At 56.5% G+C, this 66,751-nt stretch overlaps 6 protein-coding genes across 6 annotated transcripts in view; 3 read left to right on the top strand and 3 right to left on the bottom strand.

Moving 5' to 3' along the window:
- Positions 1–3,268, bottom strand: part of LOC116799609 (trichohyalin-like) — a 7,420-nt gene extending 4,152 nt beyond the window's left edge. The window contains exons 1-2 of the mRNA XM_032712856.1: positions 3,131–3,268; positions 1–2,271 (exon numbers count right to left, since the gene is read on the bottom strand). The exon at positions 1–2,271 is cut by the window's left edge and continues 398 nt beyond it. Coding sequence (XP_032568747.1) covers positions 1–2,271; positions 3,131–3,268 — 2,409 coding nt within the window. The remainder of the gene's footprint in view (positions 2,272–3,130) is intronic.
- A 1,093-nt stretch (positions 3,269–4,361) lies between these two features.
- On the bottom strand, positions 4,362–9,381 carry LOC116799608 (cornulin-like). The gene is made up of 3 exons (XM_032712855.1): positions 9,253–9,381; positions 8,183–9,145; positions 4,362–4,460 (listed from the first exon to the last, which is right to left on the bottom strand). The coding sequence occupies exons 1-3, from the start codon at positions 9,379–9,381 to the stop codon at positions 4,362–4,364; spliced, it is 1,191 nt and encodes a 396-aa protein (XP_032568746.1).
- Positions 9,382–22,930: 13,549 nt separating this feature from the next.
- Positions 22,931–26,113, top strand: LOC116799607 (keratin-associated protein 10-4-like). Its single transcript, XM_032712854.1, has 6 exons — positions 22,931–23,178; positions 23,263–24,000; positions 24,130–24,354; positions 24,874–25,245; positions 25,339–25,596; positions 25,804–26,113. The coding sequence occupies exons 1-6, from the start codon at positions 22,931–22,933 to the stop codon at positions 26,111–26,113; spliced, it is 2,151 nt and encodes a 716-aa protein (XP_032568745.1).
- Positions 26,114–31,133: 5,020 nt separating this feature from the next.
- On the top strand, positions 31,134–32,777 carry LOC116799803 (cornifin alpha-like). Its single transcript, XM_032713184.1, has 2 exons — positions 31,134–31,221; positions 32,271–32,777. The coding sequence occupies exons 1-2, from the start codon at positions 31,168–31,170 to the stop codon at positions 32,775–32,777; spliced, it is 561 nt and encodes a 186-aa protein (XP_032569075.1). The 5' UTR covers positions 31,134–31,167.
- A 7,364-nt stretch (positions 32,778–40,141) lies between these two features.
- On the bottom strand, positions 40,142–41,320 carry LOC116799606 (cell surface glycoprotein 1-like). Its single transcript, XM_032712853.1, has 3 exons — positions 41,003–41,320; positions 40,322–40,897; positions 40,142–40,273 (listed from the first exon to the last, which is right to left on the bottom strand). The coding sequence occupies exons 1-3, from the start codon at positions 41,318–41,320 to the stop codon at positions 40,142–40,144; spliced, it is 1,026 nt and encodes a 341-aa protein (XP_032568744.1).
- Positions 41,321–52,782: 11,462 nt separating this feature from the next.
- LOC116799605 (keratin-associated protein 10-4-like) lies at positions 52,783–59,251 on the top strand. The gene is made up of 4 exons (XM_032712852.1): positions 52,783–52,896; positions 57,485–57,622; positions 57,704–58,310; positions 58,461–59,251. Exons 1-4 carry the CDS (start codon positions 52,783–52,785, stop codon positions 59,249–59,251), a joined length of 1,650 nt encoding a protein of 549 aa, XP_032568743.1.
- Positions 59,252–66,751: the final 7,500 nt, after the last annotated feature.

Genomic DNA, 66,751 nt, shown 5'->3' with positions numbered 1-66,751 from the left:
GCTGCGGCGCTCAGAGACCTCCAGCTCCAGCTCCCCTTGAAGGTCAATCCTCTGCTCCAGCACAGGCTCTTCTCTGTCTCTTCTCCTGCAAACCCTCCTCTCTTCCACTTCATGGTCACGTTCTCTCCTTCTCACGTCTTCCTGTGGCTCCAGTTCACGGACCTCTCTGTGGATTTTCACATCAGCTTCTGCTGCTGCTACTCTGGTGTCTCTTGTCCTTTTGTACCTCACTGACTCACGGTCTCTCCTTCCATCATCTTCCAGCTCCCGGGTCTCTCTTTCCTCCCTGTCCCGTGTCTGGCGGCTGCGGCGCTCAGAGACCTCCACCTCCAGCTCCCTCTGGCGACCGATCCTCCTCTCCAGCACGGGCTGTTTCCTCTCTTCCTCTCCACACTCACGGGGACGTTCCCTCCTTCTCAGCTCCTCCCGTGGCTCCAGTTCACGGATCTCTCTGTGGATTTTCACATCAGCTTCTGCTGCTGCTACTCTGGTGTCTCTTGTCCTTTTGTACCTCACTGACTCACGGTCTCTCCTTCCATCCTCTTCCAGCTCCCGGGTCTCTCTCTGGTCAATGACGATCCCTCTCTCCCTGTCCCGTGTCTGGCGGATGCGGCGCTCAGAGACCTCCACCTCCAGCTCCCCTTGAAGGTCAACCCTCCCCTCCAGCACGGGCTCTTCTCTGTCTCTTCTGCAAACCCTCCTCTCTTCCACTTTGCGGTCACGTTCTCTCCTTCTCAGCTCCTCCCGTGGCTCCAGTTCATGGATCTCTCTGTGGATTTTCACATCAGCTTCTGCTGCTGCTGCTCTGGTCTCTCTTGTCCTTTCGTACCTCACTGACTCACGGTCTCTCCTTCCATCCTCTTCCAGCTCCCCGGTCTCTCTCCGGTCAATGATGATCCCTCTCTCCCTGTCCCGTGTCTGGCGGCTGCGGCGCTCAGAGACCTCCACCTCCAGCTCCCCTTGAAGGTTAATCCTCTGCTCCAGCACAGGCTCTTCTCTGTCTCTTCTCCTGCAAACCCTCCTCTCTTCCACTTCATGGTCACGTTCTCTCCTTCTCACGTCTTCCCGTGGCTCCAGTTCACGGATCTCTCTGTGGATTTTCACATCAGCTTCTGCTGCTGCTGCTCTGGTCTCTCTTGTCCTTTCGTACCTCACTGACTCACGTTCTCTCCTTCCATCCTCTTCCAGCTCCTGGGTCTCTCTCTCCTCCCTGTCCCGTGTCTGGCGGCTGCGGCGCTCAGAGACCTCCACCTCCAGCTCCCCTTGAAGGTCAACCCTCCTCTCCCTCAGTCTTCTTCTTCTCCTCGGATCATCTCGTTCTTCCCACTCCTGCTCCTCACGGATCTCTCTTTCCCTCTCTGCATATTCCACCTCTCGTTCCCGGTTTGTTCTCTCTTCACGGACACGTTCCCCTGGCTCAGCCCTATCACAGCCCCTGAGGTCGAGTTCCAGCGGTTCCTGCAGGTGTGACTGATGTGGGTGCCTCGAGCTCGGGCACTCACCCCCTTCCCGGCGGCTGCTCCCTCCCAGCTCCCTTTGTTCCAGCTCCTGCTGGCGGTGGCGGCTCCTCTCTTCCCTCAGCAATCCGGGTCTGCGGGGCTGGTTGTCACTTCCTCCATCTGCTCCCCGTGGCCTCTGGTTTCTTTCATCACAGTCTGGTCCTTCTGGCTCCCGTGGCCGAGATTCCGAGCTCCGGCTGCGGATCCGCACCTCGGCCACCTCTTCCCGCCGGGAGCCCTCTCGCTCTTCCCTCTCTCCCAGCAGCACCCCCAGCTCACGTTCCTGGGCTCTGCCACGCCGGACTTGTCCCTCTTCCCGTCTGTCCGGCTCCGGCGGCTGCCGCCTCCTCCGTCCCTCGCGCGGCTCCCGGCTCCGTTCCTCGTACTCCTGAGGGATGGGCTCCCCCGGCTCCCTGCTTAGCTCGGCGTCGTTCCTGCTCTTTGTGTCCCTCCTCGCCTCCTCTGACATTTCCAGCTCGCTGACCCTGGTGTGTCTCTGCAGCTCAGGCTCACGGGGACGGTTCCTCTCCCGGGTTTGTTCCTCCTCCTCCTCCTGGAGCTGCCGGCGGCTCCCCCTGCTCCTGAGCTCGGGCTCTCGGGGCGCCGTGAGCTTCGTTCTCTGCACCAGGTACGGTGCCCTGGGCAGGTGCCAGTAGCAGCACTTGGCCACTCTGAACACCAGCAGGAGGAACTCGTTGAAGTCGATGTCCCCGTCCCCGTCCCACTCCAGGAACTGCAGGATCTTCTCGATGGTCTGAGGGTCGTGAGGCTTCTGCAGGGAGAACACAGGGAGATGTCCCAGGGATTTCAGCCTTCCTGCTGCAAAGCTGGAGCAACCACAGCCTTTTCTCCTTCCATCCCTCCCACCCTCACGGTCAGAGCTCAGCCACAGGTTTTGTTCCCCCTTGTCCTGGTTGTTCCTCAGCTGCAGACAAACAGCTCTGCCCTTTTTGGGATGTGCTGCTCTCCTTCTGCTGGGTACCTTTCCTACCTGGGAAAGGAAGCCACACCTCCCCACAGTTCCTTCTCCAGCTTTTGCCCATCTGCTCGTGGCAAATTGGGTTGGAAGGGCCTTCGAAGCAGTCACAGAGTCACAAAATCACAGAATTGAGGTTGGAAAATACTTCCAAGGTCATGGAGCCCCCCCTGTGCCCCATCCCCACCTTGTCCCCCAGCCCAGAGCACTCAGTGCCACAGCCAGTCCTACCCTGGGCACCTCCAGGGCTGGGGACTCCCCCACCTCCCTGGGCAGCCCCTGCCAAGGCCTGAACACCCTTTCCAGGGGGAAATTCCTCCTGATTTCCAACCTGACCCTCCCCTGGCACAGCTTGAGGCCATTCCCCCTCCTCCTGTCCCTTGTTCCCTGGGAGCAGAGCCCGACCCCCCCGGCTCCCCCCTCCTGTCAGGGAATTCCAGAGCCAGAAGGTCCCCCCTGAGCCTCCTTTTCTCCAGGATGAGCCCCCCCAGCTCCCTCAGGAGTCCTCCAGCCCCTTCCCCAGCGCAAAGGAACCCAACCACAGCTCCCCTCTGGCTGAAGCCTCCCCACCCCTCTTCCACGAGAACCATCCCCTCTCCAGGAGGAGATTTTTGCAGTCCCTGCACTCCCACCCTCCCTTTGCAGCCACACTCACAGCGAGGGCATCTGCAAACTCCCTCTGGATGAATTCCCTCATCCTGCCCCTGCTGAGGGTGGAGGAGCCTCCATCGTCCCGGGCGTGTCTGTGGAAGGTGCTGATGATGGTGGAGACGCTGTCCAAGAAGAGGGACATCTTCCTGCAGATTCCAGCAAGCCTGGAGGGAAAGGAGCAGACCCAAAGGTCGGGAGGTTTTCTTGGATCCAAGCACGGAAAGAGGAGGGAGAATCGCCAGGGTGGGGCTGGGGGGCCCGTGTGATGTGTCCTCTCCGTGCCACAGCCAGCTCTGGGAAGGAATTCCAGGGCTTTTGGGGGGTTTTAGTGGGATGGGGAGTGTCCCCCGACCTTCCTCCTGCCGTGTTTGAGTGAGGTCTGGATGGCAGGATGTGTTTGTGGATGGCAGGGAGGGAGCTGGGGGTGGTGACTCAAGGGATGCCCCAAGAACCAGCCCCGGGTGTTTGTCAGAGAATCAGGGAATGGTTTGGACTGAAAAGCCCACCTGGTCCAAGCCCCTTGCCATGGGCAGGGACACCTGGAAGGTCTCTCAGGTCTCCCTGGAGCCTTCTCTTCTCCAGGCTGAACACCCCCAGTGCTCCCAGCCTGTCTCCAGCCCTTGGAGCATCTCCATGGCCTCCTCTGGACCCGCTCCAGCAGCTCCACATCCCCGTGATGCTCCCAGGACACTTCCCTGCCTGGCACAGACACCTCTGGGAAGCCACTTAGAGGATGTTTAACCCAGGGCTGGCACGGCCCGAGACAAGATCTCTGTGGGTCAGAGACCTCAAAAAGCTGTGCCTGGAAACCTCCAAAGCCACCTCCTTCCCTCCTCCCTGCTCCCGGGATCCCCCAGGCCTCTTATCAGGGACATCAGAGCCGGGATCTCAGCTGGGGAAGCTGCTCCGTGTCTCCCTTCCCACCTCCGGGACGTGCCCAGGCACACGTGCACCCTCTGCATCCCAAATCCCGGGGTTTGGGACGTGGCAAACGAGGGGTTCCTCCAGTCTGTTCGCTCCAGCTGGGATCTGACTCCAGACCAAAGGGAGCCACTCAAACTGTCCCGTTCTCCCCCTCACAGCACAGTGACAGAAGGTGCCCCAAACAACCCGAACCGACAACTCACGGGGGAGAAACGCGAGCAAACCCCACAGAACTCGGCGTCGGGGGCGACTCCGGCACCCGACAGGAACCCCGGAGGAGCAGCAGGTCCTTCCCCAGCCACAGGAACCTTTCAGAGGGAGGGACTCACCCAAGCCAGCGGCGGGACCGAGCGGGATTCCCGAGGAGCCGTGCGGGGCCAGGGCAGGACCCGGCTGCTTTTATAGGGTCCCTGCAGGAGCCCCAGAGAGGAGCCACCCTTTGTGGACATTGTCCTGATTCATCCCTGGCCAAGCCCAGCTGCGCCTTCACGTCCTCAAACGGGTTATTTGACTTTATCATCCCCTTCCCTATCATTTTGAGCCCGAAATAGCAGCTGCCGGGTGGCAATTCCGGCACCGGCCGGTTCCGCCCGGAGCTGCTCCATGGGCTGCCAGGATCTGGGATTTTATGGAACCTGGAGCGGCTACAAAGCACCTTCTGCACCAGTGGAGGGGGTATTTTGATATAAGTGTGGGTTTGCATAAGTGGGAATTAATGTCTGTAACACAGAACAATTTACGTCTATAAAATATAACAATTTATGTCTATAATTTATAGAAAATCATGTCTTTAATTTATAAAAATTGATGTCTATAATTTATAAAAAATTATGCCTATAACATATAAAAATTGATGTCTATAAATTATAAAAAATTATACCTATAACATATAAAAATTGATGTCTATAATTTATAAAAAATTATACCTATAACATATAAAAATTGATGTCTATAACATAGAACAATTTATGTCTATAACATAGAACAATTTATATCTATAACACAGAGCAATTTAGGCCTATAACGTATAAAAATTTATGTCCATAACATAGAACGATTTAGGTCTATAACATAAAACAGTTTATGTCTATAACATACAACAGTTTATGTCTATAATATATAAAAATTTGTGTCTATAACATAGAACAATTTATGTCTATAACATGGAACAACTTACATCTATAACATATAAAAAATTATGTCTATAACATATAACAATTTATATCTATAATATATAAAAATTTATGTCCATAACATAGAACAGTTTATGTCTATAACATAGAACAATTTATGCCTATAACATATAATAATTTACATCTATAACATAGAACAGTTTATGTCTATGACATAGAACAATTTATGTCTATGACATAGAACAATTTACATCTATAACAATTTACACCTATAATTTATAAAAATTTATGTCCATAAAAATTTATGTCTATAACATAGAACAATTTATGTCCATAATACCTAAAAATGTGGATGAATTTTTCAACAGGAGGATGGAAGTTTGAGGGTGGGCACAGAAATGCTGCTGGTGACAGACCCCAGGATGAGCAGATTTGGGCCAATCCGGGTATTTCTGAGCCCTGAGTTTGGTACCAGGACACCAGAGGGGATTTTTGTTCTTGGACCCTGAAGACGTCTCGTTCCAACCCCTGACACCTTCTGGGAGACCCCAGCTCTACAAAAAGGTGAAATTCGGTGAGATCCCCAAATCCTCCCAGTTTTGGCTCCTGTGACATCCCAGTAGAATGTTTTATTCTTGGCTACTTCTTCTTTTTGTCACATTATGCAGGTTTTTTATTGGGAAGGAAAAACCCCGAGCACGAACAGAACATTTTTTTAAACGGTCCAAGTTTGCAAAACGGATTTTTGGAGGAGGAAAACATCAGCTGGGTAAGTGATGGCTTTTCACTGAGGGAAATCCTGATAAAACCCATTCCTGCTCGACTGCCTTCCACAGGCAGCTTCCCTGGCAAACTCTGCTCGATCTTTAATCAAAAACAAAAGCAGGAACCCCTCTGACTGCTGTGGGACCTTCCCCTGGGGCAGCTCGCGCCGTAATCACCTCCCCAACCTTTTTCTTTTTTATTATTATTATTTTTAATTCAATCTTTTAACAGCAAATTACTCAGACACCCAGCCCTCCACGGGGCAGAGGAGGAAGGCCCCAGAGGTGCCACCGGGGCCCCTGCCCTTGGCTCTGGGGGTGGTTTGGGTGCCCCGAGGAGCGCGAACTCCTGGGAGCACGAACTCGTCCCGCGGCCTTGGGCGAGTGGCTCACCTGCCCAGCTGCCAGCTCAGACCACCCTGGGTGTAGGAGCCCAATTAATTAGTGCTGGTGACACCTCGGGGACACTCAGCCGGAGGATTGTCCCTGACCAGCCTTCATTTTTTGGGCTCTTTTTTTTTTTTTTTCTGTCGTCCCCGGATTAAATTACGCCCGTGACGCCCCACCTGTGGGATAATAACACCCTTGGGAAGCTGTAATTTTATGGTGGGTCGGGGTGATTATGAAAATGAGGGGATTACAGTGCGGTTTGGGTGTCCTGTAACAGTCTGTAATCCCCCTGCAGGGGCTGCAGCCACGGAGGAGAAGCTCCCTGGTGTTTTGGCTCAGCTGCTTTCCTGGGATTTGCTGCCATTCCCAAAAAAAAAGCCCCTTTTTTAACTCCAATTATCGTCCTCCTGATGGCAAAAATAGTGTTATTTGGGATATAACTAACCTGTCCCAACCAGGCTTTCCTGAGCTGGGAGGTTGGGTTTTATTATGTATTGATATTTACTGATGCTGCAAAAGGTGATATCTGCGGGCAAATTCCTGGTTTTTTCGGATTTTAGACCCTGAGCCAGAGCTAATATGAACCAAGACCTATCGGATAAACCTCCAAATGAGGCCTGTTCTACAAGAAAAAACGGAGTTTTCTGGAAAATGAACTATTCTGAGGGATGTCTGAGCTGGAGGTGGGTTTTGGCAGGTGCTGGTTTAACCCTTGACTCTCCCACTGTGTGTTCACACGACACGAGGTCGCTCACAATTCACTATTGCCCGGGTATTTTACCAGCAGCAGAGCAAAGGGGGGCACTTGGGGGGGTCTGATCCATTTAATTTTTGATTCAGCACGTGGAAACCAGTGCTGTGGGTGCCGGGGGTGGTTTTGAAACGTGGGGTTTTCTGATTCAGGGCTGAGCCAACCGTGAAATTGGGGGGTGTCTGGGGGGGATGACGTTGGATTTCCCGGCCAGGGCTCCGGTCACCGACCACAGAGCAGGAGCTGTGGGGGATTTATCACCCTCTGATGCCTCTGAGAGGCCACAGGTGAAAGATTGCAGTGGGGAAGAACAGGTCCAGCCTCTCCCTCCGTGCGGGATCCGCAGCCCTGGGGCTGCCTTGGTGGTCCAGCACCCCCTAATAACCCCCACTGGCTCCACCACCCTCCCAGCCACCCACATTCCTACGTGCCTGCCTGGAAAAGTGCCCCTGAGCTGGGCCCGAGGGGGAGATCAGCTCCAGCCCCTGTGCCAGCCCCTCATCTCTGCCCTCCCCGTTGTTGCCGGGACGGGATGTGCCCAGATCACCCTTTTCCCTCTGTCCAGCCCATCCCCACTCCTGCTTTTTCAGGCTTCCACAGCTAATGGGGATTTTTGGTCTCCCTCCCGTGCTCCTCTCCTTGGAGCTTATTAATAAATGAGATTTAATGGGACGAATCCCTCCCAGCTCTTTATTCTTTTCAGGGGAAAACCCCTGGAGCGGGTGAGGAACCTGCTCAGGTCGCCCCTGCCGTGGTGTCAAACCCCCATTTCTGCCTCCCCTGAAGCCACATCTGCACAAACACACCCAGGACACGGAATTTTTGCCTTTGGTTTTATTGCTTTGCTCACACAGGGGGGAGAGGGGAGGCCTCGGGTCACACCCAGCTCGGCACCAACGGGGGGGGTGGAGAAGGAATTAGGCACAAAACGAGAATTAGAAGTGGAAAAACCGGAGTGGGACTGGACAAACTGTCCCACTCCTGGCAGGGGGAGCAGCCTGGGCTCGTCCCAGCCCTCACTGCTCTGGTGGCCACTGGGCCAGAGGCTTCAGGAGCTGCTGCTCCTCCTCGGGTTGTCCCTGGAGCTGTTGTGCCTGGCTGTGCTCCGTCCCCAGCGCTTTGGATCCGGGGATTCGATGCCAGTCTGGCTCGTGGGGTGTTCCCTGGGCCTTGGCATCCTGCTGGGGGCTTGCACCCCACTGTGGGGGCAGCAGCTCCGGGGTCTGCCCAGGGTTGGGGGCTTTCCAAGGGGCCTCACAGACCCTCTGGGGGTCTTGTCCTCGTGTCTCAGAGGGAGGATTCAGGTCCTGCTTTGCTGCCTCTGGGCTCTGATGGTGCTTTGAACCCTCTCCTGGTGCCTCAGTTTCTGGGGTCTGGTGGGTTTTTGGGTCCTGTTTGGTTGCCTCTTCAGCCTCTTCAGCCTCACAGGTGTCTCTGTCCTGCTCTGGGGTCGCAGTGTCCAGGATCTCCCCTCCCTCTGGATCCCCTCCTGGTGCTTCAGCCCCGTGACCCCAAGGGGTGTCCTGGTCCTGCTCTGGGGTCTCACCCTCTTGGATTTGAGGGGTGCCCTGATCCTGCTCTGGGGTCTCACCCTCTTGGATTTGGGGAGTGTCCTGATCCTGCTCTGGGGTCTCACCCTCTTGGATTTGGGGGGTGTCCTGCTCTGGGTCCTCTGATGGGGCCTGCTCTGGGGTCTCACCCTCTTGGATTTGGGGGGTGTCCTGCTCTGGGGTCTCACCCTCTTGGATTTGAGGGCTGTCCTGCTCTGGGGTCTCACCCTCCCGGCTTTGGGGGGTGTCCTGGTCCTGTGTCCCCATGTCCTGGTCCTGGTTGTCCCCACCATGCTCAGGGACCTGCTGGCTGGGGGGGACCCTCCCCTCTGCGTGTCCCCTCAGCCCTGGCCCATCTCCCAGCTCCTGGTGCTGCTGGAGGGGTTTGTAACAAGCCTTGGCCACGTGGAAAACCAGCCTGAGCAGCTCCCTGAAGCCGACCCTGCAGTTGTTCTCATCAGCCAGGAAGCACAGAACCTTCTGGATGCTCTGGGGGTCCTGGGGGTTCTGTGAGGAGACAAAGGGGCTTTGAAGGCATCTGTGCCTTCCCTGGGGATCCAGGGGTCCTGGATCCTGCTTTTCCCATCCCAGCAGCTGCGGGATCCCATCCTCACCTCCAGGGCATCCCCAAACTCCTGCTCCATGAGCTGCCTCAGCTCCTCCCTGCTCAGGGGGCTGCAGTTTTGGGTGCCCGTGTAAAAAGCAGCGACGATGCCACCGGTGTTGTCCTGGAGCTGGGACATCCCCCTGCCAGCCCGAGGCAGCCTGTGAGAAAAAGGAGGATTAAAGGGGCTTTTTTCCCCCTCGGTTTTCAAATATGTTGCTCTCAAACAACCCAGGGAGAGGGAGAAGGAAGAGCCAGGAAAGAGCACAAGGAAATTGCAGCAGGAGAAGGGAAATAACCTGACAAATTCAACTTTGCTGCAGAGGGGAGGGGACAGCTGGAGCCAAAAGGTTGGGGAGACACAATAAGAGAGGAGAGACAAAAATGCCATTTATTTTCCTCTGGAGCAGAGCAGGGCTCCAGCAAACCATGGAATGGTACCATCCCAGCTCTCTCCCATGTTTTATTTCTCTTAGCAGGGCTCAGCAGTGGCAGCTCCAGGAGCAGCCCTTGGCCAGCAGCTCCTGCTTTCCGGCCCGTGGCCAAGTGTGAAGGTGAGAAGGTCCCTCCAGGCTTACCTGGGTGAGGAACAGGAGCTTCAGGAGCACAGTCTGGGGTAGATCAGCCCTTGGCCATCTTATATAGGGTTCAGGATCCCAGCCTGGGACTGCCAGGGGGGCCACCCGAGACGTCTCCCCCCCAATTACAGAGTCAGCCCCTGGGCTTTGTTTGTCTCCTCCTCGTTAACTCCTTCTCTGATGATTTTCTCGGGGGTTAATCCCCGGCCCTGCCCCACCTGCAGACACATTTCAGAGGAATTTGGCAGAAAAGGTTATTTTTACCACCCAGGGATTTAGATGGGAGGTGATGCCCCAGCAACGCCCGGGACTGGCTCGTGTCTGCAAAACGTGTCCCGTGAGCAGGAGCTGCCCAGGGAGGGACAGGAGGGAGGGGAAGGTCCTCAGGGAGGGACAGGAGGGAGGAGAAGCTCCCCAGGGAGGGACAGGAGGGAGGAGAAGGCCCAGGGAGGGACAGGAGGGAGGGGAAGGCCCAGGAGGGTTCACGTGGTGGGGAGAGAGAAAAGAAAACAGAAGAAGAAGAATGAGGATGTTGGGGTGGATTATTTGCTCGTTGTCCAAGAGAGACAGGGAGGGGCTGGAGCAGCAGGAGAAGGGCTGGAGAACTCCTGAGGGAGCTGGGGGGGCTCATCCCAGAGAAAAGGAGGCTCAGGGGGGACCTTCTGGCTCTGGAATTCCCTGACAGGAGGGGGGAGCCGGGGGGGGTCGGGCTCTGCTCCCAGGGAACAAGGGACAGGAGGAGGGGAAACGGCCTCGAGCTGTGCCAGGGGAGGGTCAGGTTGGACATGAGGAGGAATTTCCCCATGGAAAAGGTTGTTCAGGCCTTGGCAGGGGCTGCCCAGGGAGGTGGGGGAGTCCCCAGCCCTGGAGGTGCCCAGGGCAGGACTGGCTGTGGCACTGAGTGCTCTGGGCTGGGGACAAGGTGGGGATGGGGCACAGGGGGGACTCGGTGACCTTGGAGGGCTTTTCCATCCTCAGGGATTCTGGGATTCTCCCGGATCCCGGTCTGGAGATCGGCATCCAAGCCACGAAATCTTTTCCCACAGTGCCACCAAGTGGCACCGGGAGCGGGACAGGGACACGCGGTGGCCTCAGAACGGGACAGGGACACGCGGTGGCCCCGGGGGGGGGGCTCGGGGAGCTGCCCCCCAACCCCTTCGCCAGAGGGGGAACCTGAGGTGCTTTTGGGGCAGGAAAGGGGCTGGAAATCCTCGTGCTTCCAACCCCAAGGATTCCGGGATTTCGGGACTCCGGGGTTGGGTCGGAGCGCTCCGGGTTTCCCCATGGGAAAATAAAGCGGGAAATGACTGTTTCTGCCGGGATAATTCCGATGGTTCCCGCTCGGCGGGGAAGGGCAGAGGGGCAGGGGAGGGCTGGGGGAGGAGGGGAGGTGCTGCGCTGAAGGTTTCAGGTGAGAAAATGGGGGCAAATGGGGGTTTGGAGACCTGGGAATCCTCGGGGCTCCAAAGGACGGGGCTGGTTTTGGGAGGGAAAAGCGGCTGTGCAGGCTGGGATCAGGAGTTTTATCCCTGTTATTCCCTTCCCGGCCTTCCTCTGCCTCTTCCCCCCCTGTTTCCTTCTCCCTTTCGCTGAGGGCATTTCCCCCCCAGTCTCAGGCTTTTCTTCCACACCCGGAGCAGGATTCCTAAACTTTCCCAGGGCTGGATGGAGCCCATTTTTCAGGCTTTTTTTTATCCTTCAATCTGTGTCATTATCAGGAATTAAGCTAATTGGGATAAAATCCTTTATTTTCTTTTGCTGCTCAGGCATTTCAAGTTCTCTCTGCTGCGACTTCCTTTGTCCCTAATTCTCTGTGACATTAAGAAGTGTAAAACATCAGCTTTCCCCTAATACAGGTTTCCACTTTTTTACATGTTAATGAGCATATTTAGCATATTTCTTCAGAGATAATTGGATTCCGAGGCTCCCTGTGGCAAAGCAGCAGCAATGCCTTTAATATCTAAAAGAACCTGTATTTGAATAATCCCACAATTCAAATTGGGAATTAATATCTCGCCTCGAAACAAGGCTTTGGAGGATCCTTTTCTTGTTTTGAGGCAGTTTTGATGCATGTGTTAATGATACTTGTGGGGAAGTTAATTAAACCTTTGCTTTGTGCCCCCCAACTCACAAAGGGGCACAAGGATCTTGGATTATCTCGTCCCCCTTCCTGATCTTCCAGGATTTTTCCGAGCTCCATTTGCTCGTGAAGGATTCTTGTGGATGTTTTAATCCGAAATCTGGAATTTATCAGGGAGCAAATTAATTCTTCCGAAGGTGCAAAGGGCCCCAGAAGTTTGTTGGAATAGCTTTAGGCCTGGGAAAGGGAAAGGAAATTCAGGGAAAGGAGCCCAGGAGGAATTTCTCCCTGGGAAGGGCTGTCAGGTGTCAGAAGGGGCTGCCCAGGGAGGTGGGGAGTCCCCATCCCTGGAGGTGTTCTGGGCTGGGGGACGAGGTGGGGTTGATCAGAGGTTGGATTGATGATCTTGGAGGGTTTTTCCAACCTCAGCGATTCTGGAATTCTGTGGAATTGTGACGTGAACAGGACAAAACTGATCCCAGGGCTCCTTCCTCCAGCCTGGAGGGCTCCGAGTGCTGCTGTTCCTCTGCCAGGAATTCCTGGAGCCTTTCGGCCTCTCCAGGATCCAGCAGGAAAAATCCTCCCACCTTCCCTCCCCTGGGCACCAGAGGACGCTCCTGTGAGTGTCTGAGCTGGGGGGGCACCCACGGACACCTCGGGGGGGGTTTGGGACCCTAGACCCAGATCTCAGATCCAGACCCAGACCCCAGACCCAGATCCAGACCCAGACCCCAGACTCAGACCCAGACCCCAGACCCCAGACCCAGACCCCACACCCAGACCCAGACCCCACACCCCACACCCAAACCCAGACCCCAGACCCAGATCCCTGACCCCAGACCCCAGACCCCAGACCCCAGACCCTAGACCCAGATCCAGATCCAAACCCCAGACCCCAGATCCAGACCCCAGACCAAGACCCAGACCCCAGACCCCAGACCCCAGACCCCACACCCAGACCCCAGACCCAGATCCAGACCAAGACCCCACACCCAGACCCAGACCCCACACCCAGACCCCAGACTCAGATCAAGACCCCAGACCCTAAACTCAGACCCAGATCCCAGATCCAGATCCAGACCCAGACCCCAGACCCAGACCCGGACCCCCAGACCCCAGACTCAGACCAAGACCCCATACCCAGACCCCAGACCCAGATCCCTGACCCCAGACCCTGATCCAGACCCAGACCCCAGACCCAGACCCCAGACTCAGACCAAGACCCCAGACCCAAACCCCAGACCCAGACCCCAGACCCAGACCCAGATCCAGACCCCAGACCCAGATCCAGACCCCAGATCCAGACCCAGACCCAGATCCAGACCCAGACCCCAGACCCAGACCAAGACCCAGACCCAGATCCCAGACCCAGACCCCAGACCCCACACCCAGACCCCAGACCCAGACCCCAGACCCAGACCCAGATCCCAGACCCAAACCCCACACCCAGACCCAGAACCCAGTCTCAGAACCAGACCCCAGACCCAGACCCAGACCCCAGACCCAGACCCCAGACCCCAGACCCAAACCCCAGACCCAGACCCAGCCCCAGCCCTCACTGGGAGCTGCTCCCTGAGCCAGTTCAACTTGGGAAAAGCAGAGCCCTGCCCAGGAACAGCTCCGGGGGGCTTTGGGGGGGTCACAGATCCCTCCTCTGAGTCCCCTCCCCTGATCCCTTGGGCTGAGGTCGGAGTGGGGGGACCCCAAATGTCACAGAGGCCACGGGCTGGGGACAGGACGGGGCACTTGGGCTCTGCCAACATGATCCCCTCCAACCCTGAGGGTTGGGCTCTGCCAACGTGCTCCCCTCCAGCCCCAAAGGTTTTTTGGACACCTGAGTCACCTCTCGGGGCCGTGTTGGGGGTGAGTCACGGGCTGGGCTCCTTTTTGGCTGCTCCCCGTGGTGGTGGGGCCAGTCCAGAGGCTCTGCCCGTTACCTCCCTCACTGTCCAGCACATCCAGGGCCTTTCCCAGCACATCCAGAGCCCTTCCCAGCACATCCAGAGCCTTTCCCAGCACATCCAGAGCCTTTCCCAGCACATCCAGTGCCTTTCCCAGCACATCCAGAGCCTTTCCCAGCACATCCAGAGCCCTTTCCAGCACATCCAGAGCCTTTCCCAGCACATCCAGAGCCCTTTTCAGCACATCCAGGGCTTTTCCCAGCACATCCAGTGCCTTTCCCTGCGCTTTTTTCAGAGGCAGCTCCGATTTTGGGCGATGCTTTGGGAGTCTCAGGTTTGGTGTCCTGTGCTGTTGGGGTGGGAAGGTCCCTTCAGGCCCCCCGGGGGTGACAGTGGAGCACCAGGGGAGGGAGCAGCCCGAGCTGGGGAGTGGCTGTGCTGCAACTCCGGCGGGGCAGGGGGTGGGAGGGGGCACAGAGGGCGAGTTGGGCAACGGGAGCTGGTGGAAACCCCGCCAAGGGCAGGTTGGCACCGCGGGGATCCGGCTGGGGAGGAACCTGGGGGTGTTGGGGTGGCAGAGGAGAAGCTGGGAGGGTGCTCTGGCTGCACCCTGGCAGGGATGTGTCGTCTGGCAGCACTCGGGGGGAGCAGGGGAGGGCTGGGAGCTGCTCCCACAAGGTTTGGGGGGTGGCAGGGGGGTGGGAGCCAGGCAGTGAGCAGCTCCTGCACCTCCTGCAGCCCCAGGAATGCTGCTCCTGAGTGCTCTGCCCACTCCTCTCCCCTTTGTCCAGGGAGATGAACAGGCAGGGAAATCCCAGCTTTGAGTTTTTCCTTGGATTTCCCGAGAAGTGAAGCTCCTGGTTTTAGCATCCCGACCTTTATTTGCCAGCAGGTTCGGGACAGGGGTTCCACAGAAGCACAAAATCTCTCCTGGTTCGATGAGGATTGGTGGAGACTGGGCTGAAGGTGCTGGAGGGGGGGGAAGGACTGAGCAGTTGTCCCTTGGCTGGGCTGCTGGACACGGGACACCCGGGTGGAATCCAGGCCCTTCCAGTTCTGCCTGTGGTCTGCCTCGGGCACCAGCAGCATTTTGGGCTGTTTACACCGGGCAGGAGAGCCCAGAGTGGGTTGTGCTGGGCTCTGACAGGATCCCAGACATTCCCAGGAGCTGTGCTGGGCTCTGAGGGGATCCCAGACATTCCCAGGAGCTGTGCTGGGTTCTGACAGGATCCCAGGCATTCCCAGGAGCTGTGCTGGGCTCTGAGGGGATCCCAGACATTCCCAGAGCTGTGCTGGGCTCTGACAGGATCCCAGACATTCCCAGGAGCTGTGCTGGGCTCTAAGAGGATCCCAGACATTCCCAGAGCTGTGCTGGGCTCTGAGGGGATCTCAGACATTCCCAGAGCTGTGCTGGGCTCTGACAGGATCCCAGACATTCCCAGAGCTGTGCTGGGTTCTGACAGGATCCCAGACATTCCCAGAGCTGTGATGGGCTTTGAGAGGATCCCAGGACATTCCCAGGAGCTGTGCTGGGCTCTGACAGGATCCCAGGACATTCCCAGAGCTGTGCTGGGCTCTGACAGGATCCCAGACATTCCCAGAGCTGTGCTGGGCTCTGACAGGATCCCAGGACATTCCCAGGAGCTGTGCTGGGCTTTGAGAGGATCCCAGGACATTCCCAGAGCTGTGCTGGGCTCTGACAGGATCCCAGACATTCCCAGAGCTGTGCTGGGCTCTGACAGGATCCCAGGACATTCCCAGAGCTGTGCTGGGCTCTGACAGGATCCCAGACATTCCCAGAGCTGTGCTGGGCTCTGACAGGATCCCAGGACATTCCCAGGAGCTGTGCTGGGCTTTGAGAGGATCCCAGGACATTCCCAGAGCTGTGCTGGGCTCTGACAGGATCCCAGACATTCCCAGAGCTGTGCTGGGCTCTGACAGGATCCCAGGACATTCCCAGAGCTGTGCTGGGCTCTGACAGGATCCCAGACATTCCCAGAGCTGTGCTGGGTTCTGACAGGATCCCAGACATTCCCAGAGCTGTGATGGGCTTTGAGAGGATCCCAGGACATTCCCAGGAGCTGTGCTGGGCTCTGACAGGATCCCAGGACATTCCCAGAGCTGTGCTGGGCTCTGACAGGATCCCAGACATTCCCAGAGCTGTGCTGGGCTCTGACAGGACCCCAGACATTCCCAGAGCTGTGCTGGGCTCTGACAGGATCCCAGACATTCCCAGAGCTGTGCTGGGCTCTGACAGGATCCCAGGACATTCCCAGAGCTGTGCTGGGCTCTGACAGGATCCCAGACATTCCCAGAGCTGTGCTGGGCTCTGACAGGATCCCAGGACATTCCCAGAGCTGTGCTGGGCTCTGAGAGGACCCCAGGACATTCCCAGAGCTGTGCTGGGCTCTGACAGGATCCCAGACATTCCCAGAGCTGTGCTGGGCTCTGACAGGATCCCAGACATTCCCAGAGCTGTGCTGGGCTCTGACAGGATCCCAGGACATTCCCAGGAGCTCCTGGCCCAGGTGTACATTTGTGCTGGAGTTTGGAGCTCGAAATGGGGCCAGAGACAACCTACAGAGCTCAGCTGGGACGTGCTGGGAGGGGCTGATCCCTGTGCCTTCAGTAAATACTGGGGGATTCTTGTTTTAACCAGACTTGTGGGTCCTGGAATGTTCTGGAAGAGCCTCTGGAGCTGCTGACTCAGCCCAGGAGAACGTGGACTCCAGACTTCCACGGCTCACAGGGGCAGATGTGCAGCACTTGCCCTGCTCCGGGGGACTGATCCCTGAAAAGCTCCCCAGGGAAGGAGCAGGAGCAGCCCCGGGGTGCTGCTCGTGGTCCTGCTCCTCGAGATGTCCCCCCACAAACCCTCAGCCCGAGGAATCGGCTCCTCCCCTTCCATTTCCAGCCGGAATTTGGCAGAGCCCAACCAGGACAGCGCTTTGTCCCCTCCCTCCTCTCCGCAGGAAAGGTGTGAATTGTTCCCCGATGTGTCAGGAGCGCCGGGATCGCACCTGATGCCTCTTTTCCAGCTGTACCAATTACACTCCACACCCTCCCGCCGGGGAGGTGTCACCAGGAAGGATTAGGGAGGGATGAGTGAGGGGAACACGGGAGCAAAGGAATGAGGAGCTGGGGGAAGGCAAAGGACGGGTGAGTTCTGAGATGGGGAAGCTGCACATTCCCGGGAAACAGGGACCAGGAAAAGCTGCACATCCCCAGGGAACAGGGACCAGGAAAAGCTGCACATTCCCAGGGAACAGGGACCAGGAAAAGCTGCACATTCCCCAGGAACAGGGACCAGGGAAACAGGAACCAGGAAAAGCTGCACATCTCCAGGGAACAGGGACCAGGGAAAGCTGCACATCCCCAGGGAACAGGGACCAGGGAAAGCATCCCTCTGGATCTGATGCCTCACAAGGGCACAGTTGGCACCACAGGGAACGTGATTGCTCTGCTGATCATCCCTGGTTCAGGGTCAGGTTGGATATGAGGAGGAATTTCCTCCTGGAAAGGGTGTTCAGGCCTTGTCAGGGGCTGCCCAGGGAGGTGGGGGAGTCCTCAAGGTGGGGATGGGGCACAGGTTGGACTCGATGATCTCAGAGATTAAATGACAAAAAAATTTCTCTGATTTCTCTTATTTATTTCCCTTATTTCTCTTATTTCCCTTATTTCTCTAATTTCTTTTATTTCTCTTATTTCTCTTATTTCTCTTCCTCTTACTTCCCTCGTTTCCCTCGTTTCTCTCCTCCCTCCTCCTCCTGCTCTCCTCTCCCTCAGTTCTTGCCCCTGAACCAGCCCTGGCACCGGGCCAGGCAGCGCTCCACGATCCCGGAGGTTCGGCTGTTCAGCCGGAACGAGGAGCAGGGGCCGGGATCCTTGGCCGTGTCCTCGCTGTCCCCAAGCCCTGCCGTGCACGTCCCCTGGCCCGGGGGCTCCGTGACAGCCGGGGACACTCCCGGCTCCGGGAGGGATGCGCAGGGATCCCCCCGGGAGGAGCGGGGATCGCCCGTTCCCACCCCCCGGGCACGGCGGGGCCCCTCCGGGCAGGGCTCCAGCACCTCGAGGGTGCAGGGCTCCTCCAGGGAGATGTTTTCCAGGCGGGTTCCGAGGGGCTGGGCCGGGCAGAGCTCGTCTGGAGAGAGGGGGATCCCGTCCGAGGGGCAGAGCTCCACGGCCACGATGTTCTTCTGCAGGGGGAAGGTCAGCACGCACATCCCGGGGGTCTCGATGGTGCAGGGCTCCCGGGCTGAGCTCGAGGATGATTCCACACAGGTCCCAGGAGGGCAGAGCTCTGTGGGCTGGAAGGGGAATCCCGGAATCCCGGAGTCATTAAGGTTGGAAAAGCCCTCCAAGGTCACCGAGTCCCCCCTGTGCCCCATCCCCACCTCGTCCCCCAGCCCAGAGCACTCAGTGCCACGGCCTTGGACACCTCCAGGGGTGGGGTGGGGACTCCCCCACCCTCCTGGGCAGCCCCTTCCCGTGCCTGAGCACCCTTCCCAGGAGGGAATTCTTCCCCGTGTCCAGCCCCAACCTCCTCCAGGGGAGTGCCAAGGAAGCACCACAGGGCACCCACACCTGAACCCACACCTGAACCCACACCTGAGGGCGAAGCTCTGTCCCCTGGCAGGGGCAGGGACCCACCTGGGAGGTGAGCTGGGGGCAGGAGGGGGTGCCCAGGGCAGGGTCCAGCTCGGGGCAGGGGCCGGGCTGGGCAGTGCAGGGGGGTGGGCAGGGCAGCGGGCACGGGGAGCTCATCCTTCCACACCTCAGGGGAGCTGAAAGGAAAAGGGCAATTCCGTGACTGTTCCCCCCCAAACCTCAGACATTCAGCAAAACTCGGGTGGTTCTGTTGTTTTCCCGTGAAAACTTCCAACAGCAGCTTTTCCTTTCAGTGTCCATCTGCAGCCAAATGGCTTCAACGACGTTTTCTTGGGAGAGCAGCGGATTCGAGCCCCATTTTCAGGCTTATGAGTGTCAAGATAATCCCTTCTCTCCTCCAGGTGGTTCCTCCTTGTCCTGGAGCTCCTTTGCTGGGGATCCCCAGGGGTGCAGCCGTCCCTGTCCTGCCCCTGCCGTGACTGAAAGCAGCGACAGGCCGGACAGGTGAGAGCAAGGTGCAGTTGTGCAGGTTCCCCACGAGGCTGGACTCGCTTACCTGGCACTCCAGAGATGCTGCAGCCACTTCCCTGCTCGGGCAGATCCCAAGGGGCAGAGCAGTTTGGGCCAGAGGGGGTTTTTCTCCCTCTCAACCCGGCGCTGGGGCAAGAGGAAGCGTTTTGAGGAGCATCCACGGGAACTCCAGCAGAGCCAGCAGGGAGGAAGGTTGGTGCTCCTCGAAACCCTTCTCCCCAAGGAGGTTGGGAGCCAAGAAATTCCCCTTTCCCGGGAATCTCTTTCAGCGGTGGGAAATTAGGAGCAGCACTAGGCTGGGACCTGCGGGACCCCAAAGGAACTTACCCAGCTGGGGATCAGACCTTGGAGCTGGGATGTGCCTGCTGTGTCCTCTGGCCTTGGGAGCTGAGGAGCCCCAGGCACCCAGACGGGTTCCCCGTCCCAAATCCGGCCTCGCTCCGCCTCTGCCCCGTGATGGATTATTTGACTAATTATTTTTAATGGAAGCCGCCTGTTTCCGTGGCTGGAGCACGACCTGGAGGGAGCTGGGCTGGCTTGGGAATCCACGTGGCCCCTCAGAGGAATTTGGGAAATGAGTGGACTCCCGGCCCGCTCTCAGGCGGTCACGGGGCGGTTTTGGGGTGATGGTCAAACACCCTCCAGCCCAACAAACACCTCATGGGGTCCATTAGAGACAGGATGGGATGTGGGATTTGGGGGATTCTTTTATTTTTAGCCACGTCTGACCTCCTTCTGTCCCTGCCCCTGTCCCCTTGGGACACGGTGCTGCTGGAAACTCTCGTGTCATCCCCTGTCTCGGGGGGGTTTGTGTTTGCTCCCGAAGTTCTGAGTCAAACAACGTCTCCACTGCCTTTGTCCTCGTGCAGGTGCATCACTGAGGAGCAGGTGGGTGATGGAAGGAGCAACAACCCCCTTCTCATCCCTCTGGTTCACCAAAACCGGCCGAATTCCACCAAACCCCATCCCTGTGTCGGCGGGGAACTGTCAGCCCGGGTGGTCACAGATCCCAGATTTGTCTGTTTCTGCTTTATAACCCAAAATCTCTGCACTGGACACGCACCCTCAGAGGGGGAAGAGCAGACACAGGGACACACCTTGGTCTCCAGGTGAAACATTCCCTCACTTCTGGGTGCCAGAAATACTGGTCTGATGTTGTGTCACCGGGTGACTTCAGGCTGCTTTGCAGCGAGGAGGGAGGGAGGTTTCAGAGCCTTTGATCCCTCCCAGGGCTCTCCACCGGTCGGCTCCCTCTGATAAAGAGGGATTCTCAGGCAGGAACAGGAGCTGTGGGAGGTAGGAAGGTACAGACTGTCCCAGTTCCACCCCGTTCACCATCTCCCACCGGGGACACTCACTTGGTGTCACCTCCTCCACCCCAGAGACGGGCCCAGCAAACCACCAAGGCACTGCCAGGGCCAGGGTGGGCAGAGCCCCAAACACAGAGGGCTCATCCCCCCTCACCCCCGAGGGGCCACGGCAGGAGGAGCCCTGGAAGGAGCCAAAGTGACGCTGAAGATCCTCACAAATGTGGAGCTTTCGGTGCCCAGAGGCCAAAACCCCAAGCAGTGGTTGGATCCCAAGGAGTTGTGGGCACGGGAGCAGGGCAGGGGTTGTGTCCCTCTGTGCTGGGCACCAGGGAGGGAACACCCAGTGCTGCCCCCAGGGCTGAGCTCCTCAGGGCAGGAGGGACAGGGAGGGGTTGGAGCATGTCCAGGGAAGGGAAGGGAGCTGGGGAAGGGTCTGGAGAACTCCTGAGGGAGCTGGGGGGGCTCATCCCAGAGAAAAGGAGGCTCAGGGGGGACCTGCTGGCTCTGGAATTCCCTGACAGGAGGGGGGAGCCGGGAAGGGGTCGGGCTCTGCTCCCAGGTAATGACACAGGACAAGAGGGAACGGCCTCGAGCTGTGCCAGGGGAGGGTCAGGTTGGAAATCAGGAGGAATTTCCTCCTGGAAAGGGTGTTCAGGCCTTGGCAGGGGCTGCCCAGGGAGGTGGGGGAGTCCCCATCCCTGGAGGTGCCCAGGGAAGGACTGGCTGTGGCACTGAGTGCTCTGGGCTGGGGCCACGGTGGGGATGGGGCACAGGGGGAGACTGGATGTTCTTGGAGGGCTTTTCCAACCTCAGGGATTCCGTGGATTCTGGTTGTGCTGCCACGCTGCCCTCGGTGGAGGAGAAGGGATGTTCTGGAGCTGCCCAGGAAATTTGGGTGCTCCCACGTGGCCTCTCATGTCCCAAAAACCCAACAATCATGGGGGGGGTGTGAGGTGTGAGTGCTCCCCCTCATCTGGCTCCTGTGGGACCAGGCCTGGATGCCGTGCCCAGTTTGGGTCCCACAGCACCAGAGAGATCCCAACAGAATCTGGAATCTCTGGAGTGAGCCCAGGGGAGCCCACCGAGGTTTTTCCAGAGACCTGGAGGAGAAGATGGGCTGGGAGAGGCTGAAGGATTTGCTCCCTCTGGAAAAGGTTTGGGGGTGATCCTTGCAGCTGCCTGACAGGTATTAATGGGGAGGCTCTTCCCAGGAATCCCCAGGGATGAGGGGAGAGGCACTGGCTGCAAGTTTGCAACGAGGGAAACTGTGACCAGATTTTTTAGGAACAAAACTCTCAGGTGGAGGAATCTCGTGTGTCTGGGAAGAATGAGGGAACTCCCACAGCAGAGGAGAACAAGATTCCAGAGTCCTGTGGGGCTGCCTCAGGAGGGGCAAGAAAATGCCCCCAAATAACTTTTATCCAAGCAAAGTTTAATCCCGAGGGGGGGGGGATTGTTTCCAGGCTGGATCATCGGCTCCTTGCTTCCCTCCCCTCCGTAGGAAATGCGTGGATGGGGAATTCCAGCAGTCATAGTGTCCCACCTGGGCAGCATTAAAAATTATAATGGAGGCAGAGTAATTGAAGGACTGGAGGTGGAACAGGTCCGGATTATTAAAAAATTGGATTTCCATACCCCTGAGGTGTCTCACTTCCGGAGCCACGGACGCCGGAATCGTATAAAAGGATCCATATTGTCGAGTCCCTCAAACCTGTGGGGTTTCATTTGGGTCTTTGCTGGTGCTGAACTGGGTAAGTCTCGCTGGGTTTGCTGGGCAGTCACGGAGTGCTCGGGGTTATTTCAGCTCCAAGTGTGGCAGGAGCAACTTAAAAAGACTCTGAGGTGCTTCTGGTCGGTGAGATTTGTGTTGGGGGGGTTTATCCAGCAGCTGAGCTGGGGGTAAACGTTAATTCCATCTTCCACCAGGCTTCACTTGCTGCGTGTTTTGCTCTTTCTCCATCAAGATGTGTCCGAGAGTGGACCAGCCTCTCTCTCTCTCCCTCCCTGATGACTTTGCTCCCCTGTTCTAACCAGGAAATTGTTGGGCTTGGGAGAGATCAAAAGGCAACATTAGGACTTCAAAGGGGAAAAGTGGGAGGGGAGATAAGAAGTGGAGACTTTCGGGCTGGGAGGGGAAGCTGTGCCTGGAAGGGAGTCTGGGGGAGAAGAGCCAGGACTTCTGTGGGAGAGCTGGGAAAGCAGCTGTACTGGGAGCTGTGGGGTCCTTTCCCTGTGGAAGTTTTCCAGGATGGGACCCCCAGTCCCTCCTCTGGCTCAGGGGCTGAGCCTGGACAGGGTGAGGTCAGAACCCGAGTCGCCTCCTTTTTGGGTGGAAACAGGGAAGCAAAGCCAGAGATGAATCCCAAACCAAGGGGGCCCGTGGGTGGCTGGGGGTTGTTGCTGTGTCTTCAGACCTTGCAGGATAACCCGGCTGAGCCCAAGGAACTTTTCTTTCCCGCCCTGAGAAGTGGTTTGAGAGCAGCCACAAACTCGCCCAACATGATTTAACAGGGGGAGTTCATTCCCTGCTGTGGGTCCCAGGCTGTTTTCCCCAGCTCAGGGTTCCTCTGGAGAAGGGGTGGTTTAGCTCTGGGTGTGAAACAGCCCCGGGAGGGCTGACTGCCCGTTCCTCACAGGATTTGTTCCTCTCCTGCTTCCAGCCTCCCCCCTCCCCTCCGAGATGCGTCGCCCCAGCGGTTGCCCCACGGCCCAGCTCTGCATCCCCCCCCCCGCCGTCCTGGTGAGGAGCTTCCCGGTGAAAACCCGCCCGGATCCCCGTGGCACCGCCTGCAGCTTCCAGCAGAGCCTCTGTTTGCCTCCCCGCGGGAATCCCTGCAGGAATCCCCCCTGCTGCTGCTACACCACCGTGCCCCAGGGCAGCACCACCTACGTGAAGCTGGGCGGGCTGGGGCTGGCACAGCCTGCGGGGTGTGGGGGTCCCTGCGGCCTCGCCGTGTCCTCGGGGGTCCCTCCCTGCTGCCAGGGGGTGACCAGCTGCAGCACCACCTGTAGGGATCCCTGCTGCTCCCAAGGGACCACGTGCCAGGAGTCCTGCTGCCAGGAGGTGACCAAGTGCACCACGACGTGTGTGGATCCCTGCTGCCAGGAGGTGACCAAGTGCACCACCACATGCCAAGATCCCTGCTGCCAGGAGGTGACCAAATGCACCACCACATGCCAAGATCCCTGTTGCAAGGAGGTGACCAAATGCACCACTACCTGTGTGGATCCCTGTTGCAAGGAGGTGACCAAATGCACCACCACGTGTGTGGATCCCTGCTGCAAGGAGGTGACCAAATGCACCACCACATGTGTGGATCCCTGCTGCCAGGAGGTGACCAAGTGTGTGACCACTACATGTGTGGATCCCTGTTGCAAGGAAGTGACCAAGTGCACCACCACATGTCAAGATCCATGTTGCAGGGAGGTGACCAAGTGTGTCACCACGTGTCAAGATCCATGTTGCAAGGAAGTGACCAAGTGTGTCACCACGTGTCAAGATCCCTGTTGCAAGGAAGTGACCAAGTGTGTCACCACATGTCAAGATCCCTGTTGCAAGGAGGTGACCAAGTGTGTCACCACATGTCAAGATCCCTGTTGCAAGGAGGTGACCAAGTGTGTCACCACATGTCAAGATCCCTGTTGCAAGGAGGTGACCAAGTGCACCACCACGTGTGTGGATCCCTGCTGCAAGGAGGTGACCAAGTGCACCACAACCTGTGTGGATCCCTGTTGCAAGGAAGTAACCAAGTGCACCACAACCTGTGTGGATCCCTGTTGTCAAGAAGTGACCAAGTGCACCACCACGTGTCAAGATCCCTGTTGCAAGGAAGTGACCAAGTGCATCACCAGATGCCAGGATCCCTGTTGTGTGACCAGATGCACCACCAGGTGTGTAGATCCCTGCTGCCAGGAGGTGACCAAGTGCACTACTAAGTGTGTGGATCCCTGTTGCAGGGAGGTGACCAAATGCATCACCACGTGTGTGGATCCATGTTGCAGGGAGGTGACCAAGTGCATCACCACGTGCCAAGATCCGTGTTGCAGGGAGGTGACCAAGTGCACCACAACCTGTGTGGATCCCTGTTGCCAGGAGGTGACCAAGTGCCCCCCCAGATGCCAAGATCCCTGTTGTGTGACCAGATGCACCACCCGGTGTGTGGATCCCTGCTGCCAGGGGGTGACCAAGTGCATCACCACCTGTGTGGATCCCTGCTGCCAGGAGGTGACCAAGTGTGTCACCACGTGCCAGGATCCCTGCTGTGTGACCAGCTGTGCCACCCGGTGTGTGGATCCCTGCTGCCAGGAGGTGACCAGATGCACCACCAGATGCCCAGATCCCTGCTGTGTGACCAGGTGCACCACCAGGTGTGTGGATCCCTGCTACTGCAAGAAAGTGTCCAAGTGCTCTTCCAAGTATGTGGATCCCCGCTGCAAGAAAACGAGCAAGTGCTCTCCCAAGTGTGGAGATCCCTGCTGCAAGAAAGGGGCCAAGTGCAGCAGCAGGGGTGTGGATCCTTGTTGCAAAAAAGTCACCAAGCACAGCACGAGGTGTGTGGATCCCTGCTGTGAGAGGGTGACCAAGAGCATCACCACGTGCCAGGATCCCTGCTGTGTGACCAGATGTGCCACCAGGTGTGTGGATCCCTGCTGTCGACCTGTGACCAAGTGCACCACTCAGTGTGTGGATCCCTGCTGCCAGGAGGTGACCAAATCCATCACCAGGTGTGTGGATCCCTGCTGCCAGGAGGTGACCAAGTGCATCACCAGATGCCAAGATCCGTGTTGCCAGGAGGTGACCAAGTACATCACCAGGTGTGTGGATCCCTGTTGCCAGGACGTGACCAAATGCATCACCACATGTCAAGATCCCTGCTGTCAGGATGTGACCAAGTGCATCACCACATGCCAAGATCCCTGTTGCCAGGAGGTGACCAAGTGCATCACCAGCTGTGTGGATCCCTGTTGCCAGGAGGTGACCAAGTGCACCACCAGGTGTGTGGATCCCTGCTGTGGATACGTGACCAGATGCACCCCCAGGTGTGTCCCTCCCTGCTGCTGCTGCAAAGTGACCCAGTGCACCAGCAGATGTGTGGATCCCTGCTGCCAGGAGGTGACCAAATGCACCACCACGTGCCAGGATCCCTGCTGCCAGGAGGTGACCAAGTGTGTCACCACGTGCCAGGATCCCTGCTGCCAGGAGGTGACCAAGTGTGTCACCACGTGCCAGGATCCCTGCTGCCAGGAGGTGACCAAGTGCATCACCACTTGTCAAGATCCGTGCTGCCAGGAGGTGACCAAGTGCACCACAACCTGTGTGGATCCCTGTTGCAAGGAGGTGACCAAGTGCACCACCACGTGCCAGGATCCCTGTTGTGTGACCAGATGCACCACCAGGTGTGTGGATCCCTGCTGCCAGGAGGTGACCAAGTGTGTCACCACGTGCCAGGATCCCTGTTGTGTGACCAGATGCACCACCAGGTGTGTGGATCCCTGCTGCCAGGAGGTGACCAAGTGTGTCACCACGTGCCAGGATCCCTGTTGTGTGACCAGATGCACCACCAGGTGTGTAGATCCCTGCTGCCAGGAGGTGACCAAATGCACCACAACCTGTGTGGATCCCTGCTGCCAGGAGGTGACCAAGTGTGTGACCACATGCCAGGATCCCTGCTGCGTGCCCAGCTGTGCCCCCAGGTGTGTGGATCCCTGCCCTGGGGGCATCCAGGCCGTCACCAAGTGCGTGGAGTCCTGTGCCACCCCCTGTGTCACCCAGGTGTCCTGTGCCACCCCCTGTGTCCCCCAGGCCTGCCCCGCCTGTGGCCAGCGCTGCCCCCTCCGCTCCCGCAAATTCCGGGGGCTCTGAGGGGGCTCCTGGGTGGGATCCTGAGGAGACCCCGCCCTGCAGAGCCACTGGGGGGTCTCCAAAGGCTGAGGACTGACAGAGGTTTGTAAATCCCTGGACCTCTCCCTCACGTCCTTGTTTTCCCGGTGCCCTCCCTGCTCCGGGAGCAGAAAATCCTCCGCTGCTTTTCCTGATGTTCTGCCCCGTTCCTGCCGTGTTTACCTCAACAAAGTGCCTTTCCCTGTACATGTAACCGAGCGATTTCTGTGCCCCCGGGAACATTTCCTGGGAGAAAGAGTCTGTAACTCCTCCTTGCGCTGATCTTGGTGGAGGAATGTCCTTGTTTGTTGCTCCTTTGTCACCTTCTCCTCTCCATGTGCGAATAAAACAAACGATCTCGGCACCACCCCAGTGTTCCCTTCACTGCTGTGTTGCCCCGGACTCCTGTTTTATCCTTTTGATTTCTTCCTAAAATCCCGATATCTGCAGAGTGGCAGCTCCCTCTGGAATGCTTGGAAAGGTCTAAGGCAGCGGCTGGAGACCTGAGACCCCCCTGGGATGAGAGAATCAAGGAACATCCCGAGTTGGAAGGGACCCACATGGATCATCCAAGTCCAGCTCCTGGCCCTGCACAGGACATCCCAAAATCCCACCACAGCCCTGAGAGCTTTTGGAAATGCTCCTGGAGCTCTGGCAGCCTTGGGGCTGTGCCCACTGCCCTGGGGAGCCTGGGCAGTGCCCAACAAACCATCCTCTGGGGGAAGAACCTTTTCCTAAAATCCAACCTGACCCTACCCTGGCACAGCTCCAGCCACTCCCTGGGTCCTGTCCCTGGTCCCCCCAGAGCAGAGCTCAGTGCCTGATATCCCAGATATCCCAGATATCCCAAATATCCCAGCTCACTGCTGGGACAGGGGGTGCTGCACATCCCGAGGAAACCCCCCCCCGTGGGTTAGGAAAGGCTCTGGAACCCCAAAGGTGGGTTCCCAAAGTGCTCCAGAGCTCCCAGCACTTCCTCCTCGGCCTCAGATCTCCTGGAAAACTGTTCACCCGGGAGTCAGGAACATCCTCAGGGGCTCCAAAGCTCCTCCCTGTTACAGAGGGAGGTTGTGCTCCGCAGGTTTTGTGCTCCGCAGGTTTTGTGCTCTGCAGGTTTTGTGCTCCGCAGGTTTCCAGGCAGGGAGATGGGCCAGGGCAGGGTTTGGGTGAGCAAATCCCTCCTGGAATGCTGGAGGGAGGAGCGACAGGAGCGCGGGGGAGGCGGCAGACAAGGGTGTGCCCGTCTGGCAGCACCCACCGGCTCCTTCTTTGAGGACACCCCGGGGCACAGGGCTGGTGACTCCTCCGGAATTGTCACCGTCTCACCTCGGGAAGAGGAGCCAGCCGAGAGTGGGAAGTGACAAATCCCACCCAAGGGACGTGGTTTGGGGACATTTGGCCTCACACAAACCATCCCACCCCCACAGTTCTTCTGTTTCCATCCTCCTCTCTCAGCAGGTTGGGGCAAACCTGCATTAAAAAACCCCACAAATTCTCCCCGTGCAGGTTTAATTTTACCCCAGAACTCCTTTAAAACTCACTAAAAGGTTCTGTGTAGGCAACAATTTCCTTTTCTCCTGCTGCCAAATCGAATGGAAGAACCCTCTGGGAATAAAGGAACTGCAGGTGGGAAAAATGGCACCCAGATAAGATTTTTCCCTTCTCATGGCTTGGTGTTTGCATGATATTTAATCCTTCAGATTTTAATTCACCTCGGCTCTGCAGAGAGCTGAAACTTCATTTCCAGGTGGGGCTGGAGGAAGGGAAACAGGGAAACAGGGATCCCTGGATCAGCACCTGGGTGTTCAAACGACACCCATGGAACTTTGCAACAGGGAGGAGAAAATTGCAGAGTGAGAAAAAGTGGTGGAATCACAGTTCTTGTTCTGTCAGGCCACGTGCTCTGAGCTCTGAAAGGTTTTCCTCAGAGATCAAAACACCTTTATCCAGTAAAATACAAGAAAATCCCACGGAAAACCGGATTTCCTTCCCAAAACACCAAGGAAATCAAAGCAAATCTCTCTGGGAGTCCGAAGGCGAAGCATAAAAGAGCCGAGGAATTTTTCCCTGACCACAGTTAGTTCCTCTTCCCGAGGTTTAATTATCCAGGTGCTCGTTTATCATTCCTGCCTGAGCACTCACCTGCCCCAGTAAACAGGAAAAGGGGTGGATGGGGCCGGGCTGGGGCTCCTCATCCTCATCCCCAGGAGGGATGAGCTCATTCCCTGAGCAACCAGTCCCTGGGGCAGGGGGCAGGTGAGCCACAGGTGAGCCACTCGTGCTCATGTGAGGCCAAGGGCACCCCACACTCAGCCCCCTGGCATCCCAGCTATTCCCAGAGCCAGGGGAAGGCTGGACACAATTCCACCAGCTGGAATTGTGCTGGATCACCTGCCCCAGCTGGAATTGTGCTGGATCACACCCTCCCACCCTGCCCTGGCGGGGAAGGGTGACAGGGGAAAGTGGGGTGTGAGGAAGCCCCAGATTATAGGATTTAATTGCAGGCAGGTGCAGGAGAGTGGGCTGGGAGGGCTGAGGAAATGGGGAGGACCCCAGATTCCTGTGAAAAGGCTTTTTCAGCGAAATGTGAGCCCTGGGCAACAACAGCAAGAGGGACACGGAGGGGCTGGAGAGTGTCCAGGGAAGGGCAGGGAGCTGGGGAAGGAGCTGGAGAATTCCTGAGGGAGCTGGGGGGGCTCATCCCGGAGAAAAGGAGGCTCAGGGGGGACCTTCTGGCTCTGGAATTCCCTGACAGGAGGGGGGAGCCGGGAAGGGGTCGGGCTCTGCTCCCAGGGAACAAGGGACAGGAGGAAGGGGAACGGCCTCAAGCTGTGCCAGGGGAGGGTCAGGTTGGCCAGGAGGAGGAATTTCCTCCTGGAAAGGGTGTTCAGGCCTTGGCAGGGGCTGCCCAGGGAGGTGGGGGAGTCCCCAGCCCTGGAGGTGCCCAGGGGAGGACTGGATGTGGCACTGAGTGCTCTGGGCTGGGGCCAAGGTGGGGATGGATCAAAGGTTGGACTGGATGATCTTGGAAGTCTTTGCTGATGCTACAGAGCAGGAAAACTCCTGCAGGAGGCTCTGGGGCAAACCAAGGGCTGTGTAAAACCCAGATGGACCCTATTTTAAAGCCAATTGTTCAGCAGTTCATGAAATAGGTTGGTTGTTTTTTTTTCCCCTGATAGAAAAGTGCCTCCACCTTGGGTAGCTCCTGGTGGTGAAACACAAAGAGCTCCTTGGATTCTCGGGAGCCAGAAGTGTTGGCAGTGTGATGTTTCGTGGGGTTTTTCAGGAAAAAAAAATGCTCCTGGGCAGCAGAATTCAGTGCTCAGGGGGCAGTTCTGCTGCAGCACCAGACCGACCTCTGGCCACCAGCTGAGGGCCACCGAAGGGTGTTGCTGTGGGGTCCTGACTCACTGACATCAAGGCACCAGATTGCTCACAAACGGAATAGAGACCCACAAATAAGGGTCAATTAAGGGGTAATAATCCAGCCCTCTGATGTTCCCACCTGCTACAAAGGCAGATGGATTTATGTGTCCCCTTAGAAGAGGATTTCTTGTAACAGCAGGGTGTCAAATAACTCGCTGTGGGAAGGGAGGGGTGGGACCGGTCCCCCGTGGTGGTTTTGGAGCCCAAGGAGAGCACGAAGAGGTCTTCAAGCAGGACTTTGAGATGCTCCTCAGCGAGAAAACTGCTGGAGGCTGCTGGGAGGGCACCTGGAAGTGCTGGAGGACGATTTCCTCACCCAGCAGCTCGAGGAGGAGAAGGTGGGGAAGGGATTAATCTGCCTAAATATTCCACCCCTAAACCCAAGCTGGTTCCCTGCTTGGTTTTCAGCCTGTTTGATGCAGCCACGGGTGTTCCCCCACCCCTGAATCAGGTGTTGGAGACAAGCAAACCACACTCTGCCAGTCCCAGTTTTATTCCTGCCATCCCTGAAAACCCCTCGGGGTGGTGAAGCCTCGAGGGGAGGAGGAGGAGGAACAGCACGAGGGGGCTGAGTCTGTGGAAAGGCTGAGCCACCCCTGAGGTGCCACTGGGGGAACGTCAGGAGCAAATCCCGCAGCTCACGTGGGCCCAGGGCAGGAATTCCAGGCTTTCCGTGTCAGCAGGGGAGAGGATCCGGTGCTGGCTCCCGGAATTCTCCATGGGGACTCCTGGTCTGGAGTGTAAACAGGATGCTGAAGGGGTCAGGTTGGGTTGGCTGGTTGGGTTTTTCTCCCATCTGGCATTTTTGGCAGGGCTAAGGGTGGCCTGGAGAGCACATTCCACCTCTGGGATGGGAACATCTTGGGGAAACAAAGGTCTTTTTCCACGCTGTGGAGCCCAGTTGTTACCAGCAAACCCCTTCAGTGTGGTAATGTGGCATCCTGGGCCTGAACCCCACCTAAGCTGGAGCATTTCACGCTCCTCTAGCAGCCAAAAATGTCTTTAAAATGAGGGATCCTTTGCCTTGAGGTGTTTGATGAGGTTCTCAGGGTAACTGCAGGTGTGTCCCTGTTGGAATGGCAAAGCATGGATGTTGTTAATCCATGGGGAGGAATGGTTAGGTGAATGAACTGATTTAAAGGTATCAAAGAAGCAGGAATTGGTGGAAGCACTGAGGGGAATCAGCTGCTCCTCTCCATGAGAATCGGGATGGGACATTTCTCATAGTAAATCAAATTAATTGTCCGTCTTCCCTAATAACAACCACTGGGAAAAACCCAAAGGCGTCGTCCAGAGGTTTATGGAAATCAGGGGGCTGGGAACAAACACCCCCTCGCACCAAATCAATTAATTCCTCACCTGCTGGTTTTTAACTACCCTCATTCCCGGCGGGAGCCACCTGACTCGGGGAGGGGAGAGAGGAGCCTGCTCAGCATCACATGCTCTTCCTGCAGGAGGGTTTCCCATCCAAAAATTAGGATGTGAGCAAATATGCCGAGCACGTGGAGGAGGAGCCCGGGGAGGTTGTTTGTGGTCGGGTGTCCATCCCCCTGGGCTGCCCCGTTTCCGGAGCTGACGCCGCTCGGGCCGTATAAAAGCTTCGCCTTCGGATGCTCCCACCACTTCATTTGGCTCCTGCCTCGCTCACCTGCACGGGTGGACTGGTGAGTCTCTCTGGGGTTTATCAGGGAGTGACGTGCTGTTGGTTGTTGTGGCCAAGAGGAGGTTTTTCCTGAGCTCTGCCCGTGGGGTTTCTCCTCTGGGATTTGTCTCGGGACCGGGGAGAGGATGTCCCACTCTTCTTTAGAGTTTGCTCTGCCTTAAGTAGCTTGCAAATGTTCTGTCGCCTCCTCAGAAGCCTTGGTTGTCTCTCATCCTCCCTCCTCTTCTATCTTGGTTGATTTTTTTCGTGCCTCATTAAGTCTGGAAATGAAATAAATGAGTGGACGCTGCCGAGTAACTCCCGGCACTTCAAAAGGGATGGGTGGGAAGAGGAATCATCTGGAAGGAGGAAGCTGCAGAATTCCTGCAGGCAGAGCTGCAGGAGACACCTGGGAGAAGACAAGAGGAGGAAATAATTTGGAAACAGGAGCTGCAGCCTCTGGGCCAACCCTTGTCCCAGGAAAGGATGAGCCCGGGAATTCTGGGACAACTCCGGGGACATCCCACGATCCAGGGGATCCTCAGGCTGGGTCTGCAGCCCGGGCTAACCTGGGCTAGTGGGGGGTGTCCCTGCCCATGGCAGGGGGTGGAATGAGATGATCCTTAAGATCATTCCAACCTAAGCCATTTCACAATTCCATGGTTTCATGGGATAATGGCTGAGTTTGTGGTCTTCGGGCATCAGCAGCTCCACGTCTGCTCGCAGGGGGACGTGGTCAGGTGGCTGTGAGGACCTGAGGAAGCCACAATGGACAAATTCCTGGTTCAACTAAGAAAACAAGGAAATGAACCATTTTCACGTCGCTCCAAAGTTTCACTCTGGGGGATTCTCTAAAGCTGACAGCCCTGGACTCCCTAAGGGTGACTCTTGAGCGCTCCCAGGAAAGGCAGGAATGACCTGGCAGCGTTAACTGCCCAAATCTGAACCCAGAAATCACCCCCCCGGGCGATATTTCCCTCCCCCTGACCACAGACAGTCCCCCACGCCGGGAATCGGCGCCCGGAGGGGGGGAAAACTCTCAGTATCCTGATTTTTTGTGTCTCTTTGCAGCTGTGCCTGTCGGTGCCCCCCCCGGGAAGGATGTCCTACTACGAGCAGTGCAAGCAGCCCTGCCTGCCCCCTCCCATCTGCCTGCAGAAGGGGGTGAAGCGGGTGGTGGAGCCGTGCCAGGCCGTGTGCCCCGAGCCGTGCCCGGCGCAGTGCGTGGAGGTTTGCCAGGCCCCCTGTGCCACCCAGTGCAGCTCCTCCTGCGGCACCCAGTGCGTGGAGCCCTGTGCCACCCAGTGCAGCACCTCCTGCGGCACCCAGTGCGTGGATGTCTGTGCCCAGCCCTGTGCCCCCCAGTGCGTGGACGTCTGTGCCCCTCAGTGCGTGGACGTCTGCGCCCAGTCCTGTGCCCCGCAGTGCGTGGACGTCTGCGCCCAGCCCTGTGCCCCCCAGTGCCCCACCAAGTGCCCCGAGCCCTGCCAGGGCCCCTGCGTGGAGGTTTGCAGCACCAAGTGCGTGGAGTCCTGCGACACCGTGTGCCTGGAGCCCGTCTGCTCCCGGCCCTGCTGAGCCCTGAGCCCCCCGGAACGGACAACCCGGCTACAGACCCCCGGCCACGCTCCGAGACCTCTCCTGCCCTGCCCACCCCAGGGCCTTTGCCTTGGGAAATGTCCTCTCCGAGTGTTTCTGCCCTTTCCCTCCTGTGACACTTCTGCCCCTGCTGCCCCAGCACCTCTGCTGGTTTTGGGGGCTGCAGTTGGACGATGTTGGACCTTTGGGCGTCTTGGGAAGATGTTCGGCCATGGTTGGGCTGGAAAATTATTGAGCCCTGGTTGTGCTGCCCAAGATGTCCAGCCATGGTTGGGCTGGAAAATTATTGAGCCATGGTTGGACTGGAAAATTATTGAGCCCTGGTTGTGCTGCCCAAGATGTCCAGCCATGGTTGGGCTGGAAAAGAAGTTCAGCCGTGGTTTTTCTGTCCAAGATATTTAGCCATGATTGTGCTGGAAAATTATTGAGCCATGGTTGTGCTGGAAAATTATTGAGCCATGGTTGTGCTGGAAAAGCTGTTGAGCCATGATTTTTCTGTCCAAGATGTCCAGCCATGGTTGTGCTGGAAAATTACTGAGCCGTGGTTTTTCTATCCAAGATATTTAGCCATGGTTGTGCTGGAAAAATTACTGAGCCATGGGTTTTCTGTCCAAGATGTTCAGCTGGGGTTGTGTTGGCCAAGATGTCCAGCCTTGGTTTTTCTGTCCAAGATGTCCAGCCATGGGTTTTCTGTCCAAGATATTTAGCCATGGTTGTGTTGGTCAAGATGTTTAGCCATGGTTTTTCTCTCCAAGATGTCCAGCTGTGGTTGTGCTGTCCCAGATGTCCAGCTGTGGTTTTTCTGTCCCAGGTGTCCAGCTGTGGTTTTTCTCTCCAAGATGTCCAGCTGTGGTTTTTCTCTCCAAGATGTCCAGCTGTGGTTGTGCTGTCAGCAGCTGCTGGTGGAAGATGTCTCCTCTTTTGCTCTTCCCTTCTCCTTTATGTCCTTCCTCTTGTAGTGTCTGTGTTCAGCAATAAAAACTGCCTATTGATGGCATCCTGTGTCTTCTGTCCTTCTTTTCATCTCCACGTCCTCAGGCCCAGGAGCATCTTCCCTCAGTTTTCATTTTCAAAAAGCTGCTGTCCCTGGGCAGGGTTTTGTCCCTGGGCAGGGTTTTGTCCCTGGGCAGGGTTTTGTGCCTGGGCAGGGTTTTGTGCCTGCTGCAAACAGCATTTTAGTGTGGAGCAATTATCTTCTAATTCTAGAAGGAAAACATCACCTAGCCAGTGCTTTTCTGATAGATGCATGAAAATAATGATAGAAAATTTAATTTTCGTCTTTATTAATGACCGAAATTTGGTATTTATATCTCAGGATTTTGGAGGCAAAGCTTAGAAACTGTTAAAAGGTGAATTTAACCAGCACAAAGCCTCGAATTCAAGCAAGAAGGAATTGAATGTTCTGGGCTGGAATTTTAATTATTCCTTTAAAAAATCCTGGCTTGGACAAAGGTGGTGGGTCGGATGGACTCTTCCCACCATCCCCACTGGCCAAATATAGAAAAAAGGAGATTTGGCTTCAGGAGAGGAACCTTTTTGTGGTTCAGAAACAGGCCTGAGCCCCGAGTTTGCAGTTTTGCTGCCAGGACCTGCAGGTCCTTTGGGGGGCTTTGGAAGGTCTCACTCCTGTCTCTGCCCATTATCTGCCCACGAGCAGGAATCACCTCCCTGAGGGAGAGAGGGGTTGGAGTTTGGGGTTCATTAACACCTGGCAGGAGCAATAACATTTTACTGGGCTTTAAATACACCTTTATTTGTCGTAACTTTGGAGCTAAAGGAGGCCCATTGTCTGGAGGGGCGTGAAACCCTTTGAAAGCCCGAATTTGGGGGATAAAGCTCCCATTGTCCTCCCGGGTGACTCGTTCAACCTCTGGCCAGGTCTGGGCCGTGCAGAGTCGCTCCCCAGCCACCGTGTCATTAGGGCAGGGGTGGGGAATCTCTAATCTGTAGAAGAAAAGAGTTATATTTAGGTGTGTGCAGAGGCTGTTACCAAACGAGCTGCTAATGAGCCCTTGCGTGGAATTTAACAGCAGATTCCTCTCCGGGCCCCGTCTGTCGACACCAGAGAGGTGACACCAATAATGAGAGGGGAAAAAAAACCAGGGCTGGGGAAGGCAAACAACCCACCCCTGCTCCTGACACAGCCCGGGCAGGAGGGAGGGAGGGAGGAGGGGGAGCAGAGGTTCAAATGAAGGATGTGCTCCCCTAATTCCTGCTGTGGAACACAAACCCCGGGGGTCCCCCGGGAATTCTGCCAATTCTGCCTCACCAGTGACCTGCTGATGCCACAGCAGTGCCCAGTTTCAGGCACGGAAAAGGTCCTGGCCAGGGAGTCACGTGCAGCTCCATCCCACAGGTGAGTCACCTGGGCCTGAATTCTGAGCATCTCCAGCCACATCCAGCAGCTGATGAAACATTTCCTCAGCTCCTGCCTCGGGAAAAAAAAAAAAATCTCCAGGGGATGAACATTTTTGTGGATCCATCCCTGGAATAAACCCGGGAAGTTGTGCTGCAGCTCCAGCAGGTCAGAGCCAGGGCTTGGGGAAAAGGGGTTGGATTCACCACAAATGAAGCTGCTTCGGTGAAAAGCTGCTGTGAAGTGCAAGGAAAAAACGACCAAATAAAGTTTTTCTCTTCTCCCTCTCCGCTGCAGCAGGCACAGGAATCCCAGGCAGGCTCTGGAAACCCCGGAGGAGGTGGCAGGAGGCTCCTGTTGGCTTGAGCTCATCCAGGTTGTTCCAAAAGCCCTGACACACACTTCCCTCCTGGGCAGCCCTGGGCAGCTCTGGGCATTGCTCAGATTCCCGGGATATCTGCAGCAAACTGGTGCCACTTCATCCCTGTCAGCCTGGAGAGGGTCAGGGAGCTGATGGGGATGTGTCCAACACCGGGGGCTGGATGGGTGGGGAGGGTTGGTGGTGGGAACAGCCAAGGGTTGGTGGTGGGAACAAGCAAGGATTGTTGGTGGGAACAATCAAGGATTGTTGGTGGGAATAGCCAAGGATTTTTGGTGGGAAAAATCAAGGATTTTTGGTGGGAAAAATCAAGGATTTTTGGTGGGAACAATCAAGGATTTTTGGTGGGAACAATCAAGGACTGTTGGTGGGAATAGCCAAGGATTGGTGGTGGGAACAATCAAGGATTTTTGGTGGGAACAATCAAGGATTGTTGGTGGGAATAGCCAAGGATTGGTGGTGGGAACAATCAAGGATTTTTGGTGGGAACAATCAAGGATTGTTGGTGGGAATAGCCAAGGATTGGTGGTGGGAACAATCAAGGATTTTTGGTGGGAACAATCAAGGATTGTTGGTGGGAATAGCCAAGGATTGTTGGTGGGAACAATCAAGGATTTTTGGTGGGAATAGCCAAGGATTTTTGGTGGGAACAATCAAGGATTTTTGGTGGGAACAGCCAAGGATTTTTGGTGGGAACAGTCAAGGATTTTTGGTGGGAACAACCAAGGATTGTTGGTGGGAATGACCAAGGATTGTTGGTGGGAATGACCAAGGACTGTTGGTAAAAACAATCAAGGATTGATGGTGGGAACAGCCAAGGATTGTTGGTGGGAACAATCAAGGGTTCCTTTTCCAGCAAAGCCAAGGCTTCAGATGGAACATTTTCTCTGTCCCTTCCTTGGAAAAATCTCCAGGGAATCCACATTTTTCTGCAACGTGGATCCATCCTCAGAAAAAAAAAAGAAATCCTGCCCAAACCCAGGGTTTGGGAAAAAAGAATTCAATTAATTAAAAATGAAGTTAGTGCAGTGAAAAACCACAGTAAAGTGCAAGGAAAAAACCAGGGGAAAGATTTCTAATTTCTTGGCTTTATGAAGCGTTTTATTCCCCCTTTTTGGGGGGAGGAAACCGGAGAAGGGCAACAGCAAAATCCAGAAGCACAGGAGGCCAAAGATGGACCTGCTGCCCTTGCCAGGGGCTGGCACAGGGGTTCCCCCACCCCACTCAGGTTTCTGGGCATCTGTGCTGTGGTCACAGATAACTTATCCCCTGAGTTTTGTGTGACCACGTTCTGCTCCCTCTGGAGAGGACGTGAGCTGTGTCCCAGCCCCACAGAGCCGTGGGATCCGTGCCCAGGACAGGGACGAGGGGAATTATTAATAAATTAGCCCGTGATTATCAGCCTGGGTGTGCCTGGCATTAAAAACAACAAATCCCCCGCAGCTGGAAGAGGAGGAATCCTTCCCAGGCCTTGACTGTGGTCCAGGAGCACGGAGGTGGGAGCGGGGCAGGTTCTGGTTGTGAAAGATTCTGGTCATCGAGTTAATCTGTTGTCATCAGCTCCTGGGAGGGTATAAAACCCTCCTGCCGGGGCAGCTCCTCACCTCCAGTGGCTTCTCCTTCCCTCCCAGAGCAGGAGACACCAGGTGAGACACCAGGTGAGTCCTCCCTGGCCGCTCAGGGGGTGGTTCTGGGGCTTTGGGATGGGGGTGGTTTGTCCTTGTTTTGTCCCTCCAGTCCCAGCTCCAGGTTTTCCCCCGGCAGGTGAGAGGCACGGGACGGGGTTTGGAGGCTTTCTGAGGTTCCAAACGGTGGTTTGCTGCCTCTTTGGGCCCAGAACCCCCTTGCCAACCCTCTGAATTTCCCCCAGGCTGATAAGAAGCCTGTGGGTAACCAGCAGGGGTTGGGGATCAGCTGCCAGCAGTTGGCACCCGTGGGAAGCTGCTTTTGCATCTGATCAGTCTCCTGGATTCCCAGGGCTCTGAGTTCCACTTTTCTGTATAAAATCCTCTCAGTTCACCCAAATTTAGTGGCCAGAGATGCAGCTCCTGCTCTGAGGCTCCCACTGACCTGAGCAGGGACGTGCTTGTTGCCAAAGGGGGCTGTTCCCCAACGATCTCCTGCTTCCAGAACTCACAGCACTGAGCTCTCCCCAGTTTTCTGCTCCTCTTTAAACAGTTTCAACCCCTGCTCTGAAGGGGTTCTCCTTGAGCCAAGCGAGTTTGCCTTCAAACCTGCATTTCTTCTGTGCTTGTCTGAGTTGAAATGTCCAGCAAACATTTTTTTGAGCAGAGGGAATGAAGGAAAACCCCACTTGCTGTTTGTCTCCTCCTCAGCTCCCGCAGCCACTTCCCTGCTTGGAGCCAGGCTCTGTTAGGCTGGAGCCAGGCTCTGTTAGGCTGGACCTTCCCTCTGGCACTCACTTTATGTGCAGTTCCTCTCTGAGGGCTCAGCAGAGCCCACAGAGGGTGTGATGGGGGCCCAAAAAAAAGTCACTGAGGGGCAGATGCAGCAAAGTGGCCTCACCGGGGCTGGAGAGCAGCATCCTCAGGGATTTATTGCCCAGAGTGGTTTTGATGGGAGGATTAACCTCAAAATCCCATCCTCTTGGCTGGTGAGTCGATGCCAGAGCTGAGGAACCTCCTGAAACCGTGATATCCCAAAAGGAGACGTGTGTGTGTGGAGGGGATTGAAAACGAACCACCCCGGCTCTGGGGTTTTTCTTGCAGGCTCGGCAGGGATGTCGTCCCACCAGCAGAAGCAGCAGCAGTGCCTCCCTCCCCAGTGCCAGGAGAAGTGTGTGGCCCCTGCCAAGGGTGTGGAGCAAAGCCAGGCCCCCAAAGGGCAGCCCAAGTGCCCCGTGAAGAGCCTCCCCCAGCAGCAGCAGCAGCAGCAGCAGGGCTGCCCCAAGCAGAAGTAGCCCCGACGGCCCCGAAGCTGCCGCGGGAGATGCAAATTCCCCCTTTCCAAATGCAAATTCCCCGTTTCCAAACGCTCCTTTCCCAACTTCCCTGTCTGCTGGCGCCGCTGGAAGGGCTCCAAACCCCCCGCAGCCGCCTCCTCAGCTTTGCAAGGAGCAATTGCTTTCCAACGAGGTGCAATTCATCACCTGGGATTAGCTCACCCTCCGCTGGAAAATAATAAATAAATAAATCCTGGGGCCGCTTTATCCTGCTCTTAACTTGGGGCACACTGCAATAAAACGATGAATAACCTCATCACTTGCTTCCTGATGTTTTTATTGTCACTTTGCTCGTGTTGTTTGTTATCTTTCTCTTTTATCTGCCAAAAAATTGCCTTTAGAGACACACACACAGGTGGTTGAGATGGGATATTAAGGATAAACTCCTCCCTGGGAGGGGGGGGAGGCCCTGGCACAGGTTGCCCAGGGAAGTTTTGTCTGCCCCAGGATCCCTGGAAGTGTCCAAGGTCAGGTCGGAGCAACCTGGGATAGAGGAAGGTGTCCCTGCCCATGGCAGGGGGTGGGACTGGAGGGACTTTAAGGAGCCTCCCATTCCAAACCATTCCATGGTTCTGTGACTCAGGGTCACCCATTCCCGAGTTTCCAGGTCCTGATTGGAGAGCCCCAAGCTCTGACCCCGACAAACACCTGCCTGCTGTCACCTGAGGCTCCCTCCCACCTTTTTTGAGCAGAGACCCAGAAAAACCTCCACAACTCGGTATTCAAAGCAACTTTTATTGCTGATTTTCACAGTGAAATGAATCCTGGATGCAACACCAGCCTAAAATAATTAGAGCTAAGTGGCAAATCCATCCACAGCAGCCCCGTGTGGGGTGTAATTGAGGCAGCCCCGAGCGTGTTCCCTCCTCTGCCCCGTGGAGCCCGGGGAAGCCACGCCCGAGGTGAATCCCTGCTTTCCAAACGTGTCTGGAGTGGATTCTGGAGGTTTGCCAGGAAGCCTCTCAGCTGGAGCTGCTCTTTCACACGTCCCAGAAGATTCCAGGTGAGCTCTGGCTCCTGCCCGGGCAGAGCTGGTGCCTCTGTCCTAAAATCCCTTCCTATTCCCTGCGGCCCGGCGGTGGATCCTTTTTAATTGCACAAAACCAATCAGCACTGCCATGTCATGGGCTGGGAGGGGCATCAGAACCCTTCAGCAGCAGGTTCTGCCCAAACCTCCCACTATTAACAGGCAGGAAGCCCCAAATGCAGGTGGGAGGTGGAATCCAGGGGGCTGGGGGGGGAAGGCAGGGAAACCAGAGCTGGGCCTTGGGCTGGGGGAGAGTTTAATGCTGAGCTTAAGGAACCCTGCCTTGTGCTGCCAGGGAGCTTTTTGGTGTCTCCCTGGGCCTTCCTAAGCCAGAGAGACTGGGAGAGGGCAGGAATTCAGGCTGCTGGGAAGCTGAACACACAACCAGGACCCTGCTTGAAGCCTTTTTATCCGTGGAGCATCCCGGGGGCTGTTAGTGCAGGACAAAGCATTAATTGGAGGGGGGACTTGGAAGCTCAACAGCGATTTTCTTCCCCACAGAAACTCTGCAGCGATTCAAAAGGTGCTGGGAAATGACCTCTGGATGGGAGATGTGGGAGAGGAGGTTTGGGGTTGGGATCTTCTTCTCCCCTCGGGGCTCAGCTCGGGCAGCCCCGCTTTACTTCTGGGCGGGAGGCCACGGGTTGGGCTGTTTGAGCTGCTGCTGCTCCACAGGAGGGACCTTTTCGGGAAGGGAGAACTGCTCGGGGTCGGGACGGGGAGCTGGCACTGGCACCGGGGTGTCCTGGCACTCCTGCTTCTCCTGAGGGCACGGGGCGGGTACGGGGAGCTCCTTGACCTCCTGCTTCTGCTGGGGGCACGGGGTGGGGTCGGGCAGTGGGACAGGGATGGGCACGGGGGTCTCCTTGATCTCCTGCTTCTCCTGGGGACACGGGGTGGGCACAGGGATCTCCTTGACCTCCTGCTTCTGCTGGGGACACGGGGTGGGGTCGGGCAGTGGGACAGGGGTCTCCTTGACCTCCTGTTTCTCCTGAGGGCATGGTGTGGGGTCAGGCAGTGGGACAGGGATGGGCACAGGGGTCTCCTTGACCTCCTGTTTCTCCTGAGGGCATGGTGTGGGGTCAGGCAGTGGGACAGGGATGGGCACAGGGGTCTCCTTGATCTCCTGTTTCTCCTGAGGGCATGGTGTGGGGTCAGGCAGTGGGACAGGGATGGACACGGGGGTCTCCTTGATCTCCTGCTTCTCCTGGGGACACGGGGCGGGCACAGGGATCTCCTTGATCTCCTGTTTCTCTTGGGGACACGGGGTGGGCACAGGGATCTCCTTGATCTCCTGCTTCTCCTGGGGACACGGGGTGGGGTCAGGCAGCGGGACAGGGATGGGCACCGGGGTCTCCTTGATCTGCTGCTTCTCCTGGGCACAGGTTGCAGCCTCGGAGCAGGTCCCAGGGACTGGCACGGGGCTCTCCTGGCACTGCTGCTTCTCCAGCCCACACGGGGCTGGGGCAGGGCAGGACACGGGCAGCTCTTGGTAGGCTGGTTTCTCCTCTGGGCACTTGCTCTGCTGCTGCTGCTGCTCCTGGGCTGGGCACTGGGGCACCACCGCGGGGGCTTCTCCTTTGCCCGGCTCCTGGCTTGGCAAGGGCACGGCTTTTTCTGGGCACGTCGCCACCGCCGGGGCTGGGTCCGGGCGGGGTGTGGGGTCCTGGAGCTCGGGGTGCTGCTGCGGGCACGGCTCGGGGCTGGGCACGGGGTCCTGGCTCGGCGGGGGGATGCTCTTGCTCAGCCCGGGGGGCAGGGTGAGCTCCTGCTTGATTTGCATCTGATTCAGGGACATCTTTGCAGGGTGGTCTGAAAGAAAATCAGAGCGTTACCGAGGTGCTGAGGGAGGCGCAGCAGGAGGAGGGGGAACAGTTACGAAATACGAGCTCAGTTATAAAATACGAGCTCAGTTATAAAATACGAGCTCAGTTATAAAATACGAGCTCAGTTATAAAATACGAGCTCAGTTATAAAATACGAGTTCCAAGAAACCCGAGCAAAGTTCTCCCGGTTTGCCCTTGGTTTTCCCAAGGCAGGTTGTCCCAGAATGACGATCTGCTCTTCCTTCCTCATCCTGCCTTTCAGCTCCTGCTCCCACCCTGCCTTGTCTCGTCCCTCCTCTCTCTGCTCTGCGATGTGGGACAGCCCTGTCAGGTCTGGCTGAGGTGGAGCCACTCCTTTGAACCTGCGACTGATTTGTACTTCACAGTCCTTTCCCCCCTCTTCCCAAAGTGTCAGCTCCCTTTTATTTCTGTCCTGGGGAATCGATGAGAGGAGCTGACAAACCACAGATCTGCTCTGGAGAGAACGGCCTCGGGAAGTCAAAATAACAACAGAAAAACAATGAAAGTGAAAGACAAACATTTTAAAGCAGAAAGCTGGAAAATATAAATATGGGGCCAACGGGATGTGTTACATTGGCGAAAGTGAAATAATTCAGTGGGTTTTGCCCCTTTTGCAATGGTTTCCAGGTTTTACCTGGAATTAAAAGCCTTTCCTTTAAGTATTAGGACTCAATTCCTCCTCTTGCTCCGGTTCCATCCCGACTTTGTGGGGGATGTGAAGGGCTGAGGTGCCCCCTGGCCCAATCCTCCAAAGTGGAGAACGAGCAGGGATAACGTGTCCCCGTGTCCCTGGATTGGCCTGGCCACTAATGACACCTGTGACCTGCATGAATCAGAGCCACCAGGAGGGATTTCTGCTCCCAGGGCCACTCCTCGTGTTCCTGGCAATTTGGGAAACTGTTTTGTGGCTGCTGAAGGCAGGTCCAGGCTCAGCTGGGCTGGGGAAGTGTCTTTGCTAAAGCCTGGGCTGCTGCTTCTCTGAAAGCAGCTTAAAGGCACAAATTAAAGGTGAGGATTGGAAAAGTGGTGCCTGGAAGGGGCATTTTGGAGCCCCCCCAGCACAGGACCTGCCCCAGCCCGGAGCTGTGGGCAGGAGGGGGAGAGTGGCAGCTCCTCCTCCCTTCCCCCTGGGGTTGCTGCTCCTCTCAGCACATCCCCAAAGCCAATTCCCTCCTCTCCTCTCCCTCCTCCAGGTCAGTGACACCCCTCTCTTGCCATTTTTTTTTTATAAGGATCTGATAAGCTCTTTAAACGAATTAATGCATTGCCCTTGCCACGGTTGGCACGAGTGAGGCAGCACAGGAGGAATTCCTTCATCCCTCTGCTCCTGCAGCCCCAAATCCCTGCTTTCCCAAAGAATTCTCCCATGCAATTGGAGTTTTAACAATATCCTTGTTATCAACAGCAGAATCCCAAGAAATCAGCTTAGAGGGAGCTCGAGGAGGCCACTGCTCTCCTTCCCTGAAGAACTTTAACCAGCATAATTTCCTCTGCTCTCCCTTTCAGAAAGGGTCTGATTTAGCCCTCAACTCCCCCCCCAGAGCTACACCCAGCCTGGATTTACCCTGCAGAGCTGTCCCAAGGCTGCCTGTCCTCCCCACAACCCCTCTCCTCTCCGAGAACCTTTTGCACATCCAAGGGCAGGAGGTGAAACCCTCCTTTTGAAAAAGGGGCACCCAGGTGAGGGAGAAGCCCAGGGAGGGCTCAGAGCCCTCTGACTTACCCAGGTGGCCGACAGGGAGTCGCAGGGAGCCGAGTGATGCCGGGGCAGAGGGACTGGAGAACTTTTATATGGTTTCAGAGCCCTGCCTTCTGGGAATGAGTCCTCCTGGCTGATGAGCTCATGGTTTCACAACTGCCCCGCTGCAGTTTCCTCCCCAGCCCTGTCCTACACGTAGGCAGCTCACACACAGGGCTCCTTTTATTGCCCTGACTGACCCAACTGGACAGGACATGGGGTGGGAATGAAGGTCAGACCCTCAGGTTGATCCATTTACTGCACTGGGGGTGTTGTGGTGCCGCCTCATCCCATCCAAGAGTCCTTTCACACCATCCAATTCCCAGTAATTCTTGGGCTGTGTTTGTAGTTTAAGAGTTTGTAGTTTAATTTGTCCTTCTCTCCTTTGCTCTTCACCAGTGAATTCCCTGAAATGACTTTAGGGTGTACAAACTCGTGAGGGGTGAGTGAACTTTTCTTTTCCTCGGGGAGATCTTCATGCATTTCATCCTGCTTTCATTTCAGAACAGATAATTTGGAATCATCAGGAGGAATTTCCCCCTGGAAAGGGTGTTCAGGCCTTGGCAGGGGCTGCCCAGGGAGGTTTGGAGTCCCCAGCCCTGGAGGTGCCCAGGGAAGGACTGGATGTGGCACTGAGTGCTCTGGGCTGGGGACAAGGTGGGGATGGATCAAAGGCTGGACTTGATGATCTTGGAGGTCTTTTCCAACCGAAATAATCCTGGGATTTATGAATTAATGTTGTTTTCCACGGTCCAGAAGACACAGCTCCCACCCATCTGAGTGAGACAGAACAGGAGACTGAGTTTATCTCCCTGAGTTTATCACGTGGCAAGTGAAGGGATTTTAAAGGTGTCCAAGGTTTATCCCATCAAATGGAATTGGAAACTGGTCCCATTCAGGTGCCACAATGGCATTTGAAAGGATATTTGAGCCTCAGTGTGGAATAAAGGGTGTTTTTCACGGAAGAAGTTTCTTCCATCACTATTATTCCACGTGCAAAACATTTATTGAGCGAGATTAACTCACCCTCCAGATCTCAGGGAGGGATCAGGACACAGGTCAAGCAGCCCTTAATTGTGCTGGGAGGATTATTTTCAGCAGCAGAGGCGCCTTGGCCCACCCAGAGCCCAATTTCATCACCTTTGGGTGTCTTTGGGACCGTCTCTGTCCCGTCTCCCCCGTCCCACCAGGGCTCTTTATCAGCTGCAGGTCTGGCTGAGCTGGTCCCAGCCACCCCCCGGGATTCCTGGGCAGCAAAGGGAAGCAGCAGCTGCTCCCACTGGGCTGGAACTTCCTCCCTCAGCAACCCTTTGGCAGCTGGAGGGTGGGGACACCTCAATTTTGGGCCGTGTGTTGTGTCCCAGGGTGGGACTCCACGTGTGTGACCCCCTGGCAGGCGAGGCCCTGCCTTGCTGCCTCCCTCATGGGTTTAATTTTAGTCTCCAGCCTCTGCTGGAGAGGGGGAATACCCCAAGCCAAGCCCAAAGCCTGACTCAGGCCTCTCCAGCTGCTCCCCTGCTGCAGATCCCAGCGGTGGCTCTGCTGAAGGCAGGGGCTGGGACACTCTCCAGCAGTGGAGAACCTGCCTGGCTGCTTTCTAGGCAGCACTGTGGTTATCAGAAGAGCCCTGGTGCCCAGATAGGCTCCTGGAATATTGCCCTTTGGAGCAGGGAGATCGAGGGAATCAGACCAGGCTCGTTCAAGGAGTTGGGTTTCTCGTTTGCCCCGTCCCTGGAAGGGTCCAAGGCCACCTGGGATGGAGCTCTGAGCAACCTGGGAGAGAGGAAAAAGTGGCCCTGCCCGTGGCAGGAGGTGGAACTGGCTGAGCTTTGAGGTCCCTTCCAACCCAAAGCATTCCAGGAGTGTGGCTGTCAGCCTGGCAAGGGTTGGGAAGCACACTGGGGATTCCAGGAGGGTTTGGAAGCACCCATGGGATTCCAGCAGGGTTTGGAAGCACAGGGGGGGTTCCAGGAGGGTTTGGAAGCACAGGGGTGATTCCAGGAGGGTTTGGAAGCACCCAGGAGATTCCAGCAGGGTTTGGAAGCACCCAGGAGATTCCAGCAGGGTTTGGAAGCACAGGGGGGATTCCAGCAGGGTTTGGAAACACAGGGGTGATTCCAGGAGGGTTTGGAAGCACAGGAGTGATTCCAGCAGGGTTTGGAAGCACAGGGGTGATTCCAGCAGGGTTTGGAAGCACCCAGGGGATTCCAGCAGCTCCAGAGCTGCACCCGAATTTTCGGGCAACATTCCCAAGTGATTGTGCCCCGTCAGCTCCGAGCTGGGCTGTGTCCCTCCATCAGGGCACCCTGGAGAGCCTCTGGAGGAGGCACATCAAGGCAGAGCTGGGAGTGTTGAGACACCACTTTTATTTGAGCAAGACCTGAGGTTTTCGGGGCGTTTTCGCCGCCGAATTCGCGGCCCCGACTTGCGACACGGGGTGAGGAAAGAGAGAACGTCCCTTTCCATGGCTGGGAGGGGGAGCTGAACCCTGTCTGGGGCTCGGGAGCCGCCCTGACCTCAACCACTGGTTTGGGTGCAGGTCTGGAGAGGCTCGGGGAGGTCACCTGAGCTCCGGGGCAGCAACCTCAGCACAAAAGCTCTGCCTGTTACCCCGGGAGGCTCCGCAGCCAGCCCGTGGGAAGGGAGGGAGTGCTTCTCCCAGACTGGAGGTGTAATTGCTCTTCCCTTCCTCGGGAATTGCACAAAGGCTATTTTTAGAGGCAAAGGCCACCTGCAGGGAGATCTGCCGGGCCCAGACCTTCGGGAAGGGACGGGAGGGACGTGCAGGGATGTGCAGGGATGTGCAGGGATGTGCAGGGATGTGCAGGAGTGTGCAGGGATGTGCAGGGGTGTGCAGGGGTGTGCAGGGACGTGCAGGGATGTGCAGGGATGTGCAGGGGTGTGCAGGGACGTGCAGGGATGTGCAGGGATGTGCAGGGGTGTGCAGGGATGTGCAGGGATGTGCAGGGGTGTGCAGGGATGTGCAGGGACGTGCAGGGATGTGCAGGGACGTGCAGGGATGTGCAGGGGTGTGCAGGGGTGTGCAGGGATGTGCAGGGGTGTGCAGGGACGTGCAGGGATGTGCAGGGATGTGCAGGGGTGTGCAGGGATGTGCAGGGGTGTGCAGGGGTGTGCAGGGGTGTGCAGGGATGTGCAGGGATGTGCAGGGGTGTGCAGGGATGTGCAGGGGTGTGCAGGGATGTGCAGGGATGTGCAGGGGTGTGCAGGGATGTGCAGGGATGTGCAGGGGTGTGCAGGGATGTGCAGGGACGTGCAGGGATGTGCAGGGGTGTGCAGGGGTGTGCAGGGATGTGCAGGGATGTGCAGGGGTGTGCAGGGATGTGCAGGGGTGTGCAGGGATGTGCAGGGATGTGCAGGGGTGTGCAGGGGTGTGCAGGGGTGTGCAGGGATGTGCAGGGGTGTGCAGGGATGTGCAGGGATGTGCAGGGGTGTGCAGGGATGAGCAGGGGTGTGCAGGGATGTGCAGGGATGTGCAGGGATGTGCAGGGGTGTGCAGGGACGTGCAGGGACGTGCAGGGGTGTGCAGGGACGTGCAGGGACGTGCAGGGACGTGCAGGGATGTGCAGGGATGTGCAGGGGTGTGCAGGGGTGTGCAGGGATGTGCAGGGGTGTGCAGGGATGTGCAGGGATGTGCAGGGGTGTGCAGGGGTGTGCAGGGATGTGCAGGGGTGTGCAGGGGTGTGCAGGGGTGTGCAGGGATGTGCAGGGGTGTGCAGGGACGTGCAGGGATGTGCAGGGGTGTGCAGGGATGTGCAGGGGTGTGCAGGGATGTGCAGGGATGTGCAGGGGTGTGCAGGGGTGTGCAGGGATGTGCAGGGGTGTGCAGGGATGTGCAGGGGTGTGCAGGGATGTGCAGGGGTGTGCAGGGGTGTGCAGGGGTGTGCAGGGATGTGCAGGGATGTGCAGGGGTGTGTAGGGATGTGCAGGGATGTGCAGGGATGAGGCAGCTCCAGAGGGGCAGTGGAGCTCTCCCCTGCTGGGTCTCCCAGGTCAACTCCCTTGGACACCACACTGGGCCAATAATTCCAGGGAGAACGACACCACAAGCAGGAAAATCGCTGCTCTGAGCCTGCCCTTCCTGGATGGAAAATGCTGCTCCAGCTCCTGCAGGTCCTGGGCAGGGGCTCTGCTGCCACCAAGGACAAGGCAAGGGCTGAGCAGGTAACTGAGTCCCCAGGAGCCAAAGATTCCCTGGGAGGTGGCAGCAGATTCCCTGGGAGGTGGCAGCAGATTCCCTGGGAGGTGGCAGCAGATTCCCTGGGAGGTGGCAGCAGTTGTTCCAGCAGCTCTGAAGGGAGCTCTGTAGCTGCTGCTTTGATCTGGTTTATCACTGAGGTGACTGTCTTGGGGGGGTTCTCAGGGAACCTCCTGGGTTTGGAATATTGATTTAAAATTGATTTAAAATTGATTTAAAATTGATTTAAAATTGATTTATATGAGAATTTAGTGGGAATAAATTCACTCTGTGCTGCCGAAGAAGTGGGTTCGGGTCCTAATTTTGAATTTCTGGGTGAATTTCCTTCTGTTGTTTCTGGCAGGACTGAAAAAACCTTGGAGCTCTTGAGCTCGGAAAACATTTATATTCTATTTTGTTCTATTTTATTCTATTCTGTTTTATTCTCCAAGGCTCCTGGAGCTCGGTGGCTTCGCTTCCCAAAAAAAAAAAACCCATCAGGTTTTTTCCCAGTGGAGAGCCCTGCTGTGATCCAGGACTGCGTGGATGCCCCTGGAATTTCTGCCACCCCGGAGTGTGAGTGACCCTCCGTGCCCAGAGCAGGTGCTGGGAGGGAGCTCTGGCACTCCTGGGTGACTCAGAGGCTGCTGGACTGGCCCTGCCAGGCCGGGCTGGCCCGGGTGGCTCAGCGAGGCCGCTCGTTACCACCCATCCTGCTCCTCAGCAGTGTGTCTGTCATCACCTGGGCTGCACAGCACGACTGACTCAGCTCACCAGACAAAGGCCAGAATTACCTGTTCCTGGGCTCCCCAGTATCGGTCTGGCTGCCCAGGCCCTGCAGCTCTGCCCTGCCAGGGCTGCACACGGGCAGAGCTGGGGCTGCCCCACCCTGGGGGGGTCCCGGGCCAGGCTGGAGCACCCTGGGCTGCTGGGAGGTGGCTCTGCCCATGGCAGGGGGGGAATGGGATGGGCTCTGCCAACCCAGATTATTCTATTCTAGTCTATTCTGTTCTATTCTGTTCTATTCTGTTCAATTCTGTTCTACTCTATTCTACTCTATTCTATTCTACTCTATTCTATTCTATTCTATTCTATTCTATTCTATTCTATTCTATTCTATTCTATTCTATTCTATTCTATTCTATTCTATTCTATTCTATTCTATTCATTTCCATTTCTATTCTATTCTATTCTGTTCTATTCTATTCTATTCTATTCTATTCTATTCTATTCTATATTCTATTCTATTCCATTCTGTTCTACATTCTATTCTATTCTATTCTATTCTATTCTATTCTATTCCATTCTATTCTATTCTATATTCTATTCTATTCTATTCTATTCTATATTCTATTCTATTCCATTCTATTCTATTCCATTTCCATTCTATTCTATCCGTTTCCATTCTGTTCTATTTTATTCTATTCTATCCATTTCCATTTCTATTTTATTCTATTCTATTAATTTCCATTTCCATTCTGCTCTATTCTATTCTATTCTACTCTATTCTATTCTATTCATTTCCATTTCTATCCTATTCTATTTCCATTTCCATTATATTCTATTCTATTCATTTCCACTTCCATTTCTATTCTATTCTATTTCCATTTCCATCCTATTCTATTCTATTCTATTCTATTCTATTCTATTCTATTCTATTCTATTCTATTCTATTCTATTCTATTCTATTCATTTCCATTTCTATCCTATTCTATTTCCATTTCCATTCTATTTTATTCTATTCCATGACCCCTTTTTTTCTTTTATTTTCCCTGCCATGCAGCTCCTGAGCTTCCCAGAGCCCAGACAGTCCCCATTAAACTTCTCCCCCTGGCTGAGTTCCTCACTCCCAGGAGACACCCGGGGCTGAGTCAGGGAGTCAGCTCTGAGTTAATTCTGCCATAAAACCTGGGCCAGAAACTCCCTGACCTCCATCCCAAAGCCTCTGCCACGTTTTGGTCCCAATTTTCTGACTGGGCAGCCTGGTCCTGAGCCTCCCTGGGCTGCTGGTGGAGAATCCTCTCCTAATTCCCTGCCTGAATTCATTCCCAGCTCCCCGATTGCCTCACTGAAAGCCCACTGGGCACAGCAGGAGCCCTTCCCAGTTGCCCATCACATCAAAGGGCCTCATTCCCAGTTGCCTCATCCCCTCCCTGCAGCTCAGGAATGAACCTGTTGGATTTTAGCCTCTCATCTCCTTTTTGGAAAGCAGAGCAGCCCGGGGGTCCCTCTGGCCTCGTGTCTTCTTGGTGCCACGGGGGGGTTCTCAGGGAGCCTCCTGGGTTTGGAATATTGATTTTAAATTGATTTAAAATTGATTTATATGAGAATTTAGTCGGAATAAATTGGCTCTGTGCTGCTGAAGAAGTGGGTTCGGGTCCCAATTTTGAATTTCTGGGTGAATTTTCTTTTGTTGTTTCTGGCAGGACTGAAAAACCCTTGGAATTCTTGAGCTCGGAAAACAGCTGAAGAACAACAGGATTTCACCTTTCAGGTGTGGCCAGCAGCTGCTAAAACAGAAAATGCCCAAGAATGGGGAGTTTTCTCCTCTAAAGGTCAGGAAAAACCCCTGTTTCTGCAGCTGGGCAGTCGTGGAGCTGTGAGAAACGTCCCCCAGGTGCAGCACAGACCCTTCTCTCCGGGATTTTGGGCTCCTGGGGTGTGTTTGGAGCTCTCTGACCCCCAGATCTGCCCCACCCTCTTTGCACTGGTTCAGTGCTTCCCTCCTGGGTTGGGTGAGTTCGATTCTGGCGAATCTTTGGAATATTCTTAATTAATAATTGCCAAAACAGGGCTCCCTCTGGGATCAGGACTCGGTGGTGGCAATTTCAGGCTCCTCCACTGGCAAACAGAATTAATGGGGAATAAATTTCGGGAGCTGCGAGATTAAACTCCTTCTTTCTTTTCCACCCATGTAAAGCCTGGATTAATGGGATAATCCCGGGTTTACCTGTTCCATCCTGGTGGTGTTGATGGCATCACACCCCTGCACAGGGTGATGACAGGAAGAGAATCAGGCCCAGAGGACTTGGAGATTATCCCAACATGCCCTGAATTAGAATCCTAAAACTGCTTTGCTCCCTGAGTTACTGGGGAAAGAGGAGTTTTTAAAAGCTGAGTGTGGTGAGAGAACGAATTCCTCGGGGGGATAAAGGAGGGGGCAAAGCCCAGAGCAGCAGGGGAGGGTTTTGGGGCCTGGCACAGACCGAAGACTGACCCAGCCTTGGTGTCCTCGGAGGGGTTTGGGCTGGAAACCAAACCTGACCCAGTTCAGGGCTGGCAAAGGGACCAACTGGCGGGTTCTGAGTCATGGAAGGGACCTGGAGCAGGTGAACATCCAGCACAGAGGAAGCTTGGCAGGGGCAATTATTGCTTTTCGAGCTCGGGAAAGACTTATCTTGGACCTGCTCCTTTCCATGGGCTGCAGTGAGTTAGTTCTTAAAATAATAACGATCCTCAGCTCTCAGATTTGCTTCGTTCTGACACCTGCACGGGGATGAATCCCGGGCAAACCTCGGCTCCCGGGATGGAGTTAACGATGGAGTGAATGGTTGTGGGTGCTGGGCAGGGAGAAAGTGGTGTCGAAACGGCTCAGTCCGTGCATTTGAAAAGTCGTCAGGGCTCTAATGACCCATTCGCCAGATTTTCTGCAGACGTTGACCTCCACCAAGCCTGGAAGCGACCAGAACAAAGAGCTCCGCGGGGCTGCTAATTGCAGAAAACAAGAGTTCGTTAAGTAATAAAACCCTTTCGGAATGAAGCAAGAAGGAGCCCGAGCGAGGAGCGTTTCATTCTCCTGCGTGGCAGAGTCGCCGTTTTGCCTTCGGTGCTGTGAAATCATCGAAATCGTGAATTCGCTGCTCGCCGGGCTAATAACACGTGAGGTTTTATTGTCTGCAGCTCGTTGGCAGCTCTCTAATTACACGTCTGATGGGCTGAAGGTGGGAGCTCCGCTCGCTCTCTCACGTTTCGTTTGTTCCTCCCCTCCCTGCCCTGAGGGATGGACTGAAATGAGTCCCTGGAACACCAAGTGCAGCCCGGCTGCTCTTGAGATGTGTTTTCCATGCCCAGAATCAGAGACCTGTGCAGTGATTGGGGCTGGAAGGGACCTTAGAGACCATCAAGCCCAAGGGTAGGGACACCTTCCAGTAGCCCAGGTTGCTCCAAGCCCTGTCCAAGCTGCCCCCCACCCCTGGTCCATCCCCTGCAGCACTGACAGACCCTGGGGGTCCCCTCTCAGAGCCTCTGCTCGAGGCTGAACAGCCCCAGCTCCTCATCCTCTGTGCCAGAGATGCTCCAGTGCCTTCATCATCCTCGTCCCCCCGCCCTGGACCCGTTCCGGGAGCTCCGTGTCCCTCCTGAGTCCCTCCCGTGTCCCTCCCGAGTCCCTCCCGTGTCCCTCCCTCCCGAGTCCCTCCCGTGCCCAGGAGCCCGAGCCGGGCACTCGCTCCTCATCCGAGGGGCAGGATCGGCTCCTGCCCTGCCGGCAAAGCTCGGCCTGATCCCCCCCAGGACCCCCAGGACACACTGTCAGGGACACCCTGGCATCCCCCAGGGTCCTCTCCAGCGGGTCAACCCCACCCTGGGGTGCCCGGGGTGACGCTGCCAAGGGGGCAGGGAGATGAGGAGCCTTCAGACATCCCGGTCATCCTGCCATCCCCATCCCCATCCTGCCATCCCCATCCTCATCCTGCCATCCCCATCCTGCCATCCCCATCCCCATCCTGCCATCCCCATCCTGCCATTCCCATCCTGCCATCCCCATCCTCATCCTGCCATCCCCATCCCCATCCTGCCATCCCCATCCTGCCATCCCCATCCTCATCCTGCCATTCCCATCCTGCCATCCCCATCCCCATCCTGCCATCCCCATCCTCATCCTGCCATCCCCATCCTCATCCTGCCATCCCCATCCTCATCCTGCCATCCCCATTCCCATCCCATCCCCATCCCCATCCTGCCATCCCCCTCCCCATCCCCATCCCATTCCCATTCCCATCCCCATCCCCATCCCCATCCCCATTCCCATCCTGCCATCCCCATCCCCATCCCCATCCCTTCCCATCCCCATCCCCATCCCTTCCCATCCCCATCCCCATCCCATCCCATCCCATCCCATCCCCATCCCCATCCCCATCCTGCCATCCCCATCCCCATCCCCATCCCCATCCCCATCCCCATCCCATCCCATCCCCATCCCATCCCCATCCCCATCCCCATCCCTTCCCATCCCCATCCCATCCCCATCCCATCCCCATCCCATCCCCATCCCCATCCCCATCCCTTCCCATCCCCATCCCCATCCCATTCCCATCCCCATCCCCATCCCCATCCCATCCCCATCCCATCCCCATCCCCATCCCCATCCCTTCCCATCCCCATTCCCATCCCATCCCCATCCCATCCCCATCCCCATCCTGCCCCAGGACGGCCCCGGGCCGGGTCTGGTTCCCGGTTTTGCTTCCTTGGAGAGGGAGACGATGCGAGGGAGGTTTCCCCACCCCCGGGAGCTGCTCCTGGCGGCGATTCCCGTGCGGATGCTGCGCTCTAGTGGTTCGTGGAACCCGAGTTCCGTGTCCAGTTCCCAGAGCAAGGTAGACATGGAGGGGCTGGAGCGTGTCCAGGGAAGGGAACGGGGCTGGAGCAGCAGGAGGAGGGTCTGGAGAACTCCTGAGGGAGCTGGGGGGGCTCATCCCGGAGAAAAGGAGGCTCAGGGGGGACCTTCTGGCTCTGGAATTCCCTGACAGGAGGGGGGAGCCGGGGGGAGGTCGGGCTCTGCTCCCAGGGAACAAGGGACAGGAGGAGGGGAAACGGCCTCAAGCTGTGCCAGGGGAGGGTCAGGTTGGACATCAGGAGGAATTTCCCCCTGGAAAGGGTGTTCAGGCCTTGGCAGGGGCTGCCCAGGGAGTTTTAGAGCTGAACTCCCCCCTGGAGCTCCCTCCTGCACTGCAGCTCTTTCTCTAATTTATTGCTTTGGGGGTTTTTTCCCCATTAATGGGGCAGAGCTAATTTTCCATCACCTGAGGTTTCAAGCCAACATCCCAGATCACATCCAGTCGATTTACCTTTTTTTTTTTCCTTCTCCCTTCTTCTGGCTGCCTTGTTCTCCTGCCAGGTTTCTCTGTTTGGAGCTTTGCATTCCTGCTGCTTTGGCTCATGCTCCAGAGCTGCTGCACCGTGTCGGGGCTCCTTTGCATTCCTGCCTTATTAAAAGGTGCTGCATTCCCTGGCATCTCCCCCAGGGGGGTTTTCAGCTTCCCTCAGTGCCACAGCCCTGGCTCTGCTTCTTCTTCTCTCTACAGCAGGGAGCTGCAGAGAGCCAGGAGGTTCAAACTGCCAGAGAGGGGCTTTGGGGTGGATTTTGGGAGAAATCCTTCCCTGTCGGGGTGGGGAGGCCCTGGAATGGATTTCCCAGAGGATGCCCTGGAATGGATTTCCCAGAGGATGCCCTGGAATGAATTTCCCAGAGGATGCCCTGGAATGGATTTCCCAGAGGATGCCCCAACCCTGGCAGTGTCCACAGCCAGGCTGGACGGGGCTTGGATCATCCTGGTGGAGTGGAAAGTGTCCCTGCCCACGGGCTGGAGGATCTTTGAGGTCCTTCCCAACCCAAAGCACTGCAGGATTCTCTGATTTCTGGGTTATAACAGGAAAGACACCGTTGGGATCGAAAAAATCAGAGTTCAGCCGTGCCTCCAGTAAGTCAGGCAGGAGGGAGTTTCACCAGGGTTAAATGTCAGGGTTAAATCAGGATTTATTTGAAGGTCTGGGCAGTGCCTGCCTGGATCCAGACTGGAATAAAAGCAATATAAACTGAACATCTCACTTTGGTTAACGGGGAGGATCACACCCAAAACCTTGGGAGCTAAAAGAGTTCTGGCTTTGGATCAAAGGACCAATTCCTGCAGGAGAGAGGCCACAACAAAGCCCCATTTTTCGTGGTTCAGGTGAAGATGAACCCACCCAGTGCTCACCAGGAAGGCTCTGGAGCCGTTCCTGCCAGAAAAGCCTTTGGTGAAGGGACCATTTCACCCTCTCTGATCCTTGCCCTATGTGGGACATAATTGCCCATTTAGGAATTCCCAAACTTCCTGATTCATTTTCACTGCAAAATCGTTCCTGGACTTTTCTCTTGGCCACAAAAACCACCTGGGTGGAGCCGTTTCTCCAGTTCACAAGGAACCACCTTTTTTAATAAAAATCCTCAGGTCCTGCTCCCCTGGGTGTGGGTTCAGCTCAGTGGGGCTGAGCTGGTCCCTCTCAGCTCTCCCTGCAGCAGGAAGAAATTGTCCCTTTTGGGGCACATTCCAGGTGACAAATCCCTGAGGGGACTGATCCCACCTTCAGCCACTTCCAAAAATTCATCTCGTGTTTTTCCTGTGCTCTGGATGCTGTGTGAGATAAGAAGGTGAGATAAGGGGTGAGATAAGGGGTGAGATAAGGGGTGAGAAAGCCCCACGTGGCCCTGGAGGAAGTTTATCAGCTCCTGGGGCTTTTTGTCACCCGTGGCAGTGCCAGGGGCAGCTCTGCCAGCTGAGCTGGCCGGGCAAGGGCTGCAGTGCCAGGTGACCGTGCCTCGTGTTCCCATCACCTCGGAGTCACTGGGTGGTTTGTTCCCCTTCCCTGCTGACAGGTGACTGCCCTGGGATCATGGGATTGTGGGGACACCCGGAGTCAGGGGTTCCCAGAGCCGAAAATGGAGCTCTGGGTGAGACCAAGGGGGGGATTTGGGTTCCACAGGGAGCTCCTGTTTTCCCCCCAGCAGATCCAGTGCTGATCCCATGTCCCACCTGCCCCAGCAGATCCAGTGCTGATCCCGTGTCCACCTGCCCAAACACAACCAGCACCCGCTGGGATTTGGGATGGGGGAGAAGCTCTGCCAGCCCCAACCAGGGGGGTAGGGAGGGAGGGGGCTGTGCAGGGCCAGGAGTGGGACTTGATGGTCCTTGGGGGTCCCTTCCCATCCAGGACATTCTGGGATTCTGTGGTTCTGTGGTTCTGGGATTCTGGGATTCTGTGGTTGTGGGATTCTGGGATTCTGGGATTCTGGGATTCTGTGGTTCTGGGATTCCGGGATTCTGGGATTCTGTGGTTCTGTGGTTCTGGGATTCTGGGATCCTGTGGTTCTGGGATTCTGAGATTCTGTGGTTCTGGGATTCTGGGATTCTGTGGTTCTGTGGTTCTGGGATTCTGTGGTTCTGGGATTCTGGGATTCTGAGATTCTGGGATTCTGAGATTCTGGGATTCTGAGATTCTGTGGTTCTGTGGTTCTGGGATTCTGGGATTGGGATTCTGTGGTTCTGGGATTCTGGGATCCTGTGCCATGGGGAGCTCGGGGCAGCTCTCCCAGCCCCACCACCACAGTGGGGGATGTCCCAGCCCCGTTCCCGTGGGACCACCAGGACACTTCCACAGACCACGAATCCAGCAAAACCTTTGGAAAACCACCCCTATTTTTGGGTGCACTCCCAAACCCCCCGAGGCAGGGGCTGCTGCTGCTGCTGCTTCCCCAGATGCCATTCAGTCCTCCCATGCCAGGGAGGATCATCCTGCACTAATGACTCTTCCTCTGGGAAGCTGCCACCAAACCACTCATTGTCAGGGGTGAGTGTGCTGATGGGACTCACCCAGGGAGCTGCAGCTTTTCCCGGCTGTTAATGGGGCCCCCTCACCCCCCCGGGGCACGTTTGGTCCCTGCATAAAAGCTCTGCTGCTGCCGGGACTCCCCGGTCACATCCCCAAGCTGTTCTCCCCAGGAGCTGGGTAAGTCTGAGCCTCTGGAGCTGCTGGAATTGCTTGGAGAAGCCTCCCCATCCCTGGGAGCGTTTGGACCGGGGCTTGGAGCAACCTGGTCCAGGGAAGAGTGGGTTGGAATGAGATGGGCTTTAAGGTGCCCCCCAACCCAAGCCGTTCTGGGACTCTCTGCCTGTGAAATGCAGATTTATTTCTGCTTTTACAGGCATAAAAATGCTGCTTGGGAAAGGTTTTTCCAACGAGCTGGTTGGGGTTGCTGTGCTGGAGGGGGAGAGGACTCTCAGTGTTTGCTGGTGGTCACCCCGAGACACCCCTGGGAGATGGGAGGGAAGTTTCTTTGCATTATTTGGGGGCTGCTGCTGTGGTTTGGGTTTTGGGGGCGCCTGACAGCAGCTTTGGTGCATCGGGGGATTCGGTGTATTTGGAGTTCTAGCAGGGCTGGGGGCGGGTTGGTGCTGAGCTGGGCTATCATCACCCTTTAATGAGCTTTGGCTCCTTAACGAGCAGGAACTTTGTGAGGCTGGGGCTGAGCTGGGAATCTCTGCCTGCCTGGGGTGGCCCGGAGGTGCCCGGGGTGCCCTTTGCCTCCCCTGCTCTGGCAGATGTGGCCAGAGGTTCAGAGCCTCTTGCTGGGCTGGTTCTTTTCTCAGATCATCAGCAAGTTGCCAACCAAGAGAGGGGAGGGGGCACAGGGGGTTTAATTGGATGATTGAAAGGCAGCTCTGAGATAATTATTCCTGTGCTGACCTCCAAGATCAGCTCTCCCCGTGAAGCTCCCAGTGATGGAGGAGTTGCAGTTGGTGGATATTTAGTGTGAAGTGTCTCTGACTTTCCCCCTCTTTGTTCAAAAGGAGGTGTTTGGTCCTCAGCAGCTCCTGGGGGGGTTGTGGCAGAGCTGGGGGGGTTCTCTGAGGTGCTGGAAGCAGCAGGACCGTGAGGAACTCAGTGTCTAAAGGCTCTGCCTCCTGAATCCTGTCACAGAACCCTGGAATGCTTCGGGCTGGGAGGGACCTTCTTAAAGATCATCTCATCCCACCCCCTGCCATGGCATTCCTGGGAGGGGCAGAGAAGGAGCAGGCACTGATCCTTCTCTGTGTGAGCAGGGACAGCAGCCAGGGAATGGCTGGAGCTGTGCCAGGGCAGGCTCAGGTTGGATCTCAGGGAAAGGTTCTTCCCCCAGAGGCTGGTTGGGCACTGCCCAGGCTCCCCAGGGCAGTGGGCACAGCCCTAAGGCTGCCAGAGCTCCAGGAGGGTTTGGATGATCCTCTGGGGCACAGGGTGGGACTCTTGGGGATGGTCCTGTGCAGGGCTGAGGGTTGGACTGGATGATCCTTGTGGGTCCCTTCCAGCTCAACACGTTCCGGGATTCTGGGATTCTGGGATTCTGTGATTCTGTGACCCTCTGACTGTGTCATCCTGTGATTCCAGCCCTGCCAACCCCCCCCCACCAAGATGTCGTGCTACCAGTGCCTCCCTGCAGCCCACCAGGCCCCCGTGCCCACCCCGTACCCCGGCAGACCCCGGGCAGCGCCCGCCTGGCGCTCGACGCCGTGCCTGGCCCAGAGTGTGACCCGCCTCGTGCCCCGCCAGCAGCTCCTGCCCTCCAGCCTCTCCCACCAGCAGCTCCTGCCCTCCAGCCTCTGCCAGCACCAGGGGGTGACCCAGTGTGTGCCCCAGCACCGGGGGGTGACCCAGTGTGTGCCCCAGCACCAGGGGGTGACCCAGTGTGTGCCCCAGCACCAGGGGGTGACCCAGTGTGTGCCCCAGCACCGGGGGGTGACCCAGTGTGTGCCCCAGCACCAGGGGGTGACCCAGTGTGTGCCCCAGCAGCAGCGGGTGCCCGCCCGGTGCCCGCCCATCGCCGTGTCCCCTCAGCAGAGCGTGGTCCAGGCGGTGCCACCATCCCAGCGTGTCCTGCAGCAGCCTCGGTGTGTGACCACGTGCGTGCCCACGGGCGTGGCGGGCGTGTGCCAGCCCCAGGGTGTGACCCGGTGCGTGCCCCAGCAGCGGCAGCAGCAGCGCCCGCCCGTCCCCCCGCAGCAGAGGTGCGTGACCACGTGTGTCCCTCGGCCACCCCGCGTCACCAAGGGAGTCCCCCAGCACCAGGGTGCCACCAGGTGTGTCCCCCAGCAGTGTGCGAGCGCCCTGTGCCCCCGGCAGGGCGTGCCCAGGTGTGTCACCACCTGTGTCCCCCAGCAGCGAGCGGCCAAGGGGGGCTCCTACGGGTACCTGACCTGCCAGGGACCCCGGCGGGGTGGCACCTCCTGGGTCCCCCAGCAGAGTGGCACCTCCTGTGTCCCCCAGCAGATCTCCTGTGTCCCCCAGCAGACTGTCATCTCCTACATCCCCCAGCAGAGTGGCACCTCCTACATCCCCCAGCAGACCTCCCGTGTCCCCCAGCAAGGTGTCACCTCCTGTGTCCCCCAGCAGTGGCCCTCCAGGTGTGTGACCAAGTGTGTCCCCCAGCCGAGTGCCACCGACTGTGCCTCCATTTGTGTCCCCCAGCAGCAGGGTGAGACAGTTTGTGTCCCTCAGCAGCAAAGTGCCACCCAGTGTGTCCCTTACCAGAGTGTGACCAAATGTGCCCCTCAGCAAAGTGCCACCAAATGTGTCCCTCAGCAAAGTGCCACCCAGTGTGTCCCTTACCAGAGTGTGACCAAATGTATCCCTCAGCAAAGTGCCACCAAGTGTGTCCCTCAGCAGCAAAGATGTGCCACCAAGTGTGTCCCTCAGCAAAGTGCCACCAAGTGTGTCTGTTATCAGAGCATGACCAAGTGTGTCCCTCAGCAGCAAAGTGCCACCAAGTGTGTCCCACAGCAGTCTGGGACAACTTATGCCCCTTATCAGAGTGTGACCAAGTGTGTCCCTCAGCAGCAAAGTGCCACCAAGTGTGTCTGTTATCAGAGTGCCACCAAGTGTGTCCCTCAGCAGTCTGGGACAATTTATGTCCCTTACCAGAGTGTGACCAAGTGTGCCCCTCAGCAAAGTGCCACCAAGTGTGTCTGTTATCAGAGTGCCACCAAGTGTGTCCCTCAGCAAAGTGCCACCAGCTGTGTCCCTCAGCAGAGTGTGACCAAGTGTGTCCCTCAGCAAAGTGCCACCCAGAGTGTCCCTCAGCAGGATTGTCAGTCAGGTGGGGTGAAAATTTCCAGTCACTTCAAAAAATACATCTCAGCCCCCAAATGGCCCTGGTGAAAAGGAGCAGGGGAAGGAAAATCCCTGGAGAAGGGGGAGGCCCAGCTTTGGGACGGGGGTTATTTGTCTCCTCGTGCACCTGCTGACGGTTCCTGTCTCTCCAATCCGCTTTATCCCTGTTTTCCGACGTTTCCTCTGGAGCTCGGCTCTGCCTGGGTGTGATCCCGTTCCCATGTGATCCCATTCCCATGTGATCCCATTCCCATGTGATCCCATTCCCAGGGCTGCTCTCCAGCTGCCTGTGGCTCGTCCCTGAATCAGCTGCAAGGCACAGTTTGGTTGGGTGGGATTAAATTCTCACCTGATTCGAATAAACGGTGATTTTAAAGCAAAATAATAATAATAATAATAATCAAAGAGAGAGAACTGTCCCAGGAGTCCAGACCACGGCAGCACCACTGGAAGTGCTGCTGGAGCAGGGCTGGCCCCTGCCCAGCTCCGGGTTTAATCCTGGAACTGGGACTCAGAGTTCAGGTCCAGTTGGATTCCACTGAACTGGTTCTTACTGGGGAGCCCGAGGTGGGTTTGGGGAGCGAAAGGTCCAAGAATCTCACCCAGAATCCCGGGATGGGGGAGCCTGGAAGGGACCCCCGTGGGTCCAACCTCCCTGCTCGGGCAGGGGCAGCCCGGAGAGTTCTGGAATGTCCCCAGGAAGGGAAGGGACACTCCAGCCCCTCCCGGGGTGTTTGGGCACCCAGAGAGAAGTTTTTCCTCGTGTTCAGGTGGGACAAACCCAACTCTCTCAGCTGGTCCTCCTAAGAGGGGAAAAGGTCCAGGAGAGGCCGTGTTCCAAAGGTTTTCCCTTTGGGAAGTGGCCAGAAATTCCCTCAGCCGAGCCCCCAGACAGGGCAGGATTTCTGGCTCCCTGAAGCTGAAACGAAAAGGAAGGTTTTCCTTCACTTGTTTGCTTTAATTAAAATCGAAACCCACCACCTGAAACAAAAGCAAGCCTCTGAAACAACACTGAAAGTTGCAGCACGGCTGTTTTGTAAATGTTTAAGCTGTAAAATGCAGTTGATTGTGTTCTTTGTGCTGCTTCTTCAAGCACTCTTCACTGTGTTGAAAATAAACTTTATTTGTACACACGTATATGTGTATTTACATACAGAGAGACTTAAATAAACAGAGTTGTCTGAGCTCGGATTACAAATCTCGTCTTTCTGCCTCCTGGGGGTTGTTTTTTATTAAATATGGTGAAGTCCTGCCTGAAAAAAAAAAAAAGGACACAGACCCTGTAATGGGCCCTGTCATTAGGAAAGTGAGCCCAGGCCAAGTGGCTCAGGGGTGTTTGGAGGGTGAAAACAAGTGTTGCAAGAGGAAGAGGAGGGTGTGACCCGGGCCAGGACGCTGCCCCGCATCTTGCCCTGCCCCACCCCGGCTCAGTGACCTTGGGGTGGCACCTTGGCTGCTTCCCCAGGGCTCCTGGAGGAGCAGAGCCCTTGGCCCCTTCTCCTGGATGTCGGGGGGGATGTTCTGGTCTGGGGGGGATGTTCTGGTCTGGGGGGATGTTCTGGTCTGGGGGGGATGTTCTGGTCTGGGGGGGATGCTCTGGTCTGGGGGAGATGCTCTGGTTTGGGGGGGATGCTCTGGTCTGGGGGGGATGTTCTGGCCTGGGGGGGGATGTTCTGGCCTGGAGGGATGTTCTGGTCTGGGGGGATGCTCTGGTCTGGGGGGGATGTTCTGGCCTGGGGGGGATGCTCTGGTCTGGGGGGGATGTTCTGGTCTGGGGGGGATGCTCTGGTCCGGGGGGGATGTTCTGGTCTGGGGGGGATGCTCTGGTCTGGGGGGATGTTCTGGTCTGGGGGGATGTTCTGGTCTGGGGGGGATGCTCTGGTTTGGGGGGGATGTTCTGGTTTGGGGGGGATGTTCTGGTCTGGGGGGGATGCTCTGGTCCGGGGGGGATGTTCTGGTCTGGGGGGGATGTTCTGGCCTGGGGGGGATGTTCTGTTTTGGGGGGATGTTCTGGTCTGGGGGGATGTTCTGGTCTAGGGGGATGTTCTGGTTTGGGGGGGATGCTCTGGTCCGGGGGGGATGTTCTGGTCTGGGGGGGATGTTCTGGTCTAGGGGGATGTTCTGGTTTGGGGGGGATGCTCTGGTCTGGGGGGGATGTTCTGGTCTGAGGGGATGTTCTGGTCTAGGGGGATGTTCTGGTTTGGGGGGGATGCTCTGGTCCGGGGGGGATGTTCTGGTCTGGGGGGATGTTCTGGTCTAGGGGGATACTCTGGTTTGGGGGGATGTTCTGGTCTGGGGGGATGTTCTGGTTTGGGGGGATGTTCTGGTCTGGGGGGGATGTTCTGGTCTGGGGGGGATGTTCTGGTTTGGGGGGGATGTTCTGGTCTAGGGGGATGCTCTGGTTTGGGGGGGATGTTCTGGTTTGGGGGGGATGCTCTGGTCTGGGGGGGGATGTTCTGGTTTGGGGGGGATGCTCTGGTCTGGGGGGGGATGTTCTGGCCTGGAGGGATGTTCTGGTCCGGGGGGGATGTTCTGGTCTGGGGGGGATGTTCTGGTCTGGGGGGGATGTTCTGGTTTGGGGGGGATGTTCTGGTCTAGGGGGATGCTCTGGTTTGGGGGGGATGTTCTGGTTTGGGGGGGATGTTCTGGTCTGGGGGGGATGTTCTGGCCCCCAAGGGCAGGGGAAGAGCAGCAGTGACCGGGGATCTCCTCATACCTGGGAGGTTCCCCCAACCTGTGTCCCCTCTGAAAGGAAGGAACAGGGTCCTGGAATGGTTTGGGCTGGAAGGGACCTGGAAAATCAGCTCACCCCACCCCCTGCCCTGGGCAGGGACACCTCCCACCAGCCCAGGATGCTCCAGCCTGGCCTTGGACACTCCCAGGGATGGGGCAGCCACAGCTTCTCCGGGCAACCTGTGCTGGGGCCTCCCACCCTCCTTCCAGGCAGGAATTTCTCTCTAATATCCAATTTAAATCTGTCAGTCTGTCCTGTCACCCCAGTTCCTGATGAACATCCCTCTCCAGCTCCCCTGCAGCCCCTGGAAGGGGCTCTGAGGTCTCCACACAACCTTCTCCTCTCCGGGCTGAACACTCCCAGCTCTCCCAGCCTGTTCCCGAGCCAGGCTGTGCCCCTTGGAGGAGCTTTCCCATCTCCAGGGCCCCGTGGCTTTCCCAGAGGACCCCGAGCCCGGGGGATCCGTAGGGAAGCCGTGCTGGGTGCTGGGGGAGCTGCAGGATCTCCTCTCCCTCCCAGGGACCTCGTCTGGGAGGTGCCCGTGGTGGAGTCCGTGGTTCTGCCCCGGCTCTGACTCAGCCCTGCCTCGGTTTTCCCTGTGCTTAATTAGGAATAATAACCCCCCCCCCCAATGCCCCGTGTGGCTCCAGGAGTCTCCCCGAGATGAAAGGCCCTCAGAGATGCTAATTAGGGTCGTTTGGATGACAGGTCCCGATGATGGGATCATCGCTGGGGCTCTGCTCCTGCTCTGCAAACACCAAACTGGGGGTTGGGGTTACCTGGGCACGACTTAATCCAGAGCTTTTTCAGGAACTGGGCTGCTGGAGCTCATAAAAACTGCCTTAATCTGCTCCCCGACGCCAGTTTGGCTCCTAAAACCTGGGGTCAGATCATTTACCATTAAAAAGGGCCTTGTGGTTCAGGGGAGGGAAGCACAATAAAAGTCAGAGGGATCCAGGCTGGAGTCAGGCTTTGTCTCCGGTGTCCCTCCCTTCAGCCCTTGGAATGTTGGGATTAACCTGGAAAACAAGCCCTTTGTCCCTGTTGTTTCCCGCGGTGGTGAGGGAAGCTGGAAAGTCAGAAGTGCAAATAAAAAAATGCAGATGGCAAAGCTGCCTTCGGGCTTTTGGATTTTCTGGGGGGGGAAAAAAAAAAAAAAAAGAAATAGGAAATTGAGCTCTTGGTTCATGAACCAGAGCTCGATATCCCGCTCCAAATCACGGAATTCTTGAAGTGAAAGGCCTTTCAGGTCGTGGAGTCCAGCTGGAAACGCAGCACAGCCAATTCCAGCAATAAATGATCCCTGGGAGATCATTTCACAGCCTCCAGGGAAGGCAAACCAGCAGCATCCTGGGGCTGCCTATTGATGAGGGATTTTCTGTTGCTCCATTGAAAATTCACTTATTTCCCCTCGGGGCAGGGTCAGGGTGGATATTGGGAAAAGGTTCTTCCCCCAGGGGGTGGTTGGGCACTGACCAGGCTCCCCAGGGCACAGCCCTGAACCTGCCAGAGCTCCAGGAGGGTTCAGACAACTCTCAGGTGAGATTTTGGGATGTCCAGGAATTGGGATCAATGATCCCCGTGGGTCCCTTCCAGCTCAGGAGGTGATTCCGTGATTATTCCCTCTCTTTTTATTCCAACTGTGGGACGTCACCCGAATTCCACACCCAGTTTAGAGCTGTGGGATTCATATTAAAGGGAACCAAGAATTCCAGAGCCTTCCCCAAAGTATTTATGACTCTTCCCAAGCACATTCCCAGTCGGCAACTCCCGCTCCCGCCACTGCCAATTTTCCCATTCGTGGCACAAACAGGGAACAAAGGGAGGGATGACTGGAGCAGGGAATGTGCAGCAGAGCAGGAAATGGGGTTTTTTTGTTGTCAGGGTGCTGGTTTGTGGAGCTGCTTCTCCCCCCCAGCTCGGCCCTTCCCCTCCTGGTTGGGCCGGAAAAGCGTCACCTCTCCGGGCAGGTCGTTCCCTCCTCACTCCTCTGTGACGGGGCATTTTTGGGAGCTGTCCTGCCCTCAGCCCAAGGCCCTCTCAGCCCTAATGACCCCTCTGTTCCCTGGGCTGCCCGTGGAAGCGAAGGAAGTACCCTGATAATTACGGGCTGCGGGAGCAGAGTCCTTCCTGGATGGTGTTTTCAAAGGCTCCCAAGGGGGTTCTGCCCGAAGCTCCCGTGGAAATGAGGAGTTCCTGGAGCTGCTCCCTGTTTTGGGGGGGAAGGGATGTTCCAGCTGGAATTGCCCTGGGCAGGCAGCAATGCTTTGGTCCCATCCATGGGGACCACCTGTTTGGGGTGTCCTGGGCCTCTCAGGGTTTTTTTGGTGCAGCCCCTATTTGGGGTGTCCTTGACCTCTCAGGGTTTTTTTGGTGCAGCCCCTGTGTGGGGTGTCCTTGACCTCTCAGGGTTTTTTTGGTGCAGCCCCTGTGTGGGGTGTCCTTGACCTTTCAGGGTTTTTTTGGTGCAGCCCCTGTTTGGGGTGTCCTGGGCCTCTTAGGGTTTTTTTGGTGCAGCCCCTGTGTGGGGTGTCCTTGACCTCTTAGGGTTTTTTTGGTGCAGCCCCTGTGTGGGGGGTCCTTGACCTCTTAGGGTTTTTTTGGTGCAGCCCCTGTGTGGGGGGTCCTTGACCTCTCAGGGGTTTTTTGGTGCAGCCCCTCAGCTCGGGGGGATCCATCCCAGTGTCCCCACAGCCCCACGGAGCCAGGCCAGTCCCAGAGCTGCACGTGGCTCAGCCAGGACTGGGAGGCAATTAGAGCCTCACCAACCCAACCACCTCAGTCCCCTGGGGCACTCGGTCACCCTATAAAGGCTCGGCCGGGCCGGGGCTCTCCCAGGCACTTCCCTCCCGTCCTTCCCTCCCATGACCTGGGTAAGTTTGGCTTCCAGTGCAGCTCCTGAGACGCTCTTCGGTTCCTGGGTGGCTGGAGAAGGTGGAGGTGGCCCTGCCCCTGCTCCTGGAGAAGCATCTCCGGGGGATGCTCTGCCTTCGGGGAGGCTCTGCCGGCTGGAGCAGCTCCTGGCTGGGCTGAGGAATGTCGGGACAGAGCTCCCAGGCGGAGTCGTGAAGCCAGGAGTGGGATCTGTGGGCTTTTCGGGGCTTTCTGTTGAGCTTTGACCCAGAGGAGGGGGTTGGCTCCACGAAGTCAGAGCTCAGGTGTGAGATGGGAGGTGAAAAGGAGGCGGCCCAGAGGAATTTCCTGCTGTTTTGTGGAGCAATTATTTTCTGAAAATAGCAAGAAGCTGATCGGGTTCAGTGCTGAGGGGAAATTCAGCTCTCTGGATAAATTTGAACGTGCTAAAATTTCTAGATATGATAAAAAGAAGTCTGAGATGCAAACACCTCCCCTGCTTTATGAGCTTTTTATCTCGGTGAGCATCAGCAGCTCCCTGAGCACCGCGTGTGTAATTGCTGCCATTGTTTTCCAACGGGCGATTTTTATTAGACAATGATTGTTTTAATTGTAGTGATAGGGTTTTCCTGATGATCCCAACAGGCAGCATTGTCACGGCTGAGAGTCACCCAGTGACAGGATTTGGGGAGACAGAACCCCTTCTGTAATTACAGATAGAACCAGGGATTGCCAGGAAATGCAGTTTCTTTACAGTGATTTAATTGTGTCACTTTATCTACAAAAAACGTTGAAATGATAAAACCGTTTTTTGATCAGACCACCTTTCACTCTCGGTGGTTCCTGTACCTGTTGGGCTCAAAATAATCCAATTTAAACCCCAGAAAACTCCCTGAAACTGTGTTTTCCAGAGTGGGGAAGGAAGTGGGCTGGTTTCTCTTACAGCTCCCAGGGCTGAGGCAGAGTGAGATGTGTCACAGGAGCAGAGTGTGGGGCTCCAACTCCAGCTGGAGCCTCCTGGTTCTTCCCCCAGGGATGTGGCCTCAGCTGGACTCCAGCAGGGCCTTCCAGGAGGAGGTTTGGGTGCCAGAGCTGCCCCAGGGGGGTTTGAGCAGCAGGTTTTGGGTCACCAGGACAAAACCAGGGCACTCTGGCTGGGGGTGACTGTGGGGCAGGGCTGGGGCTGTTTTAAGGGGTGTGATTCCCTCAGCTCAGCCCAGCTGGAGACCTTCCAAACCCACCTGGCTCCTGTGCCACCCTGCCCTGGGTGACCCTGCCCTGGCAGGGGTTTGATGACCTCCAGAGGTCCCTCCCAACCCCAGCTCTCCCCTGGCTCTGTGATGGTCGATCAGCACCAGCTGAGATTTTGCCTTGGTGGCTTCTCCTTCCCTCCTTTGGTTCCACCAAACACTTTGAAACAATCCTATTTCCCTTCCCTTCCCTTCCCTTCCCTTCCCTTCCCTTCCCTTCCCTTCCCTTCCCTTCCCTTTCCTTCCCTTCCTTTCCTTTTTCCTTTCCTTTCTCCTTTCCTTTTCTGGAACACAACAAAACAAAGCTGGGACTGCATGACTTGCAAAGAGCTGGCACTGCCAGGCCCCGGATCCCTTTGGAATGGGAGGGAGGGCAGGTCCTGGGGCAGCAGGAGGGAGGGCAGGTCCTACGTGCCGAGCTCCCCGTGGCCACAAACCTGTCCTTGCCCTCAGCCCAGTAATGGAACCTGAGCTGGGCCTTGGCCGTGGCCACACCCGGGTATTACCCGTGGCCACACCTTTAATTTTGCCTTGCCTTTCACCCTTTCATCTCGGGAGCTGCAGGACCTGAACTGGAAAGGGTGTCCCAGTGAGGTTTCCGGGCAGTAAAACCCCGGGTCGTGCCCCACGTCCTGGTGAAGGGCTGGCACTGCAGCACCAACCTCCCAGGCTGCCTGGCTGTGATCCCTGACTGTTCCTGGGCTCTTCAGA

This window comes from Chiroxiphia lanceolata, chromosome 29, assembly GCF_009829145.1.
Source record: "Chiroxiphia lanceolata isolate bChiLan1 chromosome 29, bChiLan1.pri, whole genome shotgun sequence".
NCBI classification, from domain to species: Eukaryota; Metazoa; Chordata; class Aves; order Passeriformes; family Pipridae; genus Chiroxiphia; species Chiroxiphia lanceolata.
This window is presented reverse-complemented; position numbering and strand designations above follow the sequence as displayed.

Bases quoted from the DNA above. Each gene is read 5' to 3' on its own strand.
- LOC116799608 (XM_032712855.1), bottom strand. From the start codon at position 9,381: ATGTCCCAGCTCCAGGACAACACCGGTGGCATCGTCGCTGCTTTTTAC. The intron at 9,146-9,252 runs GTGAGGATGGGA...GTCTCCTCACAG, and splicing joins AGTTTGGGGATGCCCTGGAG to AACCCCCAGGACCCCCAGAG. The intron at 4,461-8,182 runs GCACAACAGCTC...GGGCTCCTGCAG, and splicing joins TGGGGACGGAGCACAGCCAG to GGACCCTATAAAAGCAGCCG.
- LOC116799607 (XM_032712854.1), top strand. From the start codon at position 22,931: ATGCGTCGCCCCAGCGGTTGCCCCACGGCCCAGCTCTGCATCCCCCCC. The intron at 25,246-25,338 runs GTGTGTGGATCC...GTGCACCAGCAG, and splicing joins GTGACCAAGTGCACCACCAG to ATGTGTGGATCCCTGCTGCC. The intron at 25,597-25,803 runs GTGCACCACCAC...TTGTGTGACCAG, and splicing joins TGTTGCAAGGAGGTGACCAA to ATGCACCACCAGGTGTGTAG.
- LOC116799803 (XM_032713184.1), top strand. From the start codon at position 31,168: ATGCTCCCACCACTTCATTTGGCTCCTGCCTCGCTCACCTGCACGGGT. The intron at 31,222-32,270 runs GTGAGTCTCTCT...GTCTCTTTGCAG, and splicing joins TCACCTGCACGGGTGGACTG to CTGTGCCTGTCGGTGCCCCC.
- LOC116799606 (XM_032712853.1), bottom strand. From the start codon at position 41,320: ATGTCCCTGAATCAGATGCAAATCAAGCAGGAGCTCACCCTGCCCCCC. The intron at 40,898-41,002 runs GTGTCCTGCCCT...ACCTGTGCCCAG, and splicing joins CAGCCTACCAAGAGCTGCCC to GAGAAGCAGCAGATCAAGGA. The intron at 40,274-40,321 runs GTCAAGGAGCTC...GAGAAGCAGGAG, and splicing joins GCCCCCAGCAGAAGCAGGAG to TGCCAGGACACCCCGGTGCC.
- LOC116799605 (XM_032712852.1), top strand. From the start codon at position 52,783: ATGCGAGGGAGGTTTCCCCACCCCCGGGAGCTGCTCCTGGCGGCGATT. The intron at 52,897-57,484 runs GTAGACATGGAG...CTGTGATTCCAG, and splicing joins TGTCCAGTTCCCAGAGCAAG to CCCTGCCAACCCCCCCCCAC. The intron at 57,623-57,703 runs GTGACCCGCCTC...AGCCTCTGCCAG, and splicing joins CGCCGTGCCTGGCCCAGAGT to CACCAGGGGGTGACCCAGTG.